Raw genomic sequence first — 72,089 nt, 5'->3', positions numbered from 1 at the left:
ATCCTGCAGACGCATTTTGGGTGGAAAATAAAAACCGGGAAGGGGTGAAAGGATGCTTGCGTAAAGCTCCGGAACCGGACAATATCTGGCAGGAGAGTTCCGTATTCCCCCCTCATGTGGTCCCCACGTGGGCACTGGGGTGCCTCACGTGCTCCGCGCAGGCCGGGGGCGTGACATTACCAGTGGATAAGCATACCAAAGGTGGACATAGTCCCTTCCTTTTCTTTGAAAAAAAAGTATACCAGATGTCCTTTTCAAAGTTAGCGTCAATAGAGGATGTTTGCCACCTTGAACATGGACTTGTAATCGCCAACGTAAGTGATTTCTTTCTTAGGAGCTGTACCTATCCAAGATGCATAAATATAGGTGTTATGAAGAATTTTGTTACGATCAATATAATGAAATAAAAAATGTTTGAAACTTATAACCTTTAGCAACTTGAGCTCCAAGATTATGTTAAACCACCAATTGACTTTGGAAAAGGATGATATAGAATGGGTCAATAATATATACCAGAGTTATAGCTGATTGTAGCTTGCGTATGAACAAAACATGGGCATTTATGTTCTCACCATGTAGACCAACATAATACGGGCATCCGTTTCTGTGCCCACAGCCCCAATCGACCCTTTTCCTGGTTCCTTCCCTTCTCCGCTTTATCCAAGATGTCCTACATTGCCCCTGAAAGAAGTCATTTAATGGTGCACAAGAGAGGTCTCAGAAAATTGCAAGGTAAAAATAAATGATCAGCTATTTCAGGGCGGGATTTATATAAAACAAAATTCTGGCCTACTCTCTTGCAATATTCACAAGAGTTTCACTTAATGATTACATCATCGGGTATTTGTGATAATCATTTGGTGTTTTATGCATTTCAAAAAAGAGAGAAACGCAAGATTGGGATAGTTTGCCCATCTAGTCATGGTCGGAGCTGTCACTCTTTTGCAAAGTTAGCCAACGAGTTGGCAATTTGACTAGCTTTGTGGACTTTTTTGCGGGCATATATTTAGTTCGATATCCGCTATGCACTGAGTAGACCTTAGCTACTTATGCAGGATCAAAGAATCTAAATATATTCTTCAGACAAGTTATTGCATTTCTAATAATTGTGATGCTGTTGACCTATAAACAAAGCCCTGTCTAGGTATGGAAGTGTTCGAATCACCCAAGGGATTCTATTATCTCAGTTATCATTGTGAATGCCCTGTTTTTGAGTCTTTTTGACCAAGCCAACATGGCTCTGTTGGAATTTGTATCCTAAATGTCAATCGTCAGCATATTGATGATTGAATTTTGTAAATGAATTGACAAATTTAAAAAAGTGTTATTTTGGCATTATTCATCATTCATCTTCAAATGAACTCTTATATGATGAAGTCCTTAGGACTTATGTTATGATAAAGGAGGATTTATCTTTGAGTCCTTAAACTTGTTTTGCGACGAAATGATATAGTTGTTACTAGGAGACAAACATTATCGAGATTAGGTCGTTGTGTGACATATACGTTGGTTGTCCCTCTTAACCAAGGAGGTGGAGGACACTGGTATGCCACACAAGTGAAGTGTAGAAAGTACATTTCACTAAACGTGACCAATTCCGGAACGCATCTACTGTCGAGAGATGTTCCGAGTGGATATGGGTATAAGTTTGGCCCTTTGACCTGAGACCGCAACCTGTGACTAGCAAGCAACTCACTGTACTTTGGTACCGGGACTACCTGAATTTCTAATTCAGTGACGGAAGGTCACTGGGTGCAGTCAAGTACTTGCGTAGTCAGTTGTGAGTCAAGATGGAATTGACCCCTCCTGAAAACAGGAGATAATGTCTTGTGATTAATTTAACAAAACCTTGGCCAGGGTAATCCCAGTGAGGAGTCACGGGATATCTAAAGTTAATCACATAATGGATTGTACTAATTATAGGGTTTGACAGTGAGCTCTAAGTCATCCTGGCATTAGGAGTCAAAGGGATTGAATTATACAGTAACCATAGTTCAGGGTTCCAGAATATTTTGCTTTGCATATATTCGACCTAATCCGGACGTCGGGTACCATTGCTAGATGGTCACATCGATTAGTGTAGAAAATATTCCTATACTACCGGCTTAGGTTCGAACCTATGAGGTCACACGCATAGAAGATTCCTGATTGATCAAGAAAGCTGATGAATGATTAAGAATCATTCAGGGGTAATTTGGTCAATTTGATTGGCAATTATCTTATAAAATAATTAAAGTAATTATTGAAGGATTAATTAGTAATTAAATTACTAATAAACTCAATTTGGTTGAGTAATTGTGCTAAGGATGAGCCAAATTGAATTGGATTCAAGTTTGGGCTCAATCAGGGTTTTGACCTGATTGGATTAGGTCAGAACCAAAAAGGACTTAAGCTGATCAAATTAATTTTAAATTAATTTATTCTTAATTGGGGATTACCTAATTGAATTAGGTCCAACACAAAGTAATAATTCAATTTGATTGAGTTTGCATCGAGCCAAAATTGAATTGGATTCAATTTGAGCTCAATCAGGGTCTGACCTGATTAGATTGGGTTCAACCAAATTGCTTTGTTTTTAATTCGGGTTTGACCAAATTGATTAGGTGCAACCCCAAGGGGATTAGGCTCAGATGATGTGGCAATTATTGGTGACATAGAATTGGATTTCATGAATTTTAAATAAACCAAAATTATTGCATGGCACATGGACCCATTGCTTGACACATGGCGACATTGTTTGTTATTTGAATTTAAATTCAAACATTAAGCAATGTGTTAAATGATTTTAATCACTCAAACCATCAGCCAAGGTGGCGTCTGAGTTTTTGAATGGATTAAATTCGAATTTCAAGAGGTGATTTCGAAATTATGAAGTGTTTTACCTTGCTGCATGGATTTCAAATTCCTTCCCTCTTGCACATTGTGTTTTAAAATTTGAATTTAAATCAGATTTGGTTGAGATCTGATTTGGGTTGTTCCTATTCCTTTGCATGTGCCAACTAAAAGAGGTTTTCTGAAAATAAATTTCGAATTTTGAATGAAAATTCGGAGGCCATTAAAAGGGGTCAAACATGGGCACCAAAAACACATCCATTGCAGGCCTTCTTCCTCACCCGCCTCCTCCTCCTCTTCTTCTCCATTTTAGATAGGGTTTTCAAGGTGAATATCTAGAAGATTCAAGATCAGATCTGAGTCCTCTACTTTTCTTACAAACCTCATCTCTATCTGCTTCAAGATGATTGATCAAGAGTTGATGAATCCCGGCGGGCAGATTTCAGCTTTCAAGTGTTCTGCAGCTGCTAGCACTGTTGCGGAAGAAGATCCTTTAGGACTTCGCGTGTACTTTCTCGTAGAGGCCATTCGTGTGCGTGGCTGTGAAGTCAAGAATTCAGATTCACAACTTTCATCCATTATAAAAAGTATTAATCTAGCATTAATCATTTATTATGGTGTCAAGGTCTAGGTCCAATTCTCCGAGGTTTTACCCTCTTTTGGGGCTCCTCACGGAGATATCTCCAGAATCCATTCGATGGATATTCGGAGATTAATTGGAATAGAGTTCTTAAGTTTCAGATCTGATAGTTAATCATGCATAAAAAGTTTTAGCATAATTGTTTAAACGATTTCGGCATAATCCTATGTGTTCTTAAGGTGCTGATTTCTAGATTTGATCTTGTAAGCATGCATGAATTAAATTGTTTGATTCGGTTTTTTATGCTGCGTTTTAAAACTTAAAAAGAACTACGTATGGCTTGATCCCCCTTATGAAGGGGTACGTAGGCAACCCGATCAAGTTCAGCCATGGTTTTCAAAAAAAAAAAAAAAAATTCAGGCATGCTAAACACCGAAGAACCTAGGATCCACTTTCAGTGGTATCAGAGCCAGGTTTATGTTTAAACTTTTATATTTTAATTCTTGCAATTAAATCTGAAATCATTAACATATTTAGATTAGATCTAAAGTGCTTTTTATGATTGATTTAATTGCTGATTATGCATGATTAAGTAGATCTGAAATTTTGGATGCATATGATGCATGTTTGTGTTAGGATTAGTAACATGAATAAATCTGAAATCATAATATTGTTTAGATTAGATCTAAATAAAGTTTATGATTCATATGATCTCTGATTTTAATGAACAAATCAGATCTGAAAATAAAAGTGAAAAAAATAAATACATAAGATGTATGTTGTTTGTATTAATTCATGTTGTTATGTATATGTGATGCATGAACATAAAACATAATGACTTAAACATGAATTAAATCTGATTACATGTGATTAATTACAAAAACTCAGATCTGAAAATGTGTTTTAAGAACTGAAAGATTGTAATTAATATGTAATTAAAAAGAAATATGCAATGATCAAAACTTTCATAAGTCTAAACTTAATTGAGAATTAAGTGTAATGAAATAGAATTGTAACTCAATTAATTGACATTGCATAATTCTTTGGGCATATGGGTTAGCTTGAATCAAGTTCTTAGGATTGGGTTAGACCTAAGGTTAGAATCAAATATGGTCTAATTAGAGTTAATTGATCAAATCTAATTAAGTAGTAACTAGATTAGGTCAAGAAAACTCTAGGTTAAATACAATAGTTGTAGATTGATCAATTCCATGTCTTTGATTAGACCAAGATGGAACTTGATTTAGGCTCAGAGGGTAGCCCGAGTCATTTGAGTAATCAAATCGAAATTGATTAACCAGTCGGTGTCTAAGGTAAGTTTGGCAGTTTTGACCGGTGGTTTTTAATTGGGAGCTACTCGCACTGATTCGTCTTTGTCGAGTTAATGGCATATCCCTTCCACCGATCTCACTTACCTGGCCGACATGGTCAATCACATTTTGATTGGATCACTTAATGATTCGAGTTAGCCCATGCCTTAAGGAAAATCAGTATGACTGATTTAGGTGTCTCCTTAACCGGTTTGAGTCTAATCTGATTTGGTGAAGTCAGTGGGAGAAATTAGACTAACCGGATCTTCTCATCTATCCTAATTATGAAATCCTCTAAAATTATTAGGTCCTTAAAATGAAATGGTTATGGAGATAACTAGGTCATAGCCTCCCATTAAGTTGGGTGATAATGGGTCCAATATTTTGATAATTATTGGAGGCGCCACACGCCTGGTACTTATCAAGCATTGGAATTGTCATTCAATATATGATGAGTTAAGTGTACCTTCAATAGGCGGTCAGGTGAGCCGAGCCACACTCGGGCTTGGTCGTCTATTAGCTGATTAGACTTAACCCTATCATTTAATGGTTGGATCTGACTAGGGTATTCGGTGGAGGCGCCACACGCCTGCCGGAAAACCTAGGGCAAAATCATCACTAGAAGTTGCTTGGTGAAGCAATTGGTTAAGAACCTACCAATAGGTGCATATGGGTTGGCCGAGCCACACTCGGGCCTATATGGGATCTATTGGGTTCTAGTGCCTACTAAAGAATTAGGAGTAATTTTTCGAATTAGAGGTAGAGGCTACCAATTTGTATAAAATAGTGGGAATATCTTTAGACTAAAGTCCAAGTCTACTGTGTTTAGTCAATTCATATACTAATAGCCAAATTTTCTTTTTATGCAGAAATGGCCACTAATTTATCACTTCGCTCATTGTTGGACAATGACAAGTTGACTGGTCCAAATTTCAATAATTGGCATAGGAAACTGAAAATAGTGCTAGAGCATGAGAGGATCCTTTATGTGATAACGGATCAAGCACCTGAGCAGCCCGCTGCTAATGCATCAAGATCGGCCAGAGACACTTATCAGAAGTGGCTCAGTGACCGGATCACTGTTCGATGCATCATGTTGGCAGCAATGAGTGATGAGTTTAGTAGGCGTTTTGAGAATACGCAGCCGGAAGATATTATTCAAGTGTTGAATGAATCATTCGGCGTTCCTGACGACGTTGAGAGGCACAAAACTAGTTGTGCCATCTTCACCGCCCGAATGAAAGATGGGACCTCGGTAACTGATCATGTACTGTACATGATTGAGTTGATCGAGCGTCTAAGCTCTCTTGGCTTTCCCCTTCATGATCAATTGGGAAAGGATGCCATACTAAACTCATTGCCTGGATCATACCGTCCTTTTCTCACTCATTTTCGTATGACGAAACCTGTAGTGAATTATCACCAATTGTTGGGGTTACTACAGACGTTTGAGAATGATCACCAACTTCTTAAGAAGACGGTGAATTTAGTGGGAGGTTCATCCAAGGGTCGCTCCTTTAAGAAAGGAAAAAAGAAAAATAAAATCCAAAAGAAACAGGTGCACCATGCTCAGCCTAGTCAGAAAAAGAATAAAAAGGCTGATCAGAGCAAGGCGGAGTACTTCTTCTGCAAGAAGCAAGGACATTGGAAGAGGAACTGTCCTCTTTACATTGCATCCCTCGATCCGAACCGGCCTAAGAAAAGTGGGCAATCAGTTGCCAATCAAGGTACTTATATGATAACACCTTGCAATTTTTCTATTTGTGATAATTCGACCTGGGTATTGGATACCGGTAGTCCTTTTAATATTTGCAATTCGTTGCAGGGCCTACAAGTCAGTAAGAGGTTTGAAGAAGGAGAAAGGTTCCTGAATGCTGGAGATGGAAGACCAGTTCCAGTTCTAGCTTTAGGAATTCTTAAACTTGAATTCAGCTCTCATGTAAATGTCGTTAGTGATTGTCACTATTGTCCAAGTTTTCTATTGAATATCATTTCTGTAGGCCTTTTGGCCAAAAATGGTTATGAAATATCAATAAAAAAGGATTATTGCAATGTCATTTGGAATGGTATTATTGTAATGAATGGAATTCTGAGTAATGGCATTTACATTTTGTCACAGCCTGTTCATGTAATGTATAAATCCAATAAGCGCCCTAGAATAGATAATGTCACGGATGTCTACCTTTGGCATCATAGGCTAGGTCATATTAACAAGAATAGGATGAACAGGTTAAGTAAAGAGGGAATCCTTGATGTTAATGATTGTGAATCATTGACAACCTGTGAATCATGTCTTCTTGGTAAAATGACCAAATCACCTTTTACCGGAAAAGGTGAACGAGCCAGTGATTTATTGACCCTTGTACATTCTGATGTATGTGGGCCAATGAGCACAGATGCTAGAGGTGGGTATTCATATTTCATTACGTTTACAGACGACCTTTCTAGGTATGGTTATGTCTATTTAATGAGACATAAATCTGAATCATTTGAAATGTTCAAATTATATCGTAATGAAGTAGAAAAACAAACTGGAAAGAGTATTAAAACTCTTCGATCAGATCGAGGAGGTGAATACCTCTCCAGTGAATTTTTGACATATCTAGGAGAAAATGGGATTCTCTCTCAATGGACTCCTCCTGGTACACCACAATATAATGGTGTGTCAGAAAGGAGAAATCGAACTCTGTTAGACATGGTTCGATCCATGATGGGGTTTGCTAATCTGCCCATATCCTTTTGGGGATATGCTCTTGAGTCAGCCTGCTATATTCTAAATAAGGTTCCAAGTAAGTCTGTAAATAAAACACCACATGAGATGTGGACTGGACGTAAGCCGATGCTCTCTCACCTTAGGATTTGGGGGTGTCCGGCGTACGTCAAACGTTTGAAGACAGACAAACTTGAACCCAAGTCTGACAAATGTTTCTTTGTTGGTTACCCTAAAGAAACTAAAGGATATTACTTCTACTTTGCTGAAGAACAAAAGTTGTTCGTAAGCAATAGAGCAATTTTCTTAGAAAAGGAATTCCTTGGTGAAGGAACAAATAGCTCTAATGTTGAGCTTAGAGAAGTTTAACATGTAGAAGATCCGACACCATCTACTGAACCAGTTGAGTCGGATTTGATTAGATCAGATCCAGAACCCATATTAGATGCACCATTAAGGCGATCGGGTAGAGTACCACGTCAGCCGGACAGATACTACGGTTTCTTAGTCCGGGATGGGGATCCTATCGAACTTGATGAAAACGATGAGGATCCGATCACATATATGGATGCAATGCAGAGGTATGACTCTGATAAATGGCTTGGAGCCATGCAATCCGAAATGGAATCCATGAAGGTCAATGATGTTTGGACATTAGTTGACCCACCCGAAGGAATTAAATCCATAGGGTGTAAGTGGATATTCAAAAGGAAACGGGGCGCAGACGAAAAGGTAGAGACCTATAAAGTCCGTTTGGTTGCCAAGGGTTATCGTCAACGTTATGGTATTGACTATGACGAGACGTTTTCTCCTGTGGCAATGCTCAAGTCCATTCGGATTGTGCTTGCGACAGCAGCACATTTAGACTATGAAGTCTGGCAAATGGATGTAAAGACCGCATTTCTAAATGGAGATTTAGAAGAGGAAGTGTATATGATACAACCTGAAGGTTTTACATCTGCAGATGAGTCTAAAGTGTGCAAGCTTCAAAAATCCATTTATGGATTAAAGCAAGCTTCACGGAGTTGGAATATACGTTTTGATAAGGTTATCAAAACATATGGCTTCATTAAGAATGAAGAGGAACCTTGCATTTATAAATGGGCAAATGGTTCAGTTATTATATTCCTTATTTTGTTTGTGGATGACATTCTTTTAATCGGGAATGACATTCCTGCATTACAAGGAATAAAGGTTTGGCTATCATCTCAATTTGCCATGAAGGATTTGGGAGAAGCATCTTACATCCTAGGGATGAAGATCTATAGAGATAGATCTAGAAGATTGCTTGGATTATCCCAATCCACATACATTGATACTATACTGAAGAGGTTCAGCATGATTAATTCCAAGAAAGGCTATCTTCCGATGGGCCATGGAAATAATCTCTCTAAAAGGGATTGTCCGACAACCCCTCAAGAAAGAGAGAGTATGGATAGAATTCCATATGCTTCGGCAGTGGGATCTATAATGTATGCCATGACATGTACTAGACCAGACGTGGCATACTCACTAGGAGTAGTGAGCAGATACCAGTCTGATCCAGGTAGCAACCACTGGAAGGTTGTAAAAACCATCCTTAAGTATTTGAGAAATACTAAAGATCAGTGGCTTGTCTATGGTGATTCTGACTTAAAACTTGAGGGATATACTGATTCAAGTTTTCAGTCAGATCAAGATGATAGCAAGAGCGTGTCAGAATATATCTTCACTCTTAAGGGTGGGGCCATCTGCTGGAAGAGTTCCAAGCAGCATACAGTGGCAGATTCTACATGTGAAGCAGAATATATCGCAGCATCTGATGCCGCCAAGGAAGCTGTATGGTTGCGGAAGTTCATCACCGAGCTTGGAGTGACACCCTCCATTGATGGTCCAGTGCCTGTATTTTGTGACAATACTGGGGCCATAGCTCAAGCAAGAGAACCCAAAGCACATCAGCGGACCAAGCATATTCTACGTCGCTACCACCTGATTTGAGAGATCATCGATCGAGGTGATATTGATCTTCAGAAGATTGACACAAAAGAAAATCTGGCTAACCCATTTACCAAAGTCCTCGGCATCAAAGAGTTCGACGAACACAAGTCGAAGATGGGTATTAGATACTGTGCCGATTGGCATTAGGCTAAGTGGGAGTTGTTGGAATTTGTATCCTAAATGTCAATCGTCAGCATATTGATGATTGAATTTTGTAAATGAATTGACAAATTAATAAAGTGTTATTTGGCATTATTCATCATTTCATCTTCAAATGAACTCTTATATGATGAAGTCCTTAGGACTTATGTTATGATAAAGGAGGATTTATCTTTGAGTCCTTAAACTTGTTTGCGACGAAATGATATGTTGTTACTAGGACGACAACATTATCGAGATTAGGTCGTTGTGTGACATATACGTTGGTTGTCCTCTTAACCAAGGAGTGTGGAGACACTGGTATGCCACACAAGTGAAGTGTAGAAGTACATTTCACTAAACGTGACCAATTCCGGAACGCTCTACTGTCGAGAGATGTTCCGAGTGGATATGGGTATAAGTTTGGCCCTCTGACCTGAGACCGCAACCTGTGACTAGCAAGTAACTCACTGTACTTTGGTACCGGACTACCTGAATTTCTAATTCAGTGACGGAAGGTCACTGGGTGCAGTCAAGTACTTGCGTAGTCAGTTGTGAGTCAAGATGGAATTGACCCCTCCTGAAAACAGGAGATAATATCTTGTGATTAATTTAGTAAAACCTTGGCCAGGGTAATTCCAGTGAGGAGTCACGGGATATCTAAAGTTAATCACATAATGGATGTACTAATTATAGGGTTGACATTGAGCTCTAAGTCATCCTGGCATTAGGAGTCAAAGGGATTGAATTATACAGTAACCATAGTTCAGGGTTCCAGAATATTTGCTTCGCATATATTCGACCTATCCGGACGTCGGGTACCATTGCTAGATGGTCACATCGATTAGTGTAGAAAATTGTTCCTATACTACCGGCTTAGGTTCGAACCTATGAGGTCACACGCATAGAAGATTCCTGATTGATCAAGAAAGCTGATGAATGATTAAGAATCATTCAGGGGTAATTTGGTCAATTTGATTGGCAAATTATCTTATAAAATAATTAAAGTAATTATTGAAGGATTAATTAGTAATTAAATTACTAATAAACTCAATTTGGTTGAGTAATTGTGCTAAGGATGAGCCAAATTGAATTGGATTCAAGTTTGGGCTCAATCAGGGTTTTGACCTGATTGGATTAGGTCAGAACCAAAAAGGACTTAAGCTAATCAAATTAATTTTAAATTAATTTGTTCTTAATTGGGGATTGACCTAATTGAATTAGGTCCAACACAAAGTAATAATTCAATTTGATTGAGTTTGCATGAGCCAAAATTGAATTGGATTCAATTTGAGCTCAATCAGGGTCTGACCTGATTAGATTGGGTTCAACCAAATTGCTTTGTTTTAATTCAGGTTTGACCAAATTTGATTAGGTGCAACCCAAGGGGATTAGGCTCAGATGATGTGGCAATTATTGGTGACATGGAATTGGATTTCATGAATTTTAAATAAACCAAAATTATTGCATGGCACATGGACCCATTGCTTGACACATGGCGACATTGTTTGTTATTTGAATTTAAATTCAAACATTAAGCAATGTGTTAAATGATTTTAATCACTCAAACCATCAGCCGAGGTGGCGTCTGAGTTTTTGAATGGATTAAATTCGAATTTCAAGAGGTGATTTCGAAATTATGAAGTGTTTTACCTTGCCGCATGGATTTCAAATTCCTTCCCTCTTGCACATGTGTTTAAAATTTGAATTTAAATCAGATTTGGTTGAGATCTGATTTGGGTTGTTCCTATTCCTTTGCATGTGCCAACTAAAAGAGGTTTTCTGAAAATAAATTTTGAATTTTGAATGAAAATTCGGAGGCCATTAAAAGGGGTCAAACATGGGCACCAAAAACACATCCATTGCAGCCTTCTTCCTCACCCGCCTCCTCCTCCTCTTCTTCTCCATTTTAGATAGGGTTTTCAAGGTGAATATCTAGAAGATTCAAGATCAGATCTGAGTCCTCTACTTCCCTTACAAACCTCATCTCTATCTACTTGAAGACGATTGATCAAGAGTTGATTGAATCCCGACGGACAGATTTCAGCTTTCAAGTGTTCTGCAGCTGCTAGCACTGTTGCGGAAGAAGATCCTTCAGGACTTCGCGTGTACTTCTCGTAGAGGCCATTCGTGTGCGTGGCTGCGAAGTCAAGAATTAGATTCACAACTTTCATCCATCATAAAAGGTATTAATCTAGCATTAATCATTTATTATGGTGTCAAGGTCTAGGTCCAATTCCCCGAGGTTTTACCCTCTTTTGGGGCTCCTCACGGAGATATCTCCAGAATCCATTCGATGGATATTCGGAGATTAATTGGAATAGAGTTCTTAAGTTTCAGATCTGATAGTTAATCATGCATAAAAATTTTAGCATAATTGTTTAAACGATTCCGGCATAATCCTATGTGTTCTTAAGGTGCTGATTTCTAGATTTGATCTTGTAAGCATGCATGAATTAAATTGTTTGATTCGGTTTTTCCGCTGCGTTTTAAAACTTAAAAAGAACTACGTATGGCTTGATCCCCCTTATGAAGGGGTACGTAGGCAACCCGATCAGGTTCAGCCATGGTTTTCAAAAAAAAAAAAAATTCAGCATGCTAAACATCGAAGAACCTAGGATCCACTTTCAGGCTCAGCTTGGTTGGGCTGGAAATCACCCCAGCTAGTTAGAAATATCGCGCCAGAGAGGGAAGGGCGGGCTAGAATCGTTGATTCCGCGCCAAAACCTTCCTTTTCCGGCGGGATTTCTTGCTTGCGATCGCGAGGAAGTCGGATCTAGGCAGCCTCCTTCCTTTCTATTTTTTCCATTCCTTGTTCCATGGCCTCACCCTGACTCCTCCCCTTAGATCTCTCCACCAAGACCTTCCTCCTCCGTCATCTTCTCTCCTCCCTCTTTCTTCCTTCCTCTGTTTGGGCTTACCGTGCCCTATTTTGAGATGCCGGATTTGCAACCTCAAGCTCATCGGAGCCATATTCTTCCTCTTCCCGATCGACTCGAAAATGACCAGAATTCGACAAAGGGTTGCTGGAAATTGACCAAGAAAAAAAGAGAGAGAGAAACATACATGTTCTGTTCATCGCCTCGCCTCGGCCGTTCCACCTGCTACTATGCTGTCGGACCTCCCTTTTAATTACGAAATATAAATTATATTTATATGAATTATATAGATTTAATACATATAAATTTATATAGACTACTATATTTAAAAAAAGAAAGAGAGAAAGATACATGTACTATGAATTAAAATTAAAATTTATATTTTTTAGAATTATAAACAAGTGCATTTTTCCAGGAAGATGATACACATAAGGTCTAATTATGAATTATGAAATTTATAAAAATAGTTGGTAATGAATATGAACTATAATATCATGTTGATTATGAAAATAACCCTGTCATGGGTTCACTACAAAAAAAAGAAGCAAAGCCGACTCTTGAATGCCGACGCTAGAAAAAAGCGTCGGTAAATTTGTCTCCCGCGCCAAATTTTGCCGACGCTTCTAATGAGCGTTGGTAATTTAAAAGAATCAACGACGCTTAAAAACATCGTCATAGTCCTCAATTGAAAACGATGCTGGGAAGCATGGGAACTGGACCTAGGACGACGCTTTTACGCGTCATTATTTTTTCCGATCTACAACGACGGTTATAAGCGTCGGGCTAACACGACGCGAAGACGAGGACACCTCTTAACCCAGCGCCCGACCCCAAGCGAGCCCTTATTTTGCCCTTATTTCTCCTCTCTGGCGCTGTCCTAGCTTCCGTTTTGCTCGTCTCCGGCGCTGCCCTAGCCTTCCGTCTTCCTCCTCTCCGGTGCCGGCTGTCTGACTCCAACCTCCTCTCCTCCTCCCTCCTTTCCGGTGCTGACCGACCGACCCCAACCCCCTCCGCCTGAGGTATTTTTCTCCTCCTCCCTCCGCTCCCTCCTTCTTGCTTGTTCTCCTCCTCCGCCTCCTCTTGTTCGTGTGTTCGTAGGTGTTTTTTCCTTTTTTTACTGATTCTCTAGCTTCGCCTCCATCCGAGAATCTCCTCCTCCTCCCTCCTCTTCAATGCCATCCGAGCAGCCCTCAAGACTCGATCGAACGGTATCCCTCCTGTCCGAAGACCTGCGTCGACCGACCGACTTGCGGATTCAAGTATATAGTGATCAAGGGGAGACCCTGCAAGGTTCGTGCGGATTCATCGTGAACTCTTCCATTTTTGCAATCTTTGTTCATTTTTATCTTCGGTTCAGTAGGTCTGGCAAGGATTCTGATTGCTTTGATGGTTTTTGAAGTAAATTTCCGTCGAACTTTCGTTCATTTCTGCGATGTTTTTTTTTTGATCTGATTGATGGTTTGTACTATAATCTTCGGGTGTTTTCTCTCTGTGAGATGAGTTCTCTAGATTTCTTATGGATTAATGGTTTGGCTTGATCTATGACAAGGTTTTTCTCGTGAGATTTGTCATTGATGTTTACTGGTTACGGTGGCTCTATGTTGTTGCAGCATGTGTGGATTCTATTTTTCCTTAACACCCATCTGTAGCTATTGATGCCCATGCTGATCGTATTCTGAATTTTGTACTTGCTATGTTCATTTTGTGGGGTGTACATTTGTATATTCGTGGAGAACACTGGAATATGTAGTATGGAATTAAAAAACAATTTGATCTAGCTAGGGTTCATGTTTTTGGAAATTCAGAGAAGTGACTTTCTTTTGATAAGGAGATTTTGGATATATTATCTGAGATTGATTTATTTAGGTGTTTTGATCATCTAGCTTTGCATGTTCTGTCTTCTTCGCTCTCTGTTTTTTTTTAGGGGCTTTTTTTTTATTTCTGTTGGCTATGAGGGTGCTGCTTTTGGATTTGTGCTTATATGTTTTTTGCACAAATTGATCTTTTAGAGTTCTAATTGACCTTCTCATGAAAAGAAAATCTTCGTAAATATCAATATTATAATGCTGTATTCTGTGGATTTTTATTACTTTCGTTTCCCATGAATTACTGTGAGAGCGTCTTCATACAGTACTTCTGTTTGAGAGTCAGTACTTAATTGCCACTGTTGCTAACTTTGTTTAGCTTTACATGATCTACACATATCCTCAAAATAAGTAGGCCTAAAGGTTTAGTAGTTTTATGCTGCATCTAGTCTATCTCTCTTTTAAGTATTTGCATATCAGTTATAAAGTCTAGTTCTTATGTCTGTATAGATTTTCCAGCTTAATCCTATGTGTCTTTTTCTTGGATGGAGTTGAGCATGAGTGTCCTATCAAAACCTGAAGCTTACTCATTGTTCACTTTCTTGCACTTTTCACCTTTAACAAGCATTTCATCTTTTTTTAATTTTTTTTAATCGTGATCTGAAGAGCGGACTAATTTTTAATTTTTTTCTCATATTCCTAGTTTTATTTGTGGCCTTTATTCCATCGGCCAAATTAAGTTGGATCTTCTAGGATCACTTAATTACTAGATTTATATATAGAAATTCATAACGGTAAGTAAAATTTATCAAGTATACGTTGAATGAGTTATTATGTTCTCTTTTATTAGCACTTTATTTAGTATAAATTTATCATTTAACCAAATATTGATTCTTTTTTGTGCATACCAGTTAACAATATGCTCCGAAGGAGATGATTTAGAGATGTGGAGTTCCAGCATTCTCAGGTAGGATCTACTTCTGATCAGTCCCTACAGTCCCAACAGCCATGTGAGCACCAGCAGCACGAGTCAGGATCTCAGCGCGAGCCTCCTGCTGATTGCCCTAAAGATGAGCTCTGAATCCAGGATAATTTGATTTAAAGTTCATATTTTATGTTCATATTTGTCTTCAACTTTTTAAGACATATTTTATTTAATTTTAATAGATGGACAAGGGATGGTGAGGACGAGACGAGGACCCACTCAAGCAAAGGATGTGTGGAAGCTTCCTCCGGGTGAGAAGATCATCATCCGATGCAACGAATTGGGGCAGCCTATCAATAGAACTAGAAGTCTTCTATCAAGCTTTTTAAGATCGGTTGCACGCAAGGGTCAGCTGTGTCCGTTCAACTATACGAAGTGGAATGACATGCTTCCTTCATATAAGATTGAGCTTTTTAGACTTATACAGGTAATGAATTGAATTTGTTCTTTTTAATTTGACACCTCCTGTATGTTAATTTGCTTACTACCATAATTTTACTTTTGAGGTTTTATTATTATAACATTCTGTATCTTGTTGTAGGGTAAGTTTATACTCCCTTCAGAGAGCCATGATTGGGTGCTAAAGTCCCTCAACCGCAAACGGAAAGAATATAAAGCAAAATTGAAGACGGACTTCAAGCACGAGGGTATGACAAAGGAGGAGGTTGCTCGTGTTTTTTCTCCTGATGTATACCCTCAGCAGTGAAGGGAGCTTGTTCATTACTGGTTTTCTGAAAGAGGACAGGTCACGTATATTGTTTCAATATCTTATATTATCTTTATTATTAATATAGATTGTAAATATATACATTGAATCATATTATACTGTGTGCTTTTATTTTGGCAGACATATTCTAATATTGGTAGAGCTATACGAGCATCTCAAGCAGTTCCTCACACTTCAGGCTCGAAGAGTTATGCGAGACGTAGAAATGAATTCGTAAGTTCTTTTGAAATTATTTGAAACTCTACTAACATATAGCACGTTTCATGATATATAGTTTGCCAATATACTTTACGTATGTGTAGATAGTAGAGCATGAGGTAGAGTTTTATAAGATGACCCATACCCATCGAGATGGCAGCTTTGTCCGGGACGAGTCGAGAGATGACGCTTTTAAGCGTCGGCCTAGTCTGACACAAATCCACGGTTTCAAGCATCGGTCCATATTGGACGACGCTTTAAAGCGTCGATTAACTCGTAGATGAATGACGCTTAAATGCGTCAGCATACATGGCCGACGCTTTCTTGAAGCGTCAGCATAAATTGAGCCCATCCCCACCTGCCCGACGTCTTACCCACGTTTTGGAGGGTGTTGGCAGAAAATCTACCGACGCTTTTAAAGACCAAACAAAGCCTCGGTAAAGACCAAACAAAGCGCCGGGATATATCCTTTCTTTTGTAGTGGTTATAGTGACCATAGCACGAAAAAATCTGTGAGCACTATTTTAATTGACAGTATCAATAAATAAAAATTATTTGGTAATTATGAATATTTTAAATTGCACTTTTAGCTTTACGAACTTGCATGATTTATGCATACATGATTGGATTGCTACAATATAGTTTGCTATTATGTTTATAAAATATTTTATTTTACAGTATAAATTTACGTTCCAAATGATGCATTGAATTAAATAAAAATTTATCCTTGATCTGGTAAGGGGGTGCATGGTTACTTACTGAGCAGCAAAGCTCATTCGTTTTTTCATATTTTTTTAAAGATAATTAAGGATGCTAGGTGCGGGAAAGAATAAATAAAATGAAAGACGAGAGAATAAGCTCCAAGCATAGTTGAAAGCTATCAATTAATTAGTTTATGACTATAGAGTTTGGGTTCTGTAGCTTTGATTTTTCAAATGTTAGATTTAGATGCTCTTTACCTGTTTCTTTTTCTTTAAGAAATAAAAAATCTTTGGACTAATTTTATTATTCTATAATTTTTTATCAAATTTTTCTTTTGTGGGCTTTGTCATGCTTTGGATCTGGGGCATGACACTTAGTGGTATAAGAGCCTAGGTTTTTAGCTTAGTAATGGGTAGATATAAATCATCTTGTTAGGTCTTGTTTAGTTAAAAAGGAGAGCACAAAAATTTCATAATTCTATTACTACTCTTGACTAATATTGGTATTTGTGTTATGCAAAATGATCTTCAGAAAGGAGGAGATCTTAAACAACTTTGCTGCTAGGAAAAGAGGTGCAAGAGTGGCTGCAAGGGGAGATACTAATTTGTTAGTTGACCAAGCTTCTAGTATTCCAGCCACTCAGGTTGTAATAGCTCAACTGCTCCAGCAGCTGTAGTTTCAGGAGGCTCCTCAACTTGCCTATCCTCTTGAATCATGCTTTGAGAGGTTTGTAAGCTCAACCTGTAACAGTTCGAGGGTGGAGCTGATCCTTTAGCAGCAGAGGCATGGAATCAAGAAATGGAGACGATGTTTGATGTGCTGTAGTTTCTCAAAGATATAAAGGTGGGAACGGTCATTCCAATGCTCAAAGAAAATACAAAATTTTGGTGGACTGCAACCAAGATTGCTTATGTGGATGCCGAGAAACAGTTTTATTTGAAAGAATTTAAGAAAATATTCTATGATCAATATTTTTTAGAGTCTGTAAGATTGGAAAAGGAGAATGAATTCATAGCTCTACGGTAGACAGAAAATATGGTAGTGCTCGAATATACCAATAAGTTTAATGAGTTAGGACGCTTTTGCTCACATGTTATTGAGTGTGAGAGGGGCAAGGCTAATAGATTTGAGTAGGGCATGAGATATACAATCTGGTCTCGTTTATCGTCTCACATCTTTAGTAGTTATAAAGATGTGTTGGAAGAGCCCTCATGGTTGAATCAGAGTTGAGGAGATCAGAGAAGGAGAGGGGTGACAAGAAGAGAACCAAACCAGTAGAAAATCAGAACGACCGATCGAGGAACTTTAGAGGCAATTTGAACAAGAATAAATTTGAGGTCTGTGACTGCTACGGCAAGTTTCATGTTGGGCCTTGTCTTAAGAAGTTGGGAGCTTGCTTTACATAATGTTAGTCAGGACATTTGGTATGGGACTACCCCAAATAACTCTAGACCTGCTAAGTCTGGCAATCAAAGACAGTAGGGGAGCGCATGGGTTTTCACACCGATAGAATAGGATCCAGCGCTAGTGATGGAATAGTGGTAGGTATAATCCCTATCAACTCAGTAGATGCTTCTGTATTGTTTGATTTCGGCTCTATATATTCTTTTGTATCCTCACAGTTCTGCATCTTTGATTTGCATGCTTGAAAAATTATATGAGCCATTACATGTTGCTACTCCTCTTAAGAATATAGTAGTTGTTGATATTGCTTTAAGAATTGCATGATTCGAATAGGAGAAAAAGAATTAATAGCATATTTCGTGCAGTTAGATATGCTTGATTTTGATAATATTCTGGGGATTTGAATATCATGCCATATTGACTACTTTGGGAAAAAGGGCAGTGCTCCATTTCAGGTGTTTTAAGAATTCTTCTATCAAGGCACCCATTGTGAGGCTCGTGCAATGTAAGCCTTCTTTACCCATCATTTCTCTTATGTGGGCAAGAAGGGTGCTAAGAAAAGGGTGTTAAGCCTATCTAGCCTATGTAGTAGATACTCAAGCATAAATGTAATGTTGCTAGGAGCAGGGAAGAATAAATGAAATGAAGGATGAGAGAGTAAGCTCCAAGCATATTTGCAAGCTATCAATAAATTAGTTAATGACTATGAAGTTTGGGTTGCATAGTTTTGAGTTTTCAGATGTTAAATTTAGATGCTCTATAGCCGCTTCTTTTTGTTTAAGAAATAAAAAAATCTTTGTACTAATTTTATTATTCTGTAATTTTTTTATGAAAATTTCTTTTGTGGGTTTTATGTTTATTATGGGCAATATCTCTGGTAGTACGACTATGTCATACTTTAGATCTAGGGCGTGACAATGGTAAAGCTACAAGACTAAGGCCCTGTTTGGGGGAGCTGTTGGTAGTAGAGCTTTTGGAAGTAGAGAGAGCTGTCTGAAGCAGAGCGTTTATAAAAAGCTGTTTGCTGTTTGGTAACTACATTTCTAAAGTGCTGTGACACTTTAACATATGTTTGGTAAACAAACTGAGAAAGTACTTTTGTGTGACAAAATGATCATAAAGGACATTACCAGTATTATACAACAGAGCATAATAGAATATAATATGTATTAATACATAAATATATGATATAGTATAATATTAATGTAATATAATATAATATTATTATAATATAGTACTATAACATTATGTATTATAGAATAATAATTTAATATAATATTAAATTATTTAACATAACACATCAATGTATTATGATATAATATAATATAATATTATATTTATAGTATAATACAATAATAAATATATAAAATATTATAATTATTAGTGTAAATTAATTTTTCATCCTTCTAATGACTATTTATCTCTCTAACAAATTTTCTAACTAAGTGATAAAATTGGTTCACTAATTACTAATATTATTTATTTATTTATTTAGATCAGATTATTTGCCACTCACTCATTATTTTTTTTATTTTATTTATTTATTTTTTTATTATTTTATTTCATTGAAATATAGAGGGGTCGCTGGCCATGGGTGGTGGCCGGCATGGTGGCTGCCACCATGGGCAGCCACGAGCTCCCAAAACAAAAAAAAAAAGAAAAGAAGAAGAAGAAGAAGGAACAGAGGCGGCGGCGTTGAGAGGAAGAAGAAGATAGAGAGGGGGAGGGCGAGGATGGGTGAGAGAGTAAGAGGGGGGATGAGGATTTTGGGGGAAAAAAGTATGATTTAAATGAGGGTATTTTGATACAAAAAACAGCTTTCCGACAAAGCTGAAAACAACGTTTTCAAAAAGCTCCAAATTAGAGCTTCTTCCCTAAAGCTGTTTTCAGCTTCCCGCAAAAGCTGAACCAGCTTTCCGAAAATTTTACCAAACACCATTTTTTATCTAAAAGTACTTTTGGAGTGCCAGAAAGTACTTTTTGGCCCTCCAAAAGCTCCCCCAAACAAGACCTAAGAGAAGTACGCTAGTTCCTCCTCTGGAACGCAGGAGGAGGTCTGTAGTTTGGTGTTTCTCATGTCATAGAGCAGCTAATACCATGGTAAAACTCTGCTCCTCTCTTCCGTGTTATGTGTGGCAATTAAACTTATAAACCTAAATTACGGAAGGGATGTAAAACAATATTTCATATAACAAATAATAACCTGATTAATATATCTATACTAAATCATATGTTTTACAAGAAAATGTTTGTAAGGAAAATTGCACGAAATGTTAGATATTCGATAAAAGACTTTTAAAATTCCAAATGGTTCCGATCTATGCCACTGCAAGTATTTGGCATGATCAGAGTAAATACCAGATACCTGATGGAACAAAGGCTGTCAATAGGCTGGCTTAATCCAAGCTACCTGAGAAGAGCTGACTAGATAAAAGGGGCTCATGCTCAATTCTGTCCCTAAATTCCAATTGGTCCTAAACCCTAAAAAGTTCTAAAAGCTTCTGAGCTGCGTTTGGAATGTGAAAAATATTGTAGCTTGATCTGTACTCGGCTTGGTTTGGGTTAGGATTGGGCCTGATTGGCCAGGGCACCAAGCTGAATATTTTAATTGATCATTATCCTGATGTGGTCCATTGACAGTTCTAGTTCTTGGACATAAGAGTTTTCCAGCATCGAGTCCAGTCAACTGTTGAAACCTTTGTTGATTTCTGGATTGGCTTCGACTTTCCAAATGACAGAAGGTTTCCAGCTGCTATGCTTGACCAGATATTTTCCTGTTCAAAGCGATGTGCATGCGGCAAGTTACATTCATCAATCCTCTCATGCTATATTCATCAATTGCTCCTGTGTTTGACTACAATTTCTGCAAGTTTTGTTCATCAATCCCCTCATGTGATACAGCGCACAGAACTTTTTGTATTCATCAAACAAGTTTCATGTAGCACTACTCGAGTAAATAGACTTTCTAAATCATGCATGAGCTATTTGGTTGCCAAATATCCAAAGTTAATCTACTGTTTTACTTGAGAAAAAAAAATCCGGACTCTCGTTTTCGACTGTCATTTCAGATTAGTAATAGTTGTTATATTCATATTGTATCTTTAGTCTCTTGTGCAATGTTACGCCTTTCTTAATTATATCTGTTTTTGTACATAGGTAGGTAATTAAAAATAGTGATCATCAAAGCCATGATCTGAAATAAATCATAAAGTCCACAATGTTTTAAAATTTTGCTCTGCTTTGATCTTGGTACCCAAGGTGCGCGTGCAAGATCGCTGTTTATCGACGAATCTATGCGACATAAGTTGGACTCTTGAGGAATTGAAGTTACTAGAAAATCCAGCCTATGATATGTTTTACAATTGAATATAACATGGATAAGGTGATCATGATGGTACTTGGGTCTTCAAGTTGTTACCCATCTCTGGGAAGGAACTACAGATTGTATAGGTATAGCCCTCTCTGCTATTCTCATTGAGAAGCTGCTACAAATGTCTGACATTTGAACCTAATGTATGATTTGAAAATAAGCCGCATGACATATTTTTATTTACCAAACCTTCCAAGCAAGAGGAACATTTATCCCAGATAACATAGTCAAGGAAACCAAAACACCCCTGCTTCCAGTGGTTTATTCTAGATGTTATTATTTGTGTATAGTTCTGGATTTAGTGAAGTTGATTGGGTAGACTGGCTGCTTGTTTGGGTAAAAGAGCCCAAAGTTTTTTTCTATCCCTTGCGGCTTCTGGTTCTCATTGAACATGGCAAATAAGAAAGTCTCTATAGCCCTCCCAGGTCTCTTTGGTGTACCATGACCAACATGCCTGATCAAATTCTGATTATATATCTGTGCATTGTTGATACTTGCTGCAGTACCACCAGCCGACGGCCAACCACTCTCCGATACGACGATCGCCACATTAGACCCTCCTGCTTTCTCCAATGCTGAGTAAACTGCATCCACTGTTGCATCAAAGAGGTTCTGATATCTATGTTGTCCATCCATCACAAAGGTCCCCAGGGAAGTAAACAAGGCAAACTCAATCTTGATGCTATTGGGGTTGCCTACATAACTGAAATAAGGGTATACATTGACTAGTAGTGGGGCTCCATTTCCAGCTAAAAAATGAACGATTGGTCTCAAGTAATTTAGTGCATTAGAAGAGAATTCACCAGCTGAGGGAGGGTATGATGCCCCTAGGACCCCAGTGGAAACTGCAGTTGAGACTTTGATTTGGTTTTGGAGGCCTGCCAAGGACAAAGCTGAGAAGATGTTTCTCATGGCAGGGAGCACATACTGAGCATGATCTCCAGGGATCACTTCATTGCCAACTGCAATGTATTTAAAAGAAACATCTGGGTAATAGGCCCTCACATTCTTTTGGACCCAGTCATTGGCTGCTGCAGGGTTAGAGGCAACTGATTTTAGATCAGGGTTGGGGAAATCTAAGATGAGTTGGATGTTGGAACCCTTGAGAGCATCGAGAGCAGCTTGGTTTGGACCATAAAGTCTCATTGCCTTGATATTCTCAGATTTGTAGAGATTCACTACATCACTTGGTTGAGGCAGGTTGTTTCCAACCATTCCATAACAAACACCAATGGATTGTACACCTGAAACAAAATAAGTTGGTGCTTTTATTTATATATATTTGTAAAACAAACCACACACACATACACAGACAGAGAGAGAGAGAGAGCAGCTACTCAAAGAAAGCAAGTGCAGTAAAGGCCAGAAGACTAGCTATTTCAGCTCATAAATCTTGACTTTTTGCTAATCTCCAAACCCGGCCTGCACCAAAAGAGCTAATATGCAAAGAAACCAGAACATATATTCATGATGTAACTCACTTGGCTAGTTAAGTAGCTTAATAGGCTGTTAACAGCTAAAAAATATTAAGGGGAACTGTGGACCACCTATTTATTAATTGCACAGTTGAAGCTGGTTTTTGGAGACACTTCTGGTACTTACTAAAACTCCACAGATGAATTTTAAGAAGGCTTGGGATCACAGAAAGGCTAAGTAATCTTCTTATTTTCTGGACTGAACGGCGAAGAAAGTGTGAACAAGGAGAGAGAACAGTTGGATAAGATCAGCTGGCGATTGTTTTCTGCAGGTACGTGTGGAGAGAAAGGAACAACAAAGATTTTCTTAAAAAAATCACAAAACCAAACTGCCCTCTGACATCAGATTCTGAAAACTTTCGAGGCATGGAATGCTTGCTGCAACAGCAAGAACCATCCAAGTTGTGTTCATGATGTTAACTGCTGCAGCTATGGCTCTGGAATTATGGATCTGATTCAAAAGGTTAAAAGGACTCACAATGGTCCCTGGGAAGGATACAAGAGAGGTGAATATGCTCTCCAGCAGTATTAGAGCGAATGGTTCTCGTGGTGTGATGCTCCTGTTGTTGGGCTTCTCCCTGTTTCCTTTCTCCTTTGTATCTTCTTTTAATTCATTTCAACAACTTTCTTGAACCACTTTGTAGCTATTACTACCTCAAAAATTTAAACTTGTTCCATCTTTTAAGGAAATCTAAAAAAATCTAAACTTGACCCTATGAAATATGACCCAAGCTCATGTTGCAACCTGAGGTCTGGCTCAGACTATATAAATCTATCAGCTTACTAATTCAATGACTCAGATGTGAAGCCTGAACATGTATGACCATAGTTCTAGCTCAAACCATGCTAGAACATCTCCATGACATGAGATCCAAACCCAGAGAGAGAGAGAGAGAGAGAGAGAGAGAGAGAGAGAGAGTTTACTTGATGGGGTTTCTATGAGGAATCCAAGAACTAGTGCAATGACAACCATGGAAACAATACTTGTATTTGCCATGGAGACTACCTATGATAGATATATTTATTTCTAGGTGCAATATTATATAGAGATTTTAGGACTAGCTCCACCGCTGAGGGCTACCTGCTGAGCTCACCATTTGGCATTAATGGCTGGCTCTCTTGAGCTCTACATTTCTGTTTTGGTTTAAGTTCTTGGTATTGAATGGTCCTATCTTTGTATTCACGCTTTTCTTTTCTTGTTTTATTGAAGGTAGTCCAAATACTGATTTGTTTTGTTTGAGGACTAAACTAAATGATCTCTTGTTCCCTACTGAATTGCTATGACACTTGTTCTTGCTCCATGTGCTGGATGGTTACACAGCATTTGAGCAATTGACACCTGACATTATCCTCCCATCTGCGGCTTAAACCAAAACTTCATAGGTTGGTTCAAGCTACTGCAAAAAGACAACTCCCAGTTGTAATTTTTATTTTACCTGCAATACTGACAAGTCTTTTAATTTACAATTTTATTATTAGTGTTTTCTAATATTATTTCGTGGTTTATAGCTTTCAAAAAATTAAAAGAACTGTAACAATGAGGTTTAATTTATATGATGCCTCCGAAATCACTGGAAGTGTTATCTGGAAAGAAAATAATAGCCCTAAAAATTACTATAGCTGTGGGTATAGAGAGTTTGCATAGATCTGAGTTATCCACTGTAAGTATTTCTTCCTTCCCTTGCTTCAAAAAAGAAAAAAAGAAATTTAAAGGAAGAAAGAAGAAAAGGGAAAACATACTTCATCTAGAAGTGGACAAGAATTAAGGACTACCAATATGATTTACATCATGCATAGATGGTAATTTATACATCCATGGAACTGTTTCATATCTCTTTAACAATCTGTATATGTTTCTTACACAAATCCATTGCATCTTGTATGAATTTTTGTGTGTACACAGGTACTAGAGGGTTGTGAAATGGGAAAATAATGGCTATTATAACTCTCCATTTTTAATGAAAGTTACTATTTTATTTTCAAAACTCCAGTCGAGTTATTTGAACTAAATGCAAGTGCAAGTTTCTTGTATGATCTGAAGTTGATACATCACCTATGATCTGTAATGATCTTTCAAATGGGCCAATGCAGCTCATGCAGCCACAGTAATGCCGAACTCCAAGGAGCTCAACGCTTCTTGTGCTCTGGCTCGGCTTAAAGATATGTTAAAAAGAAAAGGAAAGCCATAATGGAATTTGGACTCAATTTCACTAAAAGAAATACACAGGCCTGGTACCAGGGAAATTCTTTCCGATCTTGAGCTCGAGGATTAGACTGTGGATTTTATTCGATCATGAATCCATTATGTTGGGGGTGTTTAATTGTAGAATAAGTGGGGCTATCTCCAAAGTTGGGGAATATCTTCCTCTTTGAAATTGGAACTTATACTTTGGCGGCATATTCTGACATAGTATAAATTTATTCCACCAGAATGGTAGAATAGATTTATATCACGGAATAGGCTCTTTATTCCCTTCCATCATCATTTTGCCCTTCCTCGCTTTATAAACACTAAAAGTGAGAGGGTATTTGGTCTTTGCAACAACATCCCAACTATTTCTAAGCTCAATTTGCATTAACTGCAGGTTATTCCCTCCATCCATTCTACGCCAAAATGTGTGTATGCCATGGAACAGGCGTCCCTTCAACACTGCAAAGAATATCCCTTCCAAAACCTATTCCGCAAGTAACTAGCACTACAGTCTTAAATCCTTACCTCCTGAGAAAAAGTTCTCCACCACTGAAATCCCATTTCTTTTGATTCTCTCAAAATAGTCCAGTCTATGGTTAAGATGGGCAAATGTTATCTACTGCTTTATTTATATCTATTGAAACCTTTGTTCATTTGTTGATTCTTTGCAGTGGGTGGTTTAATTTTCAAAAGATGTTTATTCATCAATTGGAGCCTTCGACTGAAAAATTTTACAATTAAATTTTCTAGCTGATATGTTTGACAAGATGTTTGCATATTCATAGAGCTCTAAGTGCATCCGAACTAAAACATTGCAAAAGTCAAGCACCTTTCAAGTTTGGGACTCAACTTCAAAGCTGGCAATTAGCTCTCTAGGTGCTCAATTGATTAGGATAAGTTCAGTTCAGTGCAACATCATAATGCTATACATGTATTTTTCATTTTTGGAGAAATAAATGAACATTGTAGATCATCATCTATCTGGTTTTCAATAATGCGCAAAGTTGACTCCGTGTCTCCTCAAGAAATAACTCCAGGTCTTTTATTTGACTTCAATTTTTGGATTAGGACTAGTCCTTATATAGTTAATATTTTATGTCTCATCTTTTATAATATTATCGGACCTGTTCTGTAACAATATGTAAGGTATAATGTCAGGTTCCGAGTATTATTCAAACATTTGGAATGACTGGCTGACTTAGTCCTGTCACGAAGAAAGTTCGTAGATGTGTGGAAAGAGGAATGGTAGATGCTGAATAAAAGAATATAATGTTAAATAATTCAATTAGAAAGAACGAAGATTTTATTCAGCCCCCTTAACTCAAATTTCTGAAAAAAAAAAAAGAAAAAGATAAAAAAAATTATGAAAATATGGTTAAGTCTTATTTTCTTTCAAATGATCAAAAAATCAAGGTACATTGCTTCTATTTATAATGATGAGGTCCGTCTGTACACAATTTGGATCAGATTCACTTTTATAATTCTGTTAAGACTTTCTTTCCAAAAATAAATAAATCATATGGTAAAAGTTAAAATTGTTGAGAATGTAAATCTTGCCTTATACATTAACTCTAGTTTCTGTCGCTTCATCTAATTCTTCTCAGATAGGAAGCTATGCCTAATCAAAGTCTTACCTAAAAAAGAAACTTTCGGTTTAACTAGCCTATTTTAGACCCTAAACGATAGAATTTGGGCTCGATAGCTAGCAACGCTGTGACTTGACTTTCTGAGTGGCTGATCTTACTTCAAGACTTTGTCCATCCTTGTTCGTAGTGGCTAAAGTGATTCATATAGATCTAGAGATCCTCTTGGATTACCAAAAGTCATGATTTATTCTTGATACCGAGAGTAGCAGTGTGGAAGAAAACAAATCATATTGGAAAACTAACTGAACCTGTTGTTCTGGTTCGATTTGGGTCGGATTTTTCTATATTTGGTTTGGTTTTGGTTTGAAAATTTATTGAACTCGAAAAATTAGTTTCAATTTAAGATTTAAAAAAAAAACGGACTAAAATCGTACCGACCTGTACACACACAAATATGGATACCCACGTATTGAATGGTAGGGGTTCTATATCGACAATCCAAATCATTGGGTATGATCTACTACTTCAAAACTACTCAATACTAAAAATTATATATTTTGGAGTCTCCTAATCTATGAATTAAGTAATTAAATATATATATATAAAATTTAGAATTATGGAGACTATCTATCTTTGAACCACTCTGTTCTAATCACATGATTTTTGATATGCAATAGAAGTGATAGATCGTATCCTTCATGCTCTCATCTCCCATTTCACCCGTTTTTTTGCTCAGGATCACTCTTCGAGACTTTGCCCCCTCTCCTTGCTGTCGTTGGAGAAGAGTCTTTCCGCCAAACTCCCTCGCGTTCCTCCTCTAAGGTTCCAACTCGTCGCTCAAGTGAGCTTGCTGACTTTGTTCTCTCTGATGAAATGGATTTAACGACTCCTCTTTGATGTCCACTTCATATCCCACGGATCCTCGCATTTACTCATAGGCTCTACATCATTTTCTCCAAATCCAGAAATCTTTTTCTTATGATAATTTAACTCCTTTCAATCGTGTCTATGATTTGCTTTTATTTTGTGCATTCCTTTCGAATTTTGGGCTTAATGATGATCTATTTTGCTTCATAACTACATCGAAAGAGGCGCCAGAAAAAAGGGTTCATTTATGGCCCTAGATTGTTCTTCTTTGGTTTGTTGATCTTTAGCCTAATGTTGCTTGGGATCTCTTCCTTGCTCATGTGGGAGTCTTGCTCTCTTTGGAGTGGTTTTCCCTTAAGAAGACGAGTGGGGGTGACAGCTTAAGCAATCCTGGGAGCAGCAGGTCTAACTGCGTTCTCCATGGCCGGCTCTTCTTGGAAGTGGTAAACTTCAGTTACAAAACTGAAGCTCATTTAGCTCATCCCATTGAGGTGACCCTGTGAAGGCCCGCCTAGGCCCAGTCCACTTGACTGGCCCATGTGTGGCCCAACAGGCGGGCGACCCAGCAACGGAAGACTGCTCCTCTCCTTCGAGAAGAAGTCGGAGTCCTAGGGTCTTGGGACCCTAGGGCTCCACAATAAAAGGTACTCCCCTCCCCTCTATGGCCCTCCACCGATGATGATTGAACCTCCTTCTCTCTCTTTTCTCGCTTCGAAATCATGGCATCTCATTATTGTGCACACCCAAAATTTGGGTCGTGGTGCTCGGCAAAGTCAAGGTAAGAGGTGCTATCTCCTCCCTTATCCTTCTCCTGATCTCTCCTTCTAATGGAGCTCATTGATGGAATCAATGACTGGAAGAAATACCTGTTCACGTCCCTATTTTTCTTTCCTTTTACGGACGCCTCCGCCGCCGGTGTTCGTCGCCAAGAGACTCGGTGTCTTCCTTGCATTGGCCCCTAGCCTCTGCCGGAGCTCCAACTGCTGGCGAGCAGGCTAAGACATGAAATCAAAGTCAAGAACACCTCTATTCTGCCCATATTTTTGGCCTTCTCTCTCTTTCCCGGCCGCTAACCGCTGCCACCGGCTACTCTCCATTTCTCGCCACCGCGGCACCTTGCCGGACCCTTTTTTTTGGACCCACTCCCATCTTTCTATCCTAAGAATCTGGGTTGACACCTGCAAAGAGATTCTGAACTGCTTTGGTGCTCGGACAACTTGACGGACCGACCATCCTGATTATATTAAGTGCCTGAGAAACCTACCAAACTCTATCGACCAATCTTGGCCTTGATCGAGCCACTTAGCCATGGCCTACTTGGAGCCATCAAATGTCATCATCCAGCCAATTTTTTTTCTATTTTTGGTATTTTTAATTATATTTAAGTCATCAAATAGAAATTCATTTCACTTTTGATATTGTAATTATGTTTAATAGCTTCATCTAGTGAAGTTTGAAGGTCTAAGACGGAAAAAATAAGTAAGTTTTACACTCCTTACTAGTTTTCAATTATTAGTTGTCAAATTCCCATATATTTTTTATATTTATGATTTATATGAAAATATAAACATAATATTAAATATGGATGATATCATATTTTTAAAAAAATTAAGGATGAAGCATATTACATTATGAAAATCATGATTTGTTATGAAAGATTCGTTCTATGAATATTCTAATACTAAAAACGTCTTTATGAATTATGGACTCTAAATTATAAAAAATTATATTTTTATTATGAAAAGAATAATTTCATGATTGTTCTACTGTTAAAGGTCTACTTATGGACTATGGACTCTTTATAGCCTTTTAACTATTCATTCATATTTAAGCAAATATGATTTGAGAAAATATGACTTAAGAAAAATTATTTTAAAAAAATATGGCAAAAAACTCTCAGATAGCTATATAAGGCTCCTAAAAATAGGGTAGATCGACATCCGGAGCTAGCTCCATATGACTCTAATAGCGGGTAATAGTAATGGCTTATGACCCTATCAGCAAATAATAATAGTTGGCATATGATCCTGCCTGCGGATAATAGTAGTTGGTATACAACCTTACTAGCGGATAATAGCAATTGACATACGACCCTACCAACAAGTAATAGTAGTTGATATTTTGCCGATTACGACTCTATCACGCATAAAAGTAGTTGGTAGTTGACGACCCTGTCACGGAGAATTATTAAGAAGTATGATGTGGCAAACTAGAAATGATTTATGACTTTATGAAGTCAGCACGGTTTATGATTTTATTTATGCACCGGTAATCTTATTTATGTAATTTGTATGATTTATGCATATGCAAGAGCATGATTGATTTATGATTATATTATTATTATGAAATATCTTATTTTTTAACGGTAGTTATCTTTTCTAAATATTTATTGATGTATGTACAAACTTATGCTTGATCCGTTAAGATAGTGAAAGGTTTACTTATTGAGCTGTGTAGCTCATATCTCTTTTTATTTTTATTTTTTTAGACGAATATGGTCATTAAAAATGAACGATTGTGCAGGATTGAAGTTCATGCTAGCAAGTTTTGCGATTTTATAGGAGAATTTTAGTATTTTTAATTGACTATGAATTTGCAGTTGACAAATTATTGAATTTTGAGGTTGTGGACTTTGGGTATTTAAATTTGAATTTAGCCGCTTTGAACCCGCTCTTATTTACTTAATTAAAGACCACAAATTTGGATCATTTTGTTATATTTTATTTGAGATGGATTTGTATATATATTATGATCGTTTGCATCGTATTATCGTGGGTGGTACCCCTTCAATAATATGGTTATGTTATATCCCGGATTTGGGATGTACAAGTTTGGAGATCAAAACACTTTTAAGAGGGGAGAATGTGATGGCCGCCTGAGCCGGATCCACCCGATCGGCCCATGCTTGGCCCAATAGGCAAGCGATCCAGCAGCGAAAGACCCTAGGAGTCTTCCTCCTCTCGGACGTCTTCTGGAAGAAGTTGGGAGTCGTAGGGGCACTGGGACCCTAGGGCTCCTCTACGAAAGGTACTCCCCTTCCCTCTATGGCCTTCCACCAACGATGATCACACTTCTTTCTCTATCTTTTCTCGCTTCGAAATCATGGCATCTCGTACTTATTGTGCCCATTGAAAATTCGGGCTGTGGTTCTTGGCAGAGTGAAAGTAAGAGGCTCAATTCTCTCCCTTATCTTTCTCGGGATCTCTCTTTCTGATGGAGCCCATCTTCGTTGATAAATCCATCGGAATCAATGACCAAAAGAAACCCCTGTTCACGTCCCCTGTTTTCAATGTTTTTCTTTCTTTTTCCAACTGCCTCCGCTGTCGATGTTCGTCGCCGAGAGACTCGGCCTCTTCCTTGTGTTGGACCCCGACCTCCACCGGAGCTCGACCTCCAGCCGCCGACGAGCGGGCTGGGACATGAAATCCAAGCCAAGAACGCCTTTGTTTCGCCCCTATTTTTGGTCTTCTTCTCTCCCTTTCCCAGCCGCCGGCTGCTCTCCACTGCCCGCCACCGCCGCTCCTTGTCGGACCACCACCCACTTTCTTTCTTCTCTTCTTCTTATTGTTCTTCCTTGTTTTGCAAAGAAAGAGTACCATTAAACTAACTTGACTCGAACCATGCACACCCTAACCAAGAGTCGAGCTCATTTTTAGGAGAGTCAAAACGCAGATATAAGAGTAGTTGACGAAGTGGGGCTACTAGACAATATAGCCTATGATATATTATGGACAAACAAATGTATCATGGTTAAGTGGGATCTCCATAATGGTATTTGATTGTAGGAACGTTGGGCTGTGAAAGATTTATTCCGTTCGTTTTCTTTTCTTTTATTTTAAAAGATGAGGAGGGCTTAATCTCCATCTTCTTTCCTATACCATATCACCTCTTGAGGCCTGAGGCTTGTCAGAATCGATTCCCTCTCCTCTTCCTCAAGTGGCAAGGGGTGATGCAATCTGAACAAAATCTCGATGGTGCAGTAGGAGATATTTCAATGTTTGAGTTTGAATCCTCACAAATTTGTATTAGTGGCATCTACTCCTTCATTCCTATGAAAAAGAAAATAAAAAATGACAAGCTCCTAAAAAATATCCCAAACACTTCAATATATTATACGATTTCAAATAATGTCATATGAGGATAAATTTATTCATGTGAAACCTTCCAGGAAAGATGAACTTTATTACAACATGTATTCTCCCAATTCATAGTCATGGAAAACCACACTCCATTGTTTCCAATGGTTTATTCTAGATATTACTATTTATTCATGGCCTTTGGCATTTCAAGTGAAGTTGATTGAGTAGACTGGATTCGTATTTGGGTAAAACAGTCCAAAGTTTTGTTCTACGCCTGCTGATTTCTCATTCTCATTGAACATCTCAAATATGTAGGTCTCTAAAGCCTTTCCAGATCTCCTTGGAGTCCCTTGACCAACATGATTGATCAAATTCTGATTATATGTTTTTGCATTGCTGATGGTTGCTGCAGTACCACCAGCTGATGGCCAACCGCTCTCCGATACCACGATCACCCACACTAGACCCTCCTGCCTTCTCCAATGCTGCATAAACTGCATCAACTATGGCATCAAAGAGGTTCTGATATTTATATTGTCCATCTGTCACGACGGTCCCCGGGGAAGTAAACAAAGCATAGTCAAGCTTGATCTGGGTCGGGTTATTCACATAACTGAAGTAGGGGTATACATTTACCAGGAGTGGGGCTCCATTGCTGGCCAAAAATTTAACTATTGGGCTCAAGTATGTCAGTGCATCAGAAGCGAAAAACCCAGATGAGGGAGGAGATGAGTTCCCGCCGAGGACTGAAGTGGCGACTGAAGTTGAGACTTTGATTTGGTTTTGCAGACCGGCTGAGGAAAGAGCTGAATAGATGTTTCTCATGGCAGGGAGCACATACTGGGCTAGACTTCCAGGAATCACTTCATTGCCAACTGCAATGTATTTAAATGAAACACCAGAAGAATAGGCCTTCACATTTGTCTGGACCCAATTACTGGCTGCTGAAGCGCTAGAAGCTAATGATTGTAGAGAACTGTTTGGGACATCTAGGATGAGCTGGATGTTGGAACCCTTGAGGGCCTGGAGAGCAGCTTGGTTTGGATCGTAAAGCCTCATTGCCTTGATATTATTAGACTTGTACAGATTCACTACAGTACTTGGTTGAGGCAGATTGTTTCCTTGCATTCCATAACACACGCCAATGGATGTCACCCCTGAAATAATACAAGTTAGAATTCTTGCTTATGTGTTTGGAACGCAAAGAAGACTAGAATTTTAAGAGCAACTGCTCAGAGGGAGCCCAAGGTGTGGTCTAGGCCAAAAGAAAATTAGAAAAAATAGTCACTATTCTTATTCAATGACCGATGCATTTTTTTCAGTGGACTTCACTGTACTCTTTCCCAGTTTTCATTTAAAAAAAGATCGCACGCTTAGATTTCTTATGAAACCCAAGCAAAGTGACAAAAAAGTAGACAGCTATGAGAACGACAACCACAAATATGCCTAGCAGGAGGCAAGAGGTGAGTAGGACCGATGGCTTGGTCCAGGTCTCGGACACCGGAGCTGGTCCAAGCTGGACTTCCAGGTCTATACCACCCCTTACCCACCCAATCCTTAATTTCTTTCTACTTTTCAAACATAGACTGGACTAACGGAAGTAGTATGCAAAAGACTAGGCCTAACCATTTTGGAGGCTTAGTTGACAACTTCAACTTCATGTTCAAGTTTATTTAATCAAAACATCAAAAAAAATTTAAGCTGTGTTTTGAGCCACAATTAATAAAGAAGACGATCTCGTGCACCGTGCAAAAGTAAGTATAGGTTCTCAACTAATAAATCGGTTAATTTAGGCATCTCATAAGCCATATCTGAATATGTAGGAGAGAAAATGTCTTAAGCTCGGCCAAGATCGAACACCTCCTTAGGATGATGGAACGAGCTACCAAGGTCCGAACCCTAGATCTCTCACCACTATAGAGGGATGCCAACCAAGTGATGAGCTAAGGCTAGTTGATCCACAATGGTACCTGCTCGTGAGACACAACCAATAAATTGTGCTATGAGGCGTCGATCTCGAATTTCCACAATATATTATGGACTGTCCATTTATTTTGATTAACGGTCAAACTGCGAAGTTTGGGATCACAGACACACCCACACAAACACACACACGCACGAGAGAGAGAGAGAGAGAGAGAGAGAGAGTACTTGTTGGGATTGCTATGAGGAGTCCAAGAAGTAACGCAATGGCAGCCCTGGAACCATTGCTTCGGTTTGCCATGGAGAATAGTTCTAATGGAGATCTATGTGTAGAATGACTTGATACATGTATTCTTCACCTCCTTATATAGAGGTTATGGGACAAGATCTACTGCCTTTGGTCTACGTCCTCCTGGAAATTTTGTTCCCGGATAGGACTGGCGTGATCGTGTCATCATGGTATGCGGCGATTGGGTCAAGGTCCACCACCAATCTGTCCACCTTCAATGGCTGGTTCTGTTGAGCCCTAGATTTCTCTTGGGAACCATCTCATATTTCGTGTGGAATTGTCCTACTTATCTTTCATATTCACACATTTTTTCTCTTGTTTCATGGATCCAAGATTTTAAGTTTGTTTTATTTGAGGACCAAATTAAATGATCCTTTGTCCCCTACTGCATCCTTATCTTATCTCGTTGATGCTCCACATGCTGGACGGATACAATTCACTAGACCAAATTCATACCTAGGATCACAAATAATCCAAAATTCAAAATTTACAATACTTGTGCAACTTATAAAAATCTCAAATTAAGTAGCTTGATGGAAATGCATGTAGAAAAAATGGACACAATTCAGGTTCCGAAGTTGCATACAACCAAATTCCCACATAAAACGAGTGTGGGAGAGGGAATTGTGGGCTAGTACTTTGTGGAGTATAATTGTATAAACCTAGCTTGGTGTGAAAGTAGGCGTAGGCATTTAGTCGTTTTCTAAGGATATAGATTGAATGCGGAACATAGCTAGACAAGCACGTAAGTTCATTATACATTGCATTTTTCTTCCACAAACCTTGCTTGACCGGTTGTTTATACGCGTGCAATAAACTATTAATGCAGCAGCCCCAGGTGGACATTAGCTGAAATACTTTTCAAGGGTGAAGCTGATTTTTCAACTTCAGAATTTGGAAATTTGCTTGCTAAGCAACTGGTCGATGGTGATAGATTGCCTTCAACATGACAATGACACACAGATATGATCCTCGGGATGAAATTTTCCAAACCATATTCCATCTAGATGGCGGAGAATGACCAAAGTGTGATCAAAAGCTCATGTGACATCATTTCGTTCAAGCAAATTCAGCACCTACCATTGGGGAATGTTGCTCAAGTTTTTCCTGCACAATTTCAAGTTAAAATTAAAAATACAAGTGTTCGGGAACCATTCATGATTCAAGAGAGATTGTTGTTGTAATAGCCCTGCACTTAACTAAACCCTGACTCGACCCCGACTCAGTTGAGTAGGTCGAGTCAACCCAATAGCGAGACTCTGTAAAAATTCAGAACCTTATCCAAAAAGACCAACTATAAGATACTATTTGGATTTTTTTGATCCTAATAAGTATCCAAGATCTACTAAGTAGATATCTTATGTGGGACTAAATATATACCTGCATGAAACGTCGCATCCTCCTCCTTTTAAGCTTCAACATCCTCGCCAAATTAAGGATCCAAATCCACGCAAATATAATTATAAGCACCATGATCGACATGTGGTTAGCCCCAATGGGCCTGTGTCCCCTAGTCCACGATGATCTGAGAAAGAAGAAATAGTGCTGAAGATTCAAAAACTAATGATGTCTTACCAATTTAAGTCCGATGATCTCACCATGAGATCCCGACCGATGAGGGCTGTCCAACGAAGGGTAAGGTCGGTGAGGGTGGAGGCACTGGTCCTTGGCTTTGGCAAGGCTTTTCTGTGGCCATGGCAAGCCCAGTGATAGGGCACAACGGACAACAATAAAAGCTCCAAATAAACAAGAGAAAGAGAGAATAGAAGAGAGCAAGAGAGAAGAGAGAGCTTGCATGTGGTGTCTCAAATAGCGTGGGTTCAGATTTCTTAACCTTTAAGGACTTTTGCTACTATTATACCACCATTTGAAGATGGATAAGGAAGTATAGCACTAGCCTATAATAGAAGGGTGTACTAGTACTGGGCTACGGTAGTTCTGGATTCCAATAGAGGTATAGCACTCGGCTATGATAGGAGTGTAGTGTTAGACAACTGTGGCAAAACGCTAAGTTACGCTTCTTCAATAAAATGTAGATTAAAGCTAAGATAAAAGATAAATGTTCATTAGATTGATTCTCGAAGAGTCCCTTAGTGGAGATTATAATCAAATATTTATACTAATTACTAAATAACTATAATACAACCACTAATTTCTGTAGCTTCTCATCCACCACGATCCACTATTTAGTGATTTGTCCTCATAATCCCATATGTTATATAAGGGCAAACTAGACCACGAACCATGCCCTTTGGCCTATGATCCGAATCATCATATCAAGGTTAACTATGGCTGAACCTCAATCCTTTGGCCTACCTAATCAGATTATGTCTGGACCCCACCTCTTCAGCCTATGATTCCACACTTGGCCAAACTTTGCCTAGCCCTGCAAGAGTCATATGATTCTTATTTGTTTTATTTATATCAAAATTTGATCCACATGACACCTATTCTCGACCGCCAACTAGATTGTTACAATATAGCATAAATAACAGCCAATCTAAACCACAACAAATACTCAAAATTTCTGTAGTAGTATTATTTTAATTTCAGGTTACATGATGAAATTTTTTTCATCCAACTTTAATTCAAGTAACATAACTTATTTTAGCAAAGAATTTGCATTACATATTGTTTTTTTTGGTACATCGACAGCTCACACACAACGGGTATGAGTAAGCCCAAAGCATTAGATAGTAAAAGAAAATGCAAAGGAGACAGAACAGAAGTGTGGGTCTTCCAGATAAACTCGCTGGAGTGATGTGCCGTATAGGATGTCACTCAGTTCGCAGCATTGTTGGCCTCTCTGAAGACATGGGAAGCCCGACAAGCGTCGCCTTTGCCTAAGAGTCGGCGAATATCGTAGAGCAGCCGCATCCCCCTAAGGGCACTTTCGGTACCCTGAATCCCCCGGATCACCGTAGCAGAATCTCCCTCAAGGATAATACGGTCTTCTCCCAGCCTCCGTCTCGCATAGTAGATACCCTCCCAAGCAGCTCTGACCTCGGCACTAGCAACAGATTGATCGAAGATATGCTAACCCCCAGCCACCTCGATCTGGCCTGCTGATCCGTAATGACAAAGCCAATGCCGCAACTGCCATTCTCCTTAACACTGCTATCGAAATTTACTTTAAGAAAAACAGGGGATGGGGGCTCCCAGGATACAATCATAAATCTGGACATTGCTAGAGTAGAATGAGAGCCCCAGTTTTTCCTAGTCAACCTAAGGAATGATAATGCAATAATATCAAGAATCTCCGCCGCATGAAGTAGGGCCATGTCCGCCACCACTATGAGGTGCGCACCTCGATCCTCAAATACTCAAGCATTATCCCTATCTAGCCAGCAGTGGTAAGCTAGGTAGGACACTCGAATCCCCTAATTACGTATTGTTTAAAAAAATCAAAAATAAGAAATTGTTCATTCTCTTAGACCATTTATTTATGATGACAACAATGCATACTATTTAACAATAATTATTTCTCATCTTTTAAGTAAAGCTGATTAGGCAGATAGAAAGCTTTATTTGGGTGACATAGCCCAAAGTATTTTTCGACTTCTTGATAATTTGGGGTCATCGCTTGTTTTATTGTTGGTGGTGCATGTATCGATAATTCCCTTCTCCTCGGTCGTAGGTCGAAGCCGCTGATCCCAATGCCACGGCATCGGTAGATGCTGGCGTTGGAGGACTTTGAATTGGAAGAGATCGGAGTCGACAGCAAAACTAGATGGCTGCTGCCGGCGTTAGAAGAGGACTTTCTCGAGTTCGAGGATTTCGCAGAGTGCAAGGTCCCTTGCATTGCACCTGTCTTCTCTTCGCCTGTACGCAACATGGAAGGCTCGAGAAAATCCAACTCAAACTCAAATCTCTTGATTATTTTCCTTTCTTTTATTTGGACCGAACTGGTCAACCTGGGAATGGGACAGGTTGCTGGTTTACGGTCCCGTCCGAATTTAATTTCTGGATCTCTTAGCTATCTCCAGACCAACATGTTCAATCAATTTCTAATTGTATATACTTGTTGATTGCTGTTGGACCAACCGATGATCCACCGCTATCTATACCACAATCACTATACATTTGACCCTCTCATCTTCTCCAATGTAGAGTAAACTGCAACAACTATGGCATCAAAGAGATATTTGATGGCTTAACTATCCATCAAGTATGACAATTATCAGGGAAGTATACAAGGCGCGCACATTCAATCTTGATATGGATTGGGTCCTCAATGTAACTAAGGGTACACAATTACTAGAAATGTTGCCCCATTTCTAGCCAAGAATTGAATAATTGGTCCCAAAGACATCAATGCATTATAAGAGTAAGCACCAATTGAGGGAGGATATGATTCCCCAAGGACCCCTTGAGAAACTGATGTTGAGACCTTGACTTGGTTTAGGCCAGCAGAAGATAGACTATGGTGAATGTTATTCATGATAGGAAGCACAATTAAACCGGGACAAATCACCAGGAATCACTTCATTGTTGATCATGATATATCCAAATAAATGTCAGGGAAATACAAGGAAATAGGCCTTCATGCTGCTTTAGACCAAATTACTTGCTACTGAAGGTTTGGAAGCTAATTTTCAAAGTACTCCTTGGGGACGTCTTGGATGAGCTTGGATCCTCTTAGGGCCTATTTGGAAAATCTAATAAAATTGTGCTAGAATTTTTGTTAGATTCATGGATTAAGCAATCTATTTAAATAGAGCTCATATCAACCTAATACTTCCTTCAACCCAAATCCCATAGGAGGACAAAACGATCTCTATGGGTCTATTTTTCTCTTCCTACAGACCAACAGTCCCATAAACGGATTTAGACTAAGACTAGGATGGGTTTTTAGAAGAATACAGGTTGAGCAGATCAACAGGCCTGGTTCTTGTCTTAAAGGGTCCGAAGAGCAACTAGGTTTAGGGCATAGCAACTCATTTGTCCAAATTTCTTAGATTTGTAGAGAGCCGCTGCCTCACAAGGCATAGGCTGTTGGTAATCGTTCCATAACAAACGCCAATGGATTCCAAACCTGAAATAAAAAAGTTAATTCCTTAGCAGCCTATGTTTGGAACAAAACGCAAACAATGAATACCTCCTCCTATCTTGGTTTCACTGTCTGGTCATGTAGCACTTTGTCTTTTGGTCCAATTTTTCGTAAAAATTTAAGTTCCTGACAGGATTGTCTTAAAGATAGAATGAGACTGTTGAGTCAAGGTCCAACTACCAATCTGTCATAACTACAAAGACTGGTCCTATATAGCTAGTTGGAACGAAAGCCTTATTTGATGGGGAATGGCCCTACTTTTCTCAATTTGTATCCCCAAAATTTTGTTAACGCAGTGTAATTCGATTATGGAATAAACTTTGTACGATGGCTAACTTTAAAAGTTGAAACTTAATTGAAAAATTAGGTTTTGTACCCAGCCGCATTGTTATCTCACCTTAATTATGCTCCTTGAGTATAAATAAGAATTTAAGATTTTACCAAATGAGGATTAACGAGCTTTTACAAAAGAAAACCGAGAACTTACATCACCCAATTAACTTCAGCTATCCTCCCTAAGCTTAAAAGAAAGTCCTCCATCTTATAACAACATAATGAGAGGGAAAAGGAAAAAAATTGGTAGTATTTAAGATTGTCATTTAATTAGTAAAATAGATACTGACATAAATATTTGGGACCAAAACATTTCACAGTACTTATAAGTTGACATAAACAATTTTTTGGGCTAATGGGCCAGCCTGAGAGGCCTGGCCCATCTTCCCTTCGATCATGGTCGACCATGATCAGCCGACCGATCATGAGAGATGGAGAAGAAACACCCAACTCTCGATTGTGCCAACGACACCGAGCAACTCGGGGAAATCCAACTACCAACCGAGTGAGATTAGGGACTTAGTTCTCCATCTCCTCTGTTGAATCCATCACTTTTTCCTTGAAGAAAGCCGTTGGATTCAAGCTGCTCTTCTTGAGCTTCTCCCTCGATTCTTCGCCGAGAAGGGCTACCAAACCGCCTCACTAGACCGAGGTAAGTGTTCCTTGTCTTCTTCCTCCTTGTTTACTAGTTTGGTGGCTATTGCTGTCATAGATTTAGGCTGACGAGTAGCTAGATTTTATCCGAAACAAGGCACCCCTATTTCGGTCATCTTCCACCAAGCATTGTCGTCGTCGACTGCCGATATTGGCTAGGGTTGCGGCAACCTGTGGCCACCGTCAGGTGAGCCGCTGGGCCACCGAGGAAGGGAGGAAGAGAAGGGCCAAGCCATTCATTCTTTCCTCTTTTCTCTTTCCTGTTTCCTTCCATCCGGCCAACCTCTGTAGTCATTGATGTCTCTGGGCCGGCCATCATCACTGGGCTGCCATCCATGGGCTCCTCCATGGCGGGTTGAGAGGGAGAGGGGGGAGATGTCTCCCTATTTGAGAAAAGGAGAAGGCTTTCTCCTCTCTCTCTTCCTTATCTCTTTCTCTCTCCTCTCTCAAACCTTTCTCTCTCTTCCCTCTAATGGCCTGAAGAGATGTGGATGACGAGTCACGAGATGCAATGGTAGACCCTTGGTGAACCCCAATAGAAGGTTCTATGTAGTAAATTTTTAGTTATGGTTTTTACTTTAATAATGAATTTGGTACTTTAGGAGAATGATTTGCAAGACAAGGGAACAACTGAGCAGGGTTTTGACACCACGGTTTATAAAAAAAGTATGGATTGTGTGAGAAGTTGAGGTGTAGATCAGTAGCATTGTAGCTGTGTTGGATTGCAGTAGAGCTAAGAATCCCTGTACTAGGTTACCAATATAAATGTATACATGCTTATTGATTTGTACTACAGGATTGGCATTGTGTGATTTACGTTAATCGATTTAATTTGGTTGTGATGGTATGTTTTATATGATTTTCAGTACTAATATACTTGCATGATAGTATATGCATCATATATTAAAAATATGAATATGCGAACAATATTATCTTGAATTTGACGGAAATGCGTTATGTAAGTGGAAATTGATTTGACAAGTGTATCTTGTAAATCAGAAAGATAAGATATGGTTTAGACTAATCTTATCATAGGATAGCCTCCACGAGCTTATGCGTGGGATAGTCTCCACGGGCTTATACATGGAATAGTGTCTATTGGCTTACGCATGGGATAGCCTCCACGGCCTTATGCGTGGGATAGCGTTTAGGGGTTCACGCATGAGATAGCCTCCACGAGCTTACACATAAGATTTTTTCAGTCTTGGACTCGGTTTTGATCTTCGTTAGTCCAAAGTCGAGAAAATATTATTAAGAAATCTAGAAATCAAGTTAGTGAGAAACGGATGATATGATATAATAACTTATTGTTGAACAATTGGTTAAATGATTGGGCATAGGAGCACCTTTGTCTGATTTTTGGAGCTTGGTTTCTGTTTCCTCACTCTCCTCTTGTGCTTTGAATACTGTCATTTGCTAGCTGCTCATTCATAAGAGCGGACCATCTAGGGTAAATTCTACCTTTTTTTTTTTTCTCTTTTCAATAAATTTCTAAGTGGCCTTTTCAGCATCCCTTATCCTAATAATAATAATAATAATAATAATAATAATAATAATAATAATAATAATAAAATAATGTTGTTCTGGACCCAATCATTTGCTGCTGAAGTATCCGAGGCTAATCTTTGGAGGTCATGTTTGGGGAAATCTAGGATGAGTTGAATGTTAGAGCCCCTAAGGGCCTGCAATGCATCTGGGTCAGGACCAAAGAGCCTCATTTGCCCAATGTTATTAGATTTGTAAAGAGCCACTACATCACTAGCTAGGTTGGGGTAGCTTGTCACCATTTCTCCCATAACAAACACCATTGGATCGCACACCTGAAACGAAGAAAAATAGTGCTCTCTAGTAAAGGATGTTTGGGACAAACATCAAGCAAAGAATATGCACGCGCAAACACGCGCGCGCGCACACACAGAGAGAGAGAGAGAGAGAGAGAGAGAGAGCCTGCTGTGATTTCTGCAAGGAGTAATCCAATTGCTGCCATGGACATAATGCTTAGCCTTGCCATAGCTCTAATAGAGATTTACCAGTTAGAATTGCTTAGTCATGTCATGCATGTAGAAATAGCAACCTTATTTACAGAGAGGTTTCGGGTCAAGCTCTAACTCTTTTGGTCTAATTTTCTAACAGAAATTTGAGTACCCTGATAGGACTGCCTAAGATGTGGCATGAGAGTGCTGGGTCAGGGTCCAACCATGAATCTGTCCGTTTAGTAAGCGAGACTTCTCCTGTCAGTGATCCAAACTTTTGTTTGGAATGAGGGCCCTGCTTCGTGTGGAATATCTATACTTTTCTTTGCGTTAAGAAGTTTTTCCTTGCCATCTTCTTAAGGTATTCCAAAAAGGAATTGTATTTGTATGATGACAACGTTTTTTTTTCTTTTATTTGTTGATGTAAACGGGTGGATGAAACCATCCGTTTATTTATTTAAAAGGGGAATGTTCAAAGCAGTGAAAGAGGAAGAGTCCTAAAAAGAAGTGACAAATGACTCTATAATGTTTAGAGTAAAATCCACTAACTCTTGTTTCAGCACCGAGGGGTTGTTGGGTGCAACAGTGTTGAACGCCCTTCCTAGTACTCCATGATTTTAAACTTTCTCAGTTGTTTTCCCTTCGCTCAGCTACGCTTCAACTCTATGGCCCTTGAGTCCCAAAGATTGTGTCTCTTCTGGCCGTGTCTTCTAAACCTCTGAACCTCGTCATTCCTTCTCTTTTCCTTCACTATATCTCAGATCGTCATCGTGGCGCTGATCTATCCACTTCTCTCGTTCCTCTGATGCTACGAAACAAATGTTCCACGTTCTCCTCCTCCGTGCAGCAGAAACAAATGTTCCACGTTCTCCTCCTCCGTGCAACACAGCAGGCAGGACGGCGGAGCTAGAAAATTTCTTCTTTTCAAGTTATCAGCTGTGAGCACCTTGTTGTTAAACACAAGCTAATGAAAAATTTTGACTTTTACTGGTACTGGCATCTTCCAATTTAATCGAGCGACTCGCCCATGGTAAAAATTGGTAGCTGCATTTGACCATGAATTTGTTTCCGCCACTCCACTTCCATTCTATGGTATCCGGTTCAGGTGCTGCGTTGATGGTCGATATTAAGTTCAATCGAACCTGCAATTCTTTAGTACCTCATGAGCTTAAGGGCGCATGAAATAGTCCTCTGTAATCTTGCGATGTTTGGTAGCCCAACAATGCTGCAAATCTGTTGGAGATGAAGTCTAGTAGCCTTATCGCAATTAGCGAGCTCGTTTCAAAATTCAGTTTCAGCCCAGTGAGCAGCTCAAAGGAGTATAAAACAAAGTTTTCAGAGCCTGCTGTTCGTTTGCATCACGCAATATTATGGTGTCATCATCGTATTGAAGGCAGGTGATCTCTCATGTTTTTCCCGGCAGCTGATGCCTTCTTTTCTCCATCAAGTACGTATGGTTCTGGCTAGCCTACTGCAGTGTATCCATATCATTTTTCTAAATGAAATATGTGATGGGTCTACCAATCGGGAATTTGGAAAAAAAAGAATAAAAATTTTGGAAATATTTAGCAGTAGTTTATAAAGATTCAGGTAAAATTAATTTTTTTGAGTGCCATGTTATGTTCTTGTTGGACATATATAAGCAACCACATTTGGTGTGAGCTCTGTGTCCAATTCATGCCGGTGTAAATATTAAGGGGGTGTCGCATGTGGTTCATGTAACATGTGTAACAACCCAGGATCTCACCCAAAATGGCTAGCCGAAAGTTATTATTTGAGTTCCTTGATCCTGTATAAGTACCCAAGATCTACCCAGCAAATAACCGATGTGGGACTAAACACACGCCCGCACGGATCCTCACATACTCCCCCCATTCAAAGCCCTGACGTCCTCATCAGGCTAAGGGTTCAAATCCATTCAAATCTAATCACAAGCACCACGATCAATCCGTGGTCAGCCCAATAGATCCGTGCAGCAGTGTCTCCTAGTCCACATAGATTATAGGCGAGGTCCGCTCTAATACCATTGGTAACAACCCAAGATGTCACCCAAAATGGCTAGCCGAAAGTTATTATTTGGGTTTCTTGATCCTGTATAAGTACCCAAGATCTACTTAGCAAATAACCGATGGGAACTAAACATACACCTGCACGGGTCCTCACATACTCCCCCCGTTCAAGCCCTGACGTCTTCGTCAGGCTAAGGATTCAAATCTATTCAAATCTAATCACAAGCACCACGAACAGTCCGTGGTCAGCCCCAATGGAGCCGTGCTGCAGTGTCCCCTACTCCACATAGATTATGAGCCGGGTCCGCTCTGATACCATTTGTAACAACCCAGGATCTCATCCAAAATGGCTAGCCGGAAAGTATTATTTGGGTTCCTTGATCCTGTATAAGTACTCAAGATCTACCAAGCAAATAACCGATGTGGGACTAAACACATGCCCGCACAGGTCCTCACAACATGTAAGCGATCTCTGCCTATACACTCATGTACAACTTGTTTTTATACTTTTTTTTTCCTTATGTTTTAGTTTTTTCAATAAAATATTTGAGATGAGCTTGGGTGGGTGGGGGGCGGGGTAAAGAAGCGTTTTCATGTTGTAAGATGTGGTTGAACGAATTACTTTGCAAAGTTGAATATTAACCTCAAAAAAAAAAAAAAAGGTGAACGTTTAAATTGTCATCAACCCTGTGGAATAAGCACTAAGAAAGAATAGGAAGAAAACATGCGACAACATGATTTTATTTATCAAACTGCTATTCAACTAACATGATTTTTTTTGTGTCATGGAATTTTTCCAAGTATATGTAGTATGAAAGAGAAAAAAAAAAAACAAACCGTCCATTCCATTCCTTACAATGATCTATTTTAGATAGTATTTTTACTCTATGGAAAATTATTTTTGTTGTAACCCTCTATTATCTTTTAACTCAAGTTGATTAATTTTCTGGGTGGCCTTTTTCAGCCACCCTTATCCTCAAAAAAAAAAAAAGAAAAGAAAAAAAGAAAAAACTAAAGTTGATTAGGTTGATAGATTGCGTATTTGGATGGAATAGCCTGCTTTGTTCTATCCCTTGCGGCTTTTGGTTCTCGTTGATATAGCAAGTATGTAAGTTTCTATAGCCCTTCCAGATCTCTTAGATGTCCTTCGACCAACATGACTAATCAAATTCTAATTACATGTCCTCGCATTATCAATTGATGCATGTTGCAGTACCACCTGTCCATGGCCAACTTCTCTCTGATACTACAACTTCCACATTAGAACCTCCTACCTTCTCTAACAATTAGTAAGCTTCATCAGCAATTGCATCAAAGAGGTTTTGATATCGAAATTGCCCATCTTGTACGATGGTTTGGGAAGTGGGAATCCATTGTTGGCCAAAAAATTGACAATTGGTCCTAAGTACTTTGATGCATCAGAAGAGAATGCATCAGCTGAAGGAGGATAAGATGCCCTAAGGAAATGAATGTATCACCTCATTACCGACTGCGATGTATCAAAATGAAACATCTAGATAGGGCTTTGTGTTACTTCAAACCTAGTGATTGTTGTTGAAGCATCAGATGAGCTTTGGAGATCATCGATAGGGTCGTCTACTATTAGTTGAATGTTGGAACCACCAAGGGCTTGATGAGCAGCTGTATATGGTTCATAGATTCTTATTTGTGCAACATTGTTAGATTTGTAAAGATCAACTACCTCTTCCATAACAAACACCAATGGAATGCACGCCCAAAGCAAGTAATTGCTAACGGTAGTAGATCTGCAATAAAATTCACACAATGTACATGTCTTTAACTATTAAGTTGCTTAAGTTAGGCCAACATAATATAGATTGGTGGTAAGAAGCTTGTATTAGATCAAAGGAATCAAGTCAAAATTTAAAACTTGATGCACTTAAATTGTGAGGACCATGCGGGCATCCGATTAGTTTCACATTAGTTATGCACTAGGTAGATCTTGGTACAGGGCCAAAAAATGTAAATAATACCTTCTGGATAGGGCTTTGTGTTACTTCAGCCCTAGTGATTGCTGTTGAAGCATCAGATGCTGAGCTTTGGAGATCATTAGGGTTGTCTACTATAAGTTGAATGTTGGAACCACCAAGGGCTTGATGAGTAGCCGTATATGGTTCATAGATTCTCATTTGTGCAACATTGTTAGATTTATAAAGATCAACTACCTCTTCCATAACAAATACAAATGGAATGCATGCCCAAAGCAAGTAATTGCTCACGGTAGTATATCTGCAATAAAATTCACACAATGTACATGTCTTTAACTATCAAGTTGCTTAAGTTATGCCAACATAACATAGATTGGTTGGAAGAAGTTTGGATTAGATCAAAGAAATCGAGTCAAAACTTAATACTTGATGCACTTAAATTGTGAGGACCATGCGGGCGTCCGATTTGTTTCACATTAGTTATGCACTAGGTAGATCTTGGTACAACGCCAAAAAAATGCAAATAATACCTTCTGGTTAGTCTTTTTGGATGAGATCTTGGATTACTAGAAATCGTATCAGAGTAGACTGGGCCGAAGGTCTATGTATATCAAGGGATATTGCAGCATGGATCCATTAGAGCTGACTATGGATCGATCGTAATGCTTATAATTACAGGGAGATAGCTACACCTACTTGTATTAGCTTATATAGGATTTTGACATGATCAACTACCAATATTAATCCAAATTGGTTGATTTCTACATGCATGTTTGACACAATGATTGTTTTTTGGATAAAATCAGGTTGGTTACAGTCTTACAGGTCTCATAGAAGTTGACGGTATCTGATTGTTCATATTTTATTTTGATAACTATGATGTTAGGAAGTCCAGCAGAAATCAGGATGAAGATGGGATCGAACCCAACTCACTGGTATCCAACACTTGAAGACTGTGACAAATAACCAGCTACGAGTGCAATGGTTGCAAGCAAGAATAGTTATGATATTTATGAGAATCTACCAAGAAATTGGAAAAAGGGTTGAGTTGCTAAAGAAAAATAAGGAAAAATGGTTACCGAAATTCTTGTCTCATTTTTATTGGCACAATCTTTTTTAACGAAATTCATCACACATATATAAAAAGCTGAACCATCCAAGGTGACAGGAGTGCTCATAAACTGTGAAGTTTAGCAATTATAGTTAAACAAAGTAAACTAATAAGTTAGGTAAACTAACATATATTAGCTTTGTACAAAAGGTTCTCTAGTGCTGCAATTAAGCTAGCTATTCATAAGCAGTTTGTGCTCGCTGGTATCCAAGTACAGCTAATAAATAGATGAGATCGAGCAGTAGTTAGGGCAATTGTAGTTTGTGTAAGTGCTCTGAATAGGAGTCTCCTTTGCTGAAGTGGCCTCAGCTTCTCCTAGGCCAAAGTTATTTCGAGCAAAATTTTCTTTATCTGCCATTTCGAAGTTTAATTTCGACTCTGATTCGAACCATCAAACATCCAAAATGGACTTTTACTATACCAATTAAGATTAGATGCCCAATTACAGGCCAACTAATATACCAGAAAAAAAAAAGCACTACCTTCGAAAACAGGTTCATCAAGAAAATGGAAGTACATAAAGACAAAGTAAAAAAAATAATTGTAATTTGAGTTTGTATCAGGATTTGTAAATGGATTTGTCGAGCATCTCCTCTAATATTTCATTTTTGTAGCAAATCCAACATCAAAAAAACCACTCTAAATGCCGAAAATTTCTTGGCGATATCAATGCAACCATTAGATTACCCAAGGAAATTTTGTGATTTTGTGTAGAGAACCTCATTTTTTCCCTCAAGCAACTTGAGCAATGTTACAACATAGAGACTCTCGACTACACATTTCCAAAGTGAAAATAGTACATCATCCATCACCTCTGATGGTTTATTTGATATAATATATATATATATATATATATATATATATATATATATATATATATATATATATATATATATATATATATATATATATATATATATATATATATATATATATATAATTCTTATAACGGTCAACCTCTCTCATCTTTAACCAAAGTTGATTGGGTAGACCGGAGCCTTGTTGGGGTTGAATAGCCCAAAGTTATTCTCAATCCCTGGTGGCTTCTTCTGATTCTCATTGAACATGGCAAATATGTATGCCTCGATAGCTTTTCCAGGCCTTTTTGGTGTCCCTTGCCTGACATGATTTATCAAATTCTGATTATATGTCTTTGCATTATCCATTGTTGCTGCAGTACCTCCAGCCGATGGCCAACCGCTCTCTGACACTACGACCGGGATATTAGATCCTTCCATCTTCTCCAGTGCCGAGTAAATTGCATCAACTAATGCATCGAAGAGGTTCTGATAGCCATATGGCGGATCGGATACGACTGTTCCCCGTGATGTAAACAACGCATATTCTATCTTGATATCTTTCATGTCACCAATATAACTGAAGTAGGGATACACATTCACTAGGAGTGGGGATCCATTGCTAGCCAAAAATTTAACAATTGGTCCTAAGTACCTTGATGCATCAGAAGAGAATGTACCATTAGAAGGAGGATATGATTTCCCAAGGACCCCTTGAGAAACTGAAGTCGAGACTTTAATTTGGTTTTGTAAACCACTAGCAGATAGAGCAGCATGGATGTTATTCATGGCAGGCAGCACATACTGAGCAAAATTTCCGGGGATCACTTCATTGCCTACTGCAATATATCGAAATGAAACATCTGGTAAATAGGACTTCACGTTGTTTTGGATCCAATTACGTGCTGCTGAAGTGTCAGAGGCTAATCTTTGGAGATCTTCTTTTGGGACATCTAGGATGAGTTCAATGTTGGATCCCTTAAGGGCTTTGAGTACATCTGCATTAGGACCATAAATCCTCATTTGTCCAATTCTCTTAGATTTGTAGAGTTCCACTACCTCACTAGGTTGGGGTAGGTTGTTCCCAACCATTCCATAACAAACGCCAATGGATTGCACACCTGAAACAAAGCCAGTTAGTGCCTTTTAGTCACATATGTTTGACGCAAATATCAAGCAACTAGAAACACACACACACACACACACACAGAGAGAGAGAGAACCTGTTGGGATTGTTATAACGATTCCAAGGAGTAATGCAGTAGCAAACTTGGAAACCATGCTCAGGTTTGCCATGGCTCCTAACAGGGACTTACCACTGGAATACCTTAGATATGAAATGCTTGAGGGAGCTTTCACCTCCTCATATGGAGTCTCCGGGGTCTAGCTCCAAGTCTTTTGCTCTATTTTTTATCCACACATTGAGTTCCCTGAAAGGACGGGCATAGGACCGTTGGGTCAACGTCCAACCCTTAATTTATCAGTCCATGTATCAAGACTAGTCCTTTTCCAGTTCAGAATGGGTGGAATAGCCCAATTTCCCTTTGCACTCCATAATTTTACTTGTTAACTTGAAGGTAATAAAAAATGAAGTCGCGTTCGTTTGTGACCAAGTTGAATGACTTTTGTTCCGTGGGCATTCTTACCTCCTTATTTATAGATGTTGTTGTTTGATAGGGGCTGGGTTGGATCAAACCCCTGTCTTCTTGTTTTCTTCTTTTCCCTCCTAGGTAGTCCTGGACCTGGCCAGCCCACAGACCACAGTAGTAGGTTGAAACTTTATAATTAACCAACTAATTAATAAGTTAGTGCTGAGTTAAATATTTGAACCTATGTAGTAAGTTAAAAATTTATAATTGCCATGTTACCTTCTTGCAGGACATGTACAAGCAACAAATCTTACTTTGGCCCTCATTCAATTTACTCAGATCTAGATTTTAAGCTGGATGTCGTTCATATGCAAAGCGATGGCAGTCTTTGCCTAAACAATCATATATATTAGCTTGTACTGATCTTTGCTGTATTTTTTTATTTTCCAATGAATTTCTGTGATGTGACTCTATGTCTCATACACAGAGAGAGAGAGAGAGAGAGAGAGGGAAAGAGAGAGAGTCATCAACCCTCTAGAGTCAATATCAGTAACAAGAAAACATGCCAAGAAACTAAAACAAACATTTAAAAGAGAGTAAAAAGTTATCTTTGGCAATATTATTTCCATCATCAGGTTACATGAGGAAATTTTATTTATCAAACCTTTATTCAAGTAAACAGGAAATTATCCATTCCTTCTAATGGCTTATTCCAGATGATATTTTTTAATTTATAACTACTTATGCTGTAATCCTCTCTCATCTTTTAACTGAAGTTGATTGGGTAGACAGGTTGCTCATTTGGGTAGAACAACCCCCAGTTTTGCTCTATCCCTGCTGACTTTCCGTTCTCATTGAACATGGAAAATATGTAAGTCTCTAAAGCCTTTCCAGATCTCCTTGGAGTTCCTTGACCAACATGATTGATTAAATTCTGATTATATGTCTGTGCATTGCTGATGGTTGCTACAGTATCACCTGCCGATGGCCAACCGCTCTCCGATACCACGATCGCCACATTAGACCCTCCCACATTCTCTAATGCTGCGTAAACTGCATCGACCATGGCATCAAAGAGATTCTGGTAACTATATTGCCCATCTTGGACGACAGTTCCTGAGGAAGTGAACAAAGCATAATTGATGTCGATCGAGCCTTGGTTATCAACGTAACTGAAGTAGGGATACACATTTACTAGGAGTGGGGCTCCATTTTCATTCAAGAATTGAATGATTGGCCCTAAGGTGTTCAGTGCATCAGAAGAGAATGCACCATGTGAGGGAGGATATGAAACCCCAAGGACCACTGTAGCAACTGAAGTTGAGACTTTGATTTGGTTTTGTAGACCTGCAGTAGATAGAGCTGAGTAAATGTTCTTCATGGCAGGGAGCACATACTGAGCTGAATCTCCAGGGATAACTTCATTGCCTACTGCGATATATCTAAATGAGACATCTGAATAAGCTTGAATGTTGTTTTGGACCCAATCATTAGCTGCTGAAGCATCGGAGGCTAGATTTTGGAGACCATCATTTGGGACGTCTACAATGAGTTGAATGTTGGTTCCTTGAAGGGCTTGCAGAGTTGGTGAGTATGGATCATAGATCCTCATTTGTCCAATGTTGTTAGATTTGTAGAGAGCCACCACATCACTAGGTTGGGGTAGGTTGTTTCCGAGCCTTCCATAACAGACACCAATCGATTGCACACCTGAAAGAAAGCAAGTTAATTAGTGCTACTAGTTATTAATATTTGCAACAAAATTTCAAATGATCTCCATACAAATTTCAAAACAAATTACATAAGCTTTTAATTGGAAAGGAGGTATAATCGCTCAATTTTATTGCAAGAATGAAGAGATCTTAGAAAGTCACCTCTCGGAATATTGTATGTTCAACTAGCATATGATATATGCAAGTTGCATGTTCCTTAAAATATGCACAAGTTGCATAAGTTAAAACAGCCTTTCAAAAATTAGCCCTGCAAACGACTTGGACAGTTTCAAGATTAGGGATGGTCCAAGTCAGATGCATGCTGAAGTCAAGCCGAAATCTGACTCCAACCCTAACAGACTTGCATAAGAATTGGTAGTTATTATTGCTGTTTTTCTCTTTTACTTATTGGTCCTTTTGGCTCACAATAGGATGTGTTTATCTAAGGCTGTAAATGGGTCAAGTCGGATCACAGATCGACCTGACCCTCTTAGAACCGACCCAACCCATTTTGGAGGACTCATGGGGCCGGGTCAGGTTCTAAAATTGGCGATTAAGGTTAACTAGAGCACCTTCATTAGATGGCCAAGCTAAACCTAATTAACAGACCGAAGGTTAGCTTGACACACACACAGAGAGATAGGGAGAGATAGAGAGAGAGAGTACTTGTTGGGAATACTACGAGGACTCCAAGGAGTAATGTAATGGCAGCCATGGAAACAGAACTCTGGCTTGCCATGTTTGAAGCTCGAATTGAGATTTAATTATCTCGGGAGTACCTTGGACGGGGCATACATGTACAAGTTCGCTCATCTTTATATAGAGGCTTCGGAGCCAGCTCCATGTCTTTGGTCAATTTTTCTGTAGAAATTTTGGTTCCATGATTGGACCGGCGTAAAGATGGCCTGCATGTATGATATAATGGAAGAGTCAGACGTCCAACCACCAGTCTTTCCATCTATCAAGGCTGGTTCTGTGGAACTCTAAATATCTGATTGCAGTAGAAGGCCTATGTCGTGTGGAATAGCACTGCTTCTCTTTGTATCTACACATATTTTCTTGTTTCTTCGAAAATTTTCCAATTGGGAATTGTTTTGTATGATGACTTCCTCGCATGGTTTTTGTTCCCTACCAAACATTGTTATTCATCCTACGCATGCTCCATGGTTCCGAGCACACTTTCATTGACTGAAAAATCCCATATATATATATATATATATATATATATATATATATATATCAAGACAAAAGTGAGACATCATGTCATGAAACTTGAACAACCACTTAGCAAGTATAAAATTCCATCATCTTGATTAGAGGAATGCCACATATATACATATGTGCAACTGAAAATTATTAACATGCCAGCTAAGTAAAAAATATATTGCATTTACAGTACCATCCTTAAGCGTTGTTCGTGCAGCATGTATACGGTATATATGTATATTAGCATCATGGTATTCCATATACTATTCTTTCCAAGGAATGTGATCCATATCTTATTCAAAAATACTAATCTACCATTCAATAATAAATTTTGGAAGTGGATGGATAACAGTATTATTAAGCGTGGTCTCCTGTTCTACCATACAAAGTTTGCCCGAGTCAGCTTGTAGTCCTTCCATGTTTTCCCACGGGCATGCATGCAGAAGAACAAGAAGAGGAAGGAGGAGGTAAAGTCTCCGAAGACTTGCCAGAATTTGGAAGTACTTGCGTCGGCTCAGGATGTGGTTGGTGGTACATCAAATGTTTCTGGCAGGCATTGCATTGGAATTTCTTGCAGGCATGCTGGACCTGAAAACTAACGTATATGCAAAGGACTATCCATACAGCCTGGACTGGACGTAGGGGATGTCAAGTCGCATTCAAGGTTGAAGGTATTGTCGACTTCGGAAATTGGAAGTCTGCTCGCTAATAGCTTTTTCGGTCATACTACATATGACTTCAAAGTTACACCTTGTAATTCTCATTGGAAAAGCTTTCCATGCTTCAACCCGGTAATCCATCTATAACCATCCATGTACTCAGCAATGGTTGACAATGCAAAGAAGCTCCTCTAGTTCCTGACACAAACAAGATATGTAAGAGATGGACACAAGGCAAGCTTTAGCAAGCTAGAATATAGCTGAGCTCTACTTAATTGAATTTTTAGCCAAAATATAGTCTTTCATAAATGTCACATTTTTAGGATATTGGCACAAGTTTTTGAGCCAAGGACAAGCATAGTTAGCTGTAAACTAGCATGTAGAGTGTTGGTGTGGTCCCTCCTCACGTGGGACCCACCTCATTTGATTTAAAATGGGATAAGAATGAAATTGCGGCCTCGGTGAGAGGAAAAAAACCCCCGCGGGGGGGGGGGGGGGGGGGGGGGGGGGGGGGGGGATGGTGCTGCTTTATCGGATTGTATTCAGATTTCGCTAAAATTATAGTATGTTGTTTCTGGCATTGAAATTTACAGATCGAACGGATTGGATCGTTGAAAAGCCCTCTCTATTGATTATTTCGAATATCAACACTGTCTTGGGAGGGGGGGGAATAAATAGTGCTGCTTTGTCGGATAATCGGATAGTTAATTGTATTCAGATTTCGCTAAAATTTCAGTATGTTGTTTCCGGCATTGAGATTTACAGATCGAACGGATTGGATCGTTGAAAAGCCCTCTCTATTGATTATTTCGAATATCAACACTGTCTTTAGTTGATCTAGAGAGGATCTATTATAATTTTATTATTTTAAATAGTGGAAGTTTTTGGCTAGACTAGGCTTCGTAGCTTTTTTCTTTATATAGAACACTACAACAAAATAGGGTTTTGCCGACTATTTTCCGCCGAAGCTAACAGAAAGCGTCGGCAAATTTCAAAACAGCGCTGATATACTACGACGCTTTTGTATAGCATTGGGTGAAATTAAAATAAGACGACGCTTCAAAGCGTCGTCGGAGGAAAAAGGCCACCAAACCCACGGATCGCCGGCCTTTTTCCCGATCCCCTGCCTTTTTCCCTCTCTCTCTCTCGTGCGGAGGAAAAAAGGGTTAGGGCACTTGTGCGGAGGAAAAAAGGGTTAGGGCAACAAACCCTAACCCTTTCATCCCCCGCCGCTATCATTCCCCCCCCCCCTCCTTCCTCCCCGATCATCCCCCCCCAAACCCCCCACCAAGCTTCAGATCCCCCTCTCCCTTCGAGCTTCGAGGACGACCCCGCACCGTCGAGAAAGGTGTTCTATCCCTCCGAGCTAAGGATACGGCGGTGGTGGCGGGCGGGATGTGGTTCGACGACAACATACCCTTGAAGGAGGTGTTTGATAATCTGAGATGCACGCGGGAGGGGATGTGTTCTTTCCCTCACCACTTCAACTGATATAGATTTGTGAGACAACCCTCTTGTATGTGCTTTTTGTTTTTTAATCTAGCTGTTGATTTATTTATTTATTTTTTGAATTTGTTTGTGGTTGCAGGAGAGCAAGTTTCTGAAATTCTTAGGGTTCATGTGGAATCCGCTGTCGTGGGTGATGGAGGCGGCGGCCATCATGGCCATCGCCCTCGCGAACGAAGCGGTGAGTCCTGGAAACACCATAATCTGATTGTTTTCTCTGGTGCATTTCTTCTTCTTTTTTAGTTTTTTTTTTTTCTGTGACGAACCCATATGGGTTCTTGATTCCGTTCAACAGGGGAAGCCCCGAGACTAGCAGGATTTCGTGGGGATTATTACCCTGCTTCTGATCAACTCGATGATCAGCTTCATCGAGGAGAACAACGCTGGATTTGTTTAGATTTATTGTAGATTTTATTGCAAGTTATTTGAAATCTTATGCCTAATTTAAAATGAATTTGCTGAATTTTCAATAACACAATTTGAGATGAGAAGTTACCTTTTCTCTCTAGCTCTTTTCTGTCCGAATGTTGGATGTTAAGTTGCTCTGATCATCAGAGGGACACTTTAAGATTTAAATGAATGAATATTTTGTGCCCACACTCCCCTTTAATTTCCTCTTATTTTGAATATAGAGCCCACATTTTTTTTTTTGCTCATAGCAAATGAGTCTTGCACATAATTAATTTTTGTTATGTGATTTCCAAGTTAATAAATCAAGAGGTTTGATATCAAAGCTTCAAACATACAACTTGAAAAAATAACGTATTAGTCATTCTTATTCCTAATTATTTTAGAAAAAATTATATGGCCTGTATAGGCTTCCAACTGGACTGCTTTTAAAAACTACAACTAATACCTGCGATATGTTCTTTTTTTGATTTTGATCGTTAGTATCTAGTTTGATGTTTTTTCCCAGATTAGGTACTTATGCCATTTATTAGTTTTTCTTTGTGTATTTGTTCAATTCTAACTTTCAAATTCAGAAATTTTCTTTGATATCTATTGGGCCTTTTCTTACCATTCTATTTAGTTGCTAATGTACTTTGGTAACTCCTGATGTATGGTTTAATATGTTTATTTCAGCCTTCCAATGATACTGCCCTCTTGTTTATAAAAATTCATTCAATTGTGCTGGAATATGTATATCAAGTTCTTTGTGACAGTGGTTTAGGATGATTTAAATTCTGGATTGCAGTTTTCTTATGTTCCTTTCAGTGCATGATTATTTAAATAGGTTGGTTTTTTATTATAACGATATTGCAGTAAAAGCAAGAAGCGTGCAACATCTCTTAGGACTTGCAATATCTGTGGAACTGAGAGATGCCTCTTAATAATGTAAAGGCTTATGACAGGAAACTTTTTAGCAACAAATTGTGTAGATAATTGTGTAGCCAATTCTTTTACCATTTTTTACTTTTTCCTCTTGTTATGTGCTTACTTTAGAAGAACATTACTTGACAAAATTTGATGAGGTTTATCTCTGGGGACTCCAGAAGCTGCCTTTGTACCTCCAAGACCCGATTATAGCCGGCCTTTTGTAAGTTGATGCCATATTCTTGAAATTTTAAATGGTCTCGACTGCTTTAGACTGTTTGTAACCACATATTTCTGTGTTCATGTGTATGCTTCTGCATATGCTTGATAGTTATTGTGGTGTTTCTGTAACAGGCTTGCGTTCCTTACCCTTATGCTTATCCAAGCTTCGTTGGCATGCTGGCTGTGTATGGGTCACATGCAATTGTATGTATTATTGAGCATGTTCTTCCTTTCAGTTGTCTAATTTTTTTATATTAGTTGCAGCTCAATCAGTATTTTAATAGAATGGACAAAAGTTGGATAAATAAGTCGAGATCTAGTGCCGAACCAAAAAAATTTGCAGTCTCAGCTTACGAATATTTCATCTTTGTTACAACGATTTCTTCCTTCTCAGGTAACTAACTATATATATTTGAATACTTTACATATTATCAATTATGATGTATAAGTTAATGTATCCCATTTTTACAAATATCTAAGGTTTCTTTCTTTTTTTTTTGGTAGATTCCTGATACTTCAAATGCTCGCAGAGATGATAATGATGGAGCTTAATCCCGTCCCTGATACTTTATAGATTATTTTTTTATGGAGTTTGATATGTATATATTTTTTATATTTTCAAAGTACATTGTAATTCATAACTTTTTATATAAATTTAATCAGATATGACAATATAAATATTTCGAATGATCTGAATGTTTGTGTTAATATCAATGTAATTTGAATGTTTGGTTCATATTGTATAATGTGTGTTTTATGTTCGGCCTAGGCGTAACCTGCGTGCCACGACGGTTTTTTCCGACGCTTTATAGCATCGGAAAACAATATTTATCTTGTCGACGCTTTAAAGCGTCGGCAAAAAGCGTCGGCAAATCCCGAATTTTGCCGACGCTTTCATTTAGCATCGGCAAAAAGTTTTTCCACTCCGGTATCGCCGACGCTTCTGTGACGCTTTGATTAGCGTCGCCGGATCTTTAGCCGACGCTTATAAGCATCGCTAAAGGCCCTAAATAGCGTCGGGAAAGGTAAGTTCTCCTGTAGTGGAAGAATTTTTCACGTTAAAAATTGTGTTGTCTCTTGTTTCTGGATTGTTTGATTATTTTGCCTCTTAATTGCTTGAGTAGATTGTAGATATTATTATTACTTGATGTTGATATTTTATTTAATTACACAAAGAGAAAAAAGAAATTTGCGGTATCATTATATCTTGATTGCATTTTTTTTCAACAAAGTTGTATCAGAGCAGGTTACTAGTGGCTGATTTTTTTTTTTGTTGATTAAATAGAAGAGCATTCAGGTGGAAGTATGGTTAAACTCACATCTTTTAATTTTTTAATTTAGAATCTACGAATAGAAGATTTACTATTTTACAAAGACTTGTATGATCCTATTGAAGGACATAGTGCCAAACCAAGTGGCAAAACTCGGCAAGAGTGAAAAAAAATGAATAGGAAGTGGTTGGATTAATCAGGCAATGGATAGATAATAATGTTTTTCATCATGTTGCTATAGAGACTAATGTCTACAGTTTACGGCAGAAATTAGAGAGTCTCTATGAGTGGAAGACTGCACAGAACACGACATTCATGATCAGAAAACTTGTGAATATGAAGTATAAGGAGGGAAGTTCAGTGGCCGAGCATTTGAGTAGATTTCAGGATGTGGTAAATCAACTAAACACTATAAAAATGATATTAGATAATGACTTGCAAGCATTGTTGTTACTCACCTGCTTGATAGTCAAAAGCCTCTAGTTGTATCACTCAGTAATTCAGCACCTAATGGTGTGGTAATATTAGGAATGATAAAAGATAGTATACTTAATGACGGGACCAGAAGAATAGAACATGATGTGACTACACAGTTAGAGGCACTGGTTACAGAAAGGCAGGGGAAGAGTAAAACTAGAATTTCGTAAAATTTTAATAATCATGATAAGTCAAGAAAAAGATCCAAATTCAGAAAAGAGATCAAATGTTTTTATTATGACAAGCCAGAGTACATGATATAGAGTGCAGAAAATTTACAAGAGAGCAATTAAGGAAAAGAGGTGAAGAAAAGAAGGAAATGATACAATTTTTGCATCTTATGGGGATGTCGGTATTATTTATGATGAGGCTTGTATAAACTTTACATGCCAAGATTGTACTTGGATTGTTGACTAAGGTACCTCTTTTCATGTTAATTCTCGACGGAACTTCTTCATATCCTAAACTAGTGGTAATTTTGGCAGTGTCAGGATGAAAAATGAGGAGTAACTAAGATCATGTGCATAAGATATGTTTGCTTGGAAACCAGCATTAGGTATCAACTATTGCTGAAATGTGATGAAAGTTACCACAACCATTTCAGTGAAGAAAAATGGAAGCTTACCAAAGGTTCTCTAGTGGTATCAAGAAGAAATAAATCAAGGGCACTTAAATGATACAAGCAAAATTACACAATGGGGAGCTGAATACAGTTGAAGACTCCTCCATTAAATTATGGCATAAGAGGCTTGGACACATGAGTCAGAAGAGACTTAATATTCTAGCCAAAAAGAAACTCATTTCTATAAAAGGTACGCCTCTAAAGACTTGTACTCATTGTTTAACCGGCAAACAACATAGAGTTGCATTTCATAAATCCCCTCCATATAGAAGATCATATGCTATGGATGTTAGAACTCTTGGTGGTGCTTTGTATTTTGTTACTTTTATTGATGATCATTCCAGAAAAGTATGGGCCTAATTATGTTGCCCAAGGTGACAAGCCAAGAGGGGGGGGTGAATTGGTTTCTTTTAATTTTAACTATCTTACTTGTGTTAAATGATGAGTTAGTGAACTTAAACAAATCACAATACAAACAACAAGAAGTATAGTGGTTCGGTGCTCTCCTTAGCACCTACGTCCACTCCCCAAGCGACCTCTTGGGAATTCACTATAATCCCGCAGATTACAGTTGGATTGTTTTCCGGGCTCACAATCTAAAAATCTTTACACTTTGGTTTTCCGAGTTCACCAAAAATCTATGTTGGTTTTGCGGGCTCACCAACGAACCTATACAATTGGTTTTACGGGTTCACCAACAACCTACGTTGGTTTTACGGGCTTACCAACAACCTATGTTGGTTTTACGGGCTCACCAACGAACCTTTACAATTGGTTTTCCGGGTTCACCAATCAACCTATTCCGTTGGTTTTGCGGGCTAACCAACCAACCTTTACAAGTAGTTTAATAAACAAAGGAAGAAGATTTAAACTCCTAGATGAGCAAATATAACAATATAATCTACAAAGAAGAGTTTAGAGAATATTTATCGCTTGATGTGACTTCTCTCTTCTTTGTCAAGGATGCTTCACTCTTCAAGGGTGGATGGAGCTCTTGATGACTCTTTGAATCTGCTCAACCACTTTCTTTTGATTCTTGAATGAAGCACTTGGATGAAGCTTGCCTTGCTAGGGTTCTCTCTTGAATGCACTTGATGTATTTTCCAAAGCTTACTTCCTCTGATGAATACTCCCTCTTAAATACTTCTCCAACCTCCAAATAGTCCTTCCTGACCGTTGGATTGAAGAAACTAGCCGTTTATAGCCGTTGGGAGTCCAAAAAGCACTTCTGCACAACTAGCCGTTATGCTTCTGCCCGTGCTTGGGTCGACCCAAACTTTTCTTGGGTCGACCCAAACCTTGGGTCAGCTCAAACTTTTTCTTGGGTCGACCCAACCTTCAGAAACACAGAAACTTGGAATTCAGCTTTCCTTCACTTGGGTCGACCCAACCTTTCCTTGGGTCGACTCAAAGTTCACTTGGGTCGACTCAACTTCTTCTTGGGTCGACCCTAACAGGGTTTCCAGAGAACCTTTTCTGTCTTCTTTTCTGTCTTGCCTTTGGGTCGACCCTCTCAGGGTTTGGGTCGACTCAAGCTTGGGTCGACTCAACTACTGTTTGGGTCGACCCTCTCAGTAAATCCAGAGAACCATTTTTCTGTCTTGTTTTGAGGATCTTGATCCTTGGGTCGACTCATGCTTTCCTTGGGTCGACCCAACTCACTGTTCATCTTTGCCATTTTTGCAGAAGTGTGCCAAATGTTTTCTTGATGTGCCGGGGTCGACCCAATCATCCTTTGGGTCGACTCAATCCACACTTTGCTGCATCTCAAGGTTAGATTCATTCAAATAAACAATGAAATGTATCTATATCAATTTATACAAATATACTGAGAGTAACAGACTTATAAATGAAGTATCGTTTTAACTTATAACATACTCTTGTTAAATGCTTGTTAATTATCAAAATAATACTATCATTCTCAATCTCCCCCTTTTTGATGATTACAAAATAAAGAGTATGAGCTTATTGATACTTATTTTAAAATCAGTTTTTGAAAGGGCTTAACTTGCTGAATTTCAGCTTTTCATATATAAGAGTGAAGTCTCCCCCTATTTCATTTAAATGTTGCCAATTTGACTTTTTGTGTTACTCCCCCTTTCATTTATAATTCATTAAAGATGAAACTCCAAAAATTTGAGATAAAACATGAGTTTCAGGTTATGTATCGAGGTGTGAAAGGTGCGTGCCAAATTCTGAAATTCTATGTGCCAAATTCTGAAATTTGATAGAAATTTTTGACTTGATCATTTTCATTGTTGCAAATTGCTCCCCCTTGGATGCATATGCTTTCCTATATGATTTTCAAGTTGTTTTACAAGTTATTTCGTTATTTCTCCTTCTTTCTTTACTTCTCCTCTTATTACTCTATCTTTACTTCTCCCCTATTACTCTTTCTTTACTTCTCCCACTTTTTGTTACTCTATTTACTCTATCTTTACTTCTCCCCTATTACTCTTTCTTTACTTCTCCCCCTTTTTGTTATCATCAAATAGGTACATGGGAAAAGACACAATAAATAACAAACATTCAAACTTCATTGATCAAAATAGGAACATTTTAGTACAATCATGCCAAAAACAAAAGCAAATACAATGTTCCTCAATCAAGGTTCAAAATACATGATCAACACAAAATACATATGAGAACTAGATACATATCCTAGGCTCTAAACAAGATCGTGAGACTCTCCCGGATCGCTTGGCTACGGCTCTCTTGGGTTCTATTTCTCCAAGATCTTGAAGTAATCTACTGTTTGGAGATGATTGGAGAAGATTTGAGAGTGGAAAATAGGGTTTTCGGAAGAGGACAAAGGGTAAACAGTGCCCTAGATAGCTCACGGGTCCCCCTTTTAACAGTGGGGTCCCGACGTTGGGTCGACTCAAGAATTTTCTTGGGTCGACTCAACGTTGGGTCGACCCAAGTTCAGAAATTTTTCCTTTCTCTTCCTTTTCGCTTCTAAAAAAAAATTTTCCTTGCTTCCAATCCTTACAAATTCTTTCTGGGACAATGATACATGAGTAAGGAATCTATAGATTACAAGTTTGACTCATGTTTCATGGGTTTTTAGAAATGGGAGGAATGTATCATGAGACTGCTTGCTCCCTTTTATATCTCTTCAATAAAAAGAATCACATATGCCTAATTCCCTCCTTAGCGTGCAGATTCTATCTTCACTCAAGGATTTTGTGAATATGTGAGCTAATTATTTTTCAGTACATATATGCTCAATACATATGTTTCCATTTTGCACATGATCCCTAATAAAATGATATCTTATTTCTATGTGTTTGGCTTTAGAAATGAGATATTTAAGATGTGAGCCAAAAGAAATCTCTAAATGTAGATTCCAAAGATATTTTTTTTTTCCAATCAAGTGTAGATGGAATCTTTTTCAAGTTATTTCAAGGAGTATCAAGAATAATATTCAAAGAAGGCACGAATGAAAATTCAACACCTTTATATATATATATATATATATATATATATATATATATATATATATATTAAGTATATAGCAAGATGAGAGCAATCTAATTAATTTTCAGAGTATAGTATAAGAGCAAATAAAGATCAAAACTTATATACTCGAAAAACATAAGATTATGTTGAATCCTTAATTCTTAATGACTTCAAAGTTCTTTCATGATATAAAAGTATTGGGGCATATATACCAAAACATGAATTTATGCAGTGTAGGATACATAAAATTCAAGGCTTTGAAAGTTCTTTTAGAGCTCTCTTAAAAACTTTCTTTTACTCCTTTAAAGATCATAGCATCAAAATCAATTAAAATGAATTGGCTCAGGATTGAAACACCAAAGTGCAAGCCAATAAGAACTCATAAGTAGATTCCAAGATAAATTTTCAAAACTAAGACAGATGGAATCCTTTTCAATTAAATTTTCAGAAATAAATGATTTACCGATGAATACAGATGGAAATCCAACTTTCAAAAGATATTCAATGAAGCACAAAGTTTACTACCACTTTACATTTAGTATTCTTTGTCTCATCTTTAGATGCGAATTTATACGATTAAGTTCTATATGATCTCTCACTCTGAAATTTTCTTTCTCTCCCTTAATTAATCATTCCATTTGAGAGTTTAGAGTTTGAAGATAATTTTCAATAAAGAGATTGAGTATTTAAAGCTCCACCTCAAAAGATGCATTTTCTTTCAAACCTTTTTTTTTTTTGCTCTTCTATAATATCAAGAATATAGAGTGATCTAGAATTTTTCAAAATTTATAGCAATCACTCTTTTTAATCTTTCAAGAATAAATTATATTTTCTCTTATTTTTTTTAAATGTATGGAAATATTAATCAGAAAATAATTCTTTTGAAGCTCAAATTTCTTTCAAAAGTAATTACATTTTCTTTCCTATAAGAATTATTGAAGTGAGTTGAAATATTCTAAGCTTTAGGATCATTAACTCTCTTCTTAAAAATAGCTTTTCTTTTTAATGATAGAAGCATTTAATTATGTAGGAGTGTATATTCAAAATATTAATTTCTTAGTCATAGTTTTTTTTTTCAGCAATGTATATATGAAGCACCATAAATCTTTTTAATATCAAAATAATATCATATGTTTAGAACCATTTATTTGCAATCAAGATCATTGAAAAACATATCATTTAGACCAATTTCAGTACACTTATAGGATAAAAAATGATATGTTTCAGATGCGTATCGAAGCAAACAACCAAGGTATCCAAAGTAATTCTATTTTTCTTAAACCGTAGTTTTCATCTAGAAATCATATTGAGTTATTCCCCAAAATGATGCAATCATTGAAGTATATAATGAAAGTTACAAAAATACAACGATAAAAGCATTTTTAAATTAAGTTTAAGCTTTTATCCTTAAGGTGTGTTTTCAAGTGATCGAAACTTCATTTGGCTTTTCACAAGCTTTTTATATACTTTCATTTATCTTGTCATTCATTTCCTCATTTTTGAATTTCTTCCTTTGACCACTCAGTGAATATTCTAATCTTCATTTCTTTTGGTTTTACTTTTCTATGCTCTATACTCTATTTGCTCCCTATCCGGTGGAGTTGGAAGGGGCACGAGGTACTACCACTAGCCTCCCTCTTGTGCCGTCCCTAATATACCCTACACCGAATAGTTGGGTCAAATAGTGCCGGGTACTACCACTAGCCTCCCCATTGGCACCATCCCTATGATGAGCAAAATAGAAAGGTTAAACCGTTTTCTTTAACAACAAGATATTCACTCCAAACTCTTCCTATTTAAATATAATAAATTATGAATTTTATCCCTTCCAAAAGAATGCTCACACAAGTCTCACAAATATGCTGAATATATTATGCTTGCTCTGCTTTTTCTTAAGATTAAAGTATTTGCTTAGCTTTTACTTCTCCCGAACAATGTTCATTTTCTTTTTCTTTATATCTCTCTCTTTTTGTTATTTTCAAGTAATTACATGAAAGAGCAGAATAATTAAAAAAAAATAATCTAATATGCTGCATATAAATATATATCATGTAAACAGTATTTCATTATGCCCAATAATTCATAGCTTATCACAAGTTATTCTGAATTAGAGATTTGAGGCATACACTTGTGTATTTCATGGTTATGCATTATACACGCAAGAGTATATTTCAATTTAGGCAAACCATGAAACAAATTTCAAAAGCATAAGTTAGTCAAAATATATGTAGACATGATATCAAGAAATTAGTAATTAAGGACTTTAATCATGCCACAATATGATTTTGCTCAACTGATTTATAAGAGAGATATATGAAATTACCGATTCATTCTGCATTCTTTAAGTCAAATACTTAATAGACTTCTCATGTATAAACTTTTGGCTGAAGAAAGTTCTCTCTTTTGTTTGCATATGAATGTTTATTGTACCTTACGTGGAGGTGTCCTTCAAGTTGAAATCTCTCATTTCTTGCTTATAGATCCTGCATCATTAGTAGAATCTTTTTCCTTTCTTGAAGGCAAGTCATTAGGTTGTCCAAGATACAAGAATATTCATACAACATATTTCATAACTATATGACTTGACATAAGATATGACAATGATTGAATTTGAGTCACTCTACTCAAAAGATTGCCTAAATATAAGCAAGCACAAGTCACTTGAACTAAAGAGATAATTTTATTAAATAATATGGTTCAAGGACACCCATGTGAGGCAATAGGAAGATTTATCAAAGTCAAACCAATTTCTTATTTTCAGAAGCAATTTAGCTTAGATTCTATTTGCTTAAGATAATTATCAATAAGATATACCAGTTAAGTTTTAATCAAATTATCTTAAATTGTTGTTTCTATCAAAATTCTGGTTATGATTCAGCTTTCAATACAAATAATCTTGTTTCAGAGAGATAGGCAATTTTCTTTTAGATTAATTAAGATTTTACATTTGACTTATGGGAGATGGTTCAAAGAAATTAATATTCATACTTTTAGAATATTTTTATGCTCAGATTAAACATGACGTGTTAACATTAATCAGTAGAATTTGAGATAATTTTATGTAAGGATATTAATCATTCAATCAAGGATACAATGATTATACTAAATGAAACACTTTAAAGATCAGATTTATTAATCTTAGATTTTTAGAATAGTCTTGAGAATTACTTATAAAGAAAAAACAATCCATTGTTATAAAACTTTTTAGTAGAATTTCCATTATGATCACGACACATTAATCATTTATGATTGAAACATATGATGCATACATGCGACTTATAGAGTAAATCATAATATATTTCAAATAATCACATAACGAATGAGTGATATAATGATAAATTATACTCATACCTTCACAAATAATGAAATAAGATTTCATAAGTATTATGCTCAATAAAGTTTTAACATGAAGGTATGAAATCAGCATCAAGTGTTTATACTAGAGAGGGAATTTAGATTTTGTAAACTTGAAGAAGAAGGTTATATATATATATATATCCATTCATTGTTTTCTTATCATGATGCAAGCACTAGAAAGTTTCATGCTAAAATCGTTGAGATAAGATTTAACATATGAGGCATTTAAAAACTTTGATGCAGAGAGTACGTAATTTCATAAAAAGATAATTTCAATACATGAAGTAGAATGTTAAACCTTATACTAGATTTAATGAATAAATTGAGACTTATCTTTAATTATGTGTCAACGCACCCATTTGTATGAAAATTTCATTTATTCCATGGGTAGCTTGGCACACCTACATCTACACCCTCATATTTTTATTTTGGGTACCCAAGCTTGCTTGGGTCCTTGAGGGTTAGTGCATATGGTTCCTTTTGGAATCCAAATCTGTTTAATCGTAATAACTTTACCATTTGATTTATTCGTATTAGAACTATAGGTAAAGTTTTTATGCCCAATCTTTTTATGTTTGAAATAAGTTATCTTATTTGATGGTTTGCTTGGCGAATTGATAACCTTTTTCTTTAGGGGTTTATTATTGAGCAAAGGAATCCAGCCAAGTCTTGATTTATCAAAAACAGCATGTTGGCTTTCAAACATCGTTTTTAATTTTTCTGAACTTACAGTGAATTTGTTAATAAAAGATTTCAATTGGTTAACTTCTTCACTTAAGTTTTGATTTTCTTTAATTAAATTCTGATTTTTCTGAATCAATTCTTCCGAATTTAATCTTAAGCGTTCATTCTCAGAATTTAATTTGTCTTTCATTTCAGCGGAAGAATTTCTTTCTTCTGACATTTCCAGATTTAGCTTTTTAAGATTTTTATTTTTCGTAGCTAATTTTCTACATTCACCATACAAATCATGAAAAGCATTTAATAGTTCATCATAAGAGAATTCTTCCTGAAATTCATTAGGTGTGAAATCAGATTCAGATTTTACCTTATCTTCTTGTGCCATAAGGCATAAGTTAGTTATCTCTTGTAGTTCTTTGGAGCTAGTATCATTATTGTTGCTCCTCACTTTCATTTTCTTGCTTGACTCTTTCTTGGTCAAGGCTTTCTTGCTTTTTATCTCTTTCTTCCTTTCTTCTTGCTTCCTCTTCTTCTTTGTCTTTAGGAAGCTTTTGAATTTTTCGGTGTTTGGGTATGGGTCCTTGTTTTCATCACCGAATTCTTCATTTGTTGTTCTTTCTTCCGGATTGGGAGATTCAACATCTTTTTCTGCAGGCTCACTGTTAGTGTGTAATTGAAGCACATGTGAGCTAATCTGAATTTTGTCATAAATATTTTCTAAAGTATCCCAGATTTCCTTAGCAGATAAGCATGCAGAGATTTTATTAAATTCAGTTTCATGGATAGCACAATATAGTATGTTCATAGCATTAGCATTCAATTGTGCTAAGTCTTTTTCATTAATAGTGTGAGAGAGTGAGTGAGGGCCTCTAGTAACAATGTACCATAATTCATAGTCTAAAGCTTGAATGAATATCCTCATCCTAGCTTTCCAGTATGTGTAGTTTGTGCCATTAAATAGAGGTGGTCTATTTGTGGATTGTCCCTCACTCATAGAACATCCCACTTGGGTTGTCATGATCTTTAACTCTTGATTATGAGATCAATGAGTACTATTGGAGCACCTTGCTCTGATACCACTTGTTGCCCAAGGTGACAAGCCAAGAGGGGGGGGTGAATTGGTTTCTTTTAATTTTAACTATCTTACTTGTGTTAAATGATGAGTTAGTAAACTTAAACAAATCACAATACAAACAACAAGAAGTATAGTGGTTCGGTGCTCTCCTTAGCACCTACGTCCACTCCCCAAGCGACCCCTTGGAAATTCACTATAATCCCGCGGATTACAGTTGGATTGTTTTCCGGGCTCACAATCCAAAAACCTTTACACTTTGGTTTTTCGGGTTCACCAAAAACCTATGTTGGTTTTGCGGGCTCACTAACGAACCTATACAATTGGTTTTACGGGTTCACTAACAACTTACGTTGGTTTTACGGGCTTACCAACAACCTATGTTGGTTTTACGGGCTCACCAACGAACCTTTACAATTGGTTTTCCGGGTTCACCAATCAACCTATTCCGTTGGTTTTGCGGGCTAACCAACCAACCTTTACAAGTAGTTTAATAAACAAAGGAAGAAGATTTAAACTCCTAGATGAGCAAATATAACAATATAATCTACAAAGAAGAATTTAGAGAATATTTATCGCTTGATGTGACTTCTCTCTTCTTTGTCAAGGATGCTTCACTCTTCAAGGGTGGATGGAGCTCTTGATGGCTCTTTGAATCTGCTCAACCACTTTCTTTTGATTCTTGAATGAAGCACTTGGATGAAGCTTGCCTTGCTAGGGTTCTCTCTTGAATGCACTTGATGTATTTTCCAAAGCTTACTTCCTCTGATGAATACTCCCTCTTAAATACTTCTCCAATCTCCAAATAGTCCTTCCTAACCGTTGGATTGAAGAAACTAGCCGTTTATAGCCGTTGGGAGTCCAAAAAGCACTTCTGCACAACTAGCCGTTATGCTTCTGCCCGTGCTTGGGTCGATCCAAACTTTTCTTGGGTCGACCCAAACCTTGGGTCAGCTCAAACTTTTTCTTGGGTCGACCCAACCTTCAGAAACACAGAAACTTGGAATTCAGCTTTTCTTCACTTGGGTCGACCCAACCTTTTCTTGGGTCGACTCAAAGTTCACTTGGGTCGACTCAACTTCTTCTTGGGTCGACCCTAACAGGGTTTCTAGAGAACCTTTTCTGTCTTCTTTTCTGTCTTGCCTTTGGGTCGACCCTCTCAGAGTTTGGGTCGACTCAAGCTTGGGTCGACTCAACTACTGTTTGGGTCGACCCTCTCAGTAAATCCAGAGAACCATTTTTCTGTCTTGTTTTGAGGATCTTGATCCTTGGGTCGACTCATGCTTTCCTTGGGTCGACCCAACTCACTGTTCATCTTTGCCATTTTTGCAGAAGTGTACCAAATGTTTTCTTGATGTGCCGGGGTCGACCCAATCATCCTTTGGGTCGACTCAATTCACACTTTGCTGCATCTCAAGGTTAGATTCATTCAAATAAACAATGAAATGTATCTATATCAATTTATACAAATATACTGAGAGTAACAGACTTATAAATGAAGTATCGTTTTAACTTATAACATACTCTTGTTAAATGCTTGTTAATCATCAAAATAACACTATCATTCTCAAATTAATTTGGTTTAAAATTTAATGACAAGGTGCTCGATCTATTCAAGCATTTTCATGCTAGTGTTGAAAGAAAAATGGGAAGATAATTGAAGTGTATTCGAGTAGATAATGGTAGTGAATACATAGGTTCATTTGAGAAATATTGTCGAGATCATAGCATCAAACTTGAGAAAATTGTTCCTAAAATATCTCAATATAATTGAGTTGCTAAGAGAATGAATCGTACTATTTGTAAAAGAATACGGAGTATGCTCTCTCATGCTAAATTTTCTAAATCCTTTTGGGGTAAAGCAATGAGAACTATAGTGGATTTGATTAACCACCCAACACAAGGGGGAATTGCTGAGATTCCACACACATTTGAGTGGAAGGATTGGACCTCCATTGTTGTGTGAGGGCTCTACTCCGCTCAAGCAAATTGCCAAGCTGACTTGTCATTTAGTCGAGCCAAGGTACCCTGGCTCTGCAAGCTGGGTGCTCCTAGTCTGCTTGTCCCAACTCTTCTGATCGGCTCAAAAGTCTCGACCAAGATACCTAGTCTTTCTCCCTAAAATTTGTTACAGGAAAGCATAGAAATATTTAAATGCAAGCACAATAAAGTACAACTCCTACATAATAAATATAAAATTAATAAATGAAGCTTAACTCTATTGGTTGGCTTTGAATGATCTTGAATATACTTCACCAAATCTCAGTTGAAGAAGACATGATCGTTCAACTCCCAATGAATGCTCTTGGATTATTCTCTTTGAAGCCCAATTTCTTTTTCTTTTTCTTTCTTTCTCTCATAGGCTTTTCTTTGTACTATTTGAGCCCCTTCTTCCTTTGGTGTTCTTATGGATTTATACACTTTGAAAGAGGTTGGAACATACTCCTAGCCATTAGATAGGTAATAAAGCCATTGTGAGATGAAAAATAGCCAATCTGACTTATAGAAAAACTAGTTGTTACTAGTGTCAGGCATAGAGGACTTGATTTAATATCTTTAGGGGTCAACTTGTGATCTTTAGAAGTCGACTCATAAACTTTAGGGGTTGAATCGAGCTTGCTTCTATTTCTATTGTGCCCTGTCTTTCTTTTGTGTACAATGTGGAGTCTGCTCCTTAGTTCAGGGTTTGAGTCGTCTGGTGACAAGAGTCGACTTGTTGTTTTTAGGGGTCGACTCTTCAACGGACTAGTTTTACTACTCTTCATCCTTCCACTGTGGCCATTTTGGGGTTGACGTATTATTTTCTAAGGTCGACTCTTGTTAGACTAGGGTCAACTCTTGCACTTCATCGATCGACCCTCAAATATGTTGAATTCCATAGCTTTATGCCTATCTTCTAAGACTATTCTGAAGTCGACTAGGTATCTGCTAGAGTCGGCTCATAAAGGTATATCAATCAGCGATAGAGTGTTGTGGTCGACTCGTTGCAATGTTGGGGTCGACTTTTAAGGTAGCTCAGGATAAAATTTTCTGTATTTGTGTTAGCTTTCAAGAATTGTAATCATGGACTTTCTGGAGTTATACTTCTTAATGTAGAGTTTTAAATATATGATCTTTAGGAAGAGTTATTGTAGGCTTTCTGAAACAAATCCATTAAACTCAAGATAATAGATTAGTCATCTTTTTACTTAATTATTTTAAATCATCAAAAACAACCATTTAGTGTCAACAGCTGGGATCATGCATCTTCAACAAATTATATTTCAACAGACTCAAGGTCGTGCTGCAACAATCTACTAACATGGTGCAGTAATGCAAGGACGTGTTGCAGCCATCTCGCATATGGTGGAATTGCTGGAACTCAGCATACATTCGACGAAAAGGTCGGACCACCTTTGCCATGGGGATTCTACTAGGCTTGGGACACTCATTGGCCAAACTAGACATCTAATTGAGCTGAGATACCTTGGATCTACAGGTTGCATGCTCCTAGTCTGCTCGTCCTAACTCTTCGAGTTAGCTTGAGACTCCCAACTAGGATGCCTCGGAGAGTTTTGGCGTCTCCTAGCTTCCATGTAGTCAGTGATCTAGACGAATCTCATTTTGCTGCATCGCCTTGCTCATTCAATGCCAAAACAAATCTTGCTAGCCCATTGAAGGGGGCAACCAGCCTTTGTAGGTCTTGTATGATTTTCATAAGAGCCTATACCTGCTAAACTAGTAAACCAAGCTGCCTGGCTTTTAGGCTCGTGCTTTGCTCTTATTCAGGATTCGAACTTCAGACTAGGCCTTGGACTTTATGACTATTTTTAATTTTTTTAAAAATACTAAATAGTACATTAAAATATTTTTTAAAATTCAAAATAAGGATAATAAATATTGTCAATTACTTACAACATGTCTATTATTCTATTTTGCTCACACATCAATAATAATTATCAATTACTCCTACAAATACATCAAACATGAATAAATAAAATAAATAAAATAAAAAATCAAGCTCAAGCCTGGCTTTAAACTCAAAAACACAGCTTAGCCCATTTATTAGATAGGAAAATTTTCTAGGCCCTCCTGACCTAGATGGACTAAATTTTTAGCCTGACCCCACCCAAAAAGCTTGAGGCTTGAGCAAGCCGAGCTGGCCTTCCAGCCTATGAATCAGTCTAGTTGTATGTAGAGAAGTTTTACCATTTTTAATATCATTGAGTCACATGGCATAGCTCTACTTCCTATCTATATATTCATGTGATGTATTATTTCCATACTAAACCAACCATACCAATAGTGTAATAGTCAATCTATGGATATTAAGTTGTTGAAAAAGTTGGCAATATCTTTAGATGTCCTATTGTTGACTAGAGAAGTAATCCAAGAGGGAGTGTGAATTAGATTTTTCAAAAATTTTATTGAATATGTGCATCCAAAAATTAAATTTTGAAAGTGTATGTGGTGTTCTTAAGACAAGTTTATGTAACAAAGAATCAAGAGAATAAAATCAACAAAAGAAAAAGTTAGAGCATTACAAACACAAGAAATTTATAGTGATTTGGTGTTAAAAGCATCACATACTCCCGAAGACTCCCTTCTTAGAAATTCCAAACCACTAATTGTTCAATAATGATAACAACCATCGCCGATTCCTCACTGACAACTGACCCCTAATTTTTTTCCTACAATTAATTTGGAAGCCATTTACATCAAGGAGAGGTATTGGAGAATAGTTTTTAATTATGGAAGACTCCTAAAGAGTGGGTAGGAAGCATTTAATAAGGTCTGTACATGTTGAAAAACTATCTATTATAGAGTTTTCTGAATAGAGGGGTCGACCCTTTGTCCTCATGGGTTGGCCCTGGGTATTCAGGGGTCAGGTCCTAAAAGGGCTTGAAAATCCAGCGATAGAGGGGTCGACCCATGCCCTTGAGGGTTGGCCCTGGGTCTTCAAAGGTTGGGTCCTAAAAGGGCTTGAAAATGCAATGACATATTTCCTACCTTCGGCTTTCTAGGGGTCGACTGCTGCAATTCAAAGGTCGACTCCT

At 38.0% G+C, this 72,089-nt stretch overlaps 3 protein-coding genes and 2 pseudogenes across 4 annotated transcripts; all 5 read right to left on the bottom strand.

Annotated features, from left to right (window-relative positions):
* Positions 1–21,761: 21,761 nt before the first annotated feature.
* LOC120107966 (glucan endo-1,3-beta-glucosidase-like) lies at positions 21,762–23,758 on the bottom strand. The gene has a single exon (XM_039121492.1). It carries the CDS (start codon positions 22,830–22,832, stop codon positions 21,894–21,896), a length of 939 nt encoding a protein of 312 aa, XP_038977420.1. The 5' UTR covers positions 22,833–23,758; the 3' UTR covers positions 21,762–21,893.
* An 8,096-nt stretch (positions 23,759–31,854) lies between these two features.
* Positions 31,855–34,122, bottom strand: LOC103722838 (annotated as a pseudogene). The gene is made up of 2 exons (XR_005509539.1): positions 33,967–34,122; positions 31,855–32,972 (listed from the first exon to the last, which is right to left on the bottom strand). The product of XR_005509539.1 is annotated as a glucan endo-1,3-beta-glucosidase-like (transcript).
* Positions 34,123–44,716: 10,594 nt separating this feature from the next.
* Positions 44,717–47,915, bottom strand: LOC120107963 (annotated as a pseudogene).
* On the bottom strand, positions 47,734–49,370 carry LOC103722837 (glucan endo-1,3-beta-glucosidase-like). Its single transcript, XM_008813532.4, has 2 exons — positions 49,127–49,370; positions 47,734–49,024 (listed from the first exon to the last, which is right to left on the bottom strand). Exons 1-2 carry the CDS (start codon positions 49,197–49,199, stop codon positions 48,075–48,077), a joined length of 1,023 nt encoding a protein of 340 aa, XP_008811754.2. The 5' UTR covers positions 49,200–49,370; the 3' UTR covers positions 47,734–48,074.
* Positions 49,371–50,077: 707 nt separating this feature from the next.
* LOC120107965 (glucan endo-1,3-beta-glucosidase-like) lies at positions 50,078–52,012 on the bottom strand. The gene is made up of 2 exons (XM_039121491.1): positions 51,871–52,012; positions 50,078–51,202 (listed from the first exon to the last, which is right to left on the bottom strand). The coding sequence occupies exons 1-2, from the start codon at positions 51,941–51,943 to the stop codon at positions 50,259–50,261; spliced, it is 1,017 nt and encodes a 338-aa protein (XP_038977419.1). The 5' UTR covers positions 51,944–52,012; the 3' UTR covers positions 50,078–50,258.
* Positions 52,013–72,089: the final 20,077 nt, after the last annotated feature.

The sequence above is a fragment of the Phoenix dactylifera genome, unplaced genomic scaffold (assembly GCF_009389715.1).
Source record: "Phoenix dactylifera cultivar Barhee BC4 unplaced genomic scaffold, palm_55x_up_171113_PBpolish2nd_filt_p 001094F, whole genome shotgun sequence".
In the NCBI taxonomy this organism is placed as follows: domain Eukaryota; kingdom Viridiplantae; phylum Streptophyta; class Magnoliopsida; order Arecales; family Arecaceae; genus Phoenix; species Phoenix dactylifera.
Note: the sequence above shows the minus strand (reverse complement) of the source record. Positions and strands in the feature narration are given on the sequence as shown.

What these genes read in the sequence shown, in the direction of transcription:
- LOC120107965 (XM_039121491.1), bottom strand. Translation starts at nt 51,943, where the DNA reads ATGGCAAGCCAGAGTTCTGTTTCCATGGCTGCCATTACATTACTCCTT. An exon ending in CCTCGTAGTATTCCCAACAA is followed by an intron (nt 51,203 to 51,870) that starts GTACTCTCTCTC and finishes GCTTTCTTTCAG; the next exon opens with GTGTGCAATCGATTGGTGTC.
- LOC103722837 (XM_008813532.4), bottom strand. Translation starts at nt 49,199, where the DNA reads ATGGCAAACCTGAGCATGGTTTCCAAGTTTGCTACTGCATTACTCCTT. An exon ending in CGTTATAACAATCCCAACAG is followed by an intron (nt 49,025 to 49,126) that starts GTTCTCTCTCTC and finishes GCTTTGTTTCAG; the next exon opens with GTGTGCAATCCATTGGCGTT.
- LOC120107966 (XM_039121492.1), bottom strand. Translation starts at nt 22,832, where the DNA reads ATGGTTGGAAACAACCTGCCTCAACCAAGTGATGTAGTGAATCTCTAC.